The sequence below is a fragment of the Azolla caroliniana genome, unplaced genomic scaffold, assembly GCF_043228905.1.
Source record: "Azolla caroliniana isolate FFs.n. ecotype wild unplaced genomic scaffold, voAzoCaro1.0.p SCAF_16, whole genome shotgun sequence".
In the NCBI taxonomy this organism is placed as follows: Eukaryota; Viridiplantae; Streptophyta; class Polypodiopsida; order Salviniales; family Salviniaceae; genus Azolla; species Azolla caroliniana.
Window position 1 is genome coordinate 8301572 of NW_028230451.1, and position 72089 is coordinate 8373660.

At 41.1% G+C, this 72089-nt stretch overlaps 1 protein-coding gene across 5 annotated transcripts; it reads right to left on the reverse strand.

Moving 5' to 3' along the window:
* Positions 1 to 15612: 15612 nt before the first annotated feature.
* On the reverse strand, positions 15613 to 48230 carry GCN2 (protein kinase family protein). Of its 5 annotated transcripts, XM_087332453.1 has the most exons (30): positions 47898 to 48225; positions 47448 to 47522; positions 47237 to 47287; positions 46766 to 46871; positions 46501 to 46608; positions 45009 to 45434; positions 44811 to 44903; positions 44630 to 44716; positions 43334 to 43444; positions 43140 to 43260; positions 41931 to 42048; positions 41767 to 41821; positions 41227 to 41414; positions 31621 to 31808; positions 31391 to 31536; positions 31055 to 31301; positions 30081 to 30336; positions 29702 to 29798; positions 23173 to 23253; positions 22630 to 22686; positions 22356 to 22487; positions 22185 to 22268; positions 18954 to 19062; positions 18691 to 18848; positions 18498 to 18605; positions 17367 to 17440; positions 17176 to 17284; positions 16968 to 17087; positions 16146 to 16267; positions 15613 to 16056 (listed from the first exon to the last, which is right to left on the reverse strand). In XM_087332453.1, the coding sequence occupies exons 1-29, from the start codon at positions 48014 to 48016 to the stop codon at positions 16166 to 16168; spliced, it is 3726 nt and encodes a 1241-aa protein (XP_087188579.1). In that variant the 5' UTR covers positions 48017 to 48225; the 3' UTR covers positions 15613 to 16056; positions 16146 to 16165. The 5 variants fall into 5 exon arrangements, 4 of the variants coding, with proteins under 4 accessions (XP_087188579.1, XP_087188578.1, XP_087188580.1 ...); XM_087332452.1 differs by having other exon boundaries at positions 15613 to 16267; XM_087332454.1 differs by lacking the exons at positions 15613 to 16056; positions 16146 to 16267 and adding an exon at positions 16636 to 16734 and having other exon boundaries at positions 47898 to 48227.
* Between the last annotated feature and the right edge of the window lie 23859 nt (positions 48231 to 72089).

Below are 72089 nucleotides of genomic sequence, written 5' to 3' on the forward strand. Positions count from 1 at the left end.
GCTTCGGCAAATCGCAGAAGAAGCACTGCAGTTCCAGGTTCTACAAGCTTCCGACGAAGGCAGTAGCATAACCAGCCTCCAAGAAGCGGAGACACTACTACAGACTCTCGCCGGCGGCGACGGGGACGCAGCGGCATTTGCAACATTAGAGGCGGATTCGGATAGCGGGGAAAGCGTGGGATCCCGCTATAAAAGCAGCCACGAGAACAACCCCTTTGAGTCGGATCACTCAGCAACATCGGAGCCAGAGGAGGAAATAACTCTGGAGTTCGGTGACCGGCAATCGCCGAGGAGGGAGGAGCGGATACCAACACCACCCGCGGAGGAACCGCAGGAGCGGTTATCAACACCACCCGCGGAGGAACCGCAGGAGCGGATACCAACACCACCTGCGGAGGAACTGCAGGAGCGGAGACCGACTTCGGAGGAACCAGCGCAGGAGAATCAGTGGGACGACACGATGCCGTATCCGTACCCAAAGTATCGGGATGAGCCCGACGGAGAGGCACATGTGTATGCATTCCTGCGAACATGGGAAGCCAACCACGTGTCCCAGAGACTAACGGAGCCCGAGGCCGACCGATCCAAAGTCGCCGAATTCGGCATGACATTAGAAGGACCGGCGGCCCGGTGGCACGCAAAGCACTTACCAGGCAGCTTCGCCACGTTCGAGGCATTGAAAACCCAGTTTTTACGCCTGTTTCATAGACGAGTGGAACAAAGGGAATTGGTCAGACAATTCTACACCACTCGGCAGGGAGAAAACGAGACGGTCCCACAATTTATCATTCGTTTCCAGACCTTGCACAGTCAATTAGCAAGAGCACCACCCGAAGAGGAGGCCAAGGCAGTCTTTTTGGCTGCGTTGAAAGAGCCACTTCGAGCGATGTGTGGAATCCTCGATTTCAGCACCAGCACAATGGACCAAGTCATTGATCGGGTCCTGGAAATGGACAACACGAGCCCCTTCTTGCCGATGGGGGCGTTACACCAGGCGCTTCCGAAGGAGGAGGACCTCCGGTTCCGACAAGCCCTACAATGCACAACATGCCTAAATTCGGGGCACTCAGCCGTCGACTGCACCCTGCGTGCACAGTGCATGATATGCAATTCTTGCGCCCACACAACAAACCGATGCGAGTATAACCTATTAACTCGACAAGCGGCACCGGTCCGACACATAGAACCGCGCAATCGGGACCCGGAAGAGGATCGATTCCGGAGGGACGACCGCTACCGACGAGAACGCGGCGACAGATACCCCGATAGAAGACGCGACAGCTATGACCGAGAGGAGAACCGCAGGGATAGCTACCCCCGGGACCGGTACGACCGAGACGAGTCCCCGGAATACGAGCGACGCAGAGAAGACAGGCGGCCAGGGAACCGGAATTTCCGACGGAACCAAAGGCGGGGATTTTTCCGTAGAGAGGAGCGTCGGGAGGCAACAAGGAATGACAAACCAGTAGCGGCACCGGAGAACCGAAAAACCGAGGACAACCGCCGGGGAATGCCCCTTCCCCAAACATGGGAAAAAGGAGAATCCAGCAACACGCACAGGGTGTACTGTTATTACTGCCGAAAAGAAGGGCATTACAGTAATCAATGCCCAAGCAAAACAGCCGACAAGCAGCCAGCAGTCAACATGGTGACAGCCGAAGTACAGCAGGTTACCACGCGGTCGAAGGGGAAGGTCGCCGAATGGGAAGCCCAGGAAGCAATCAGAAAACAAGCGGCACAATGGATCAAAGAAGCCAACGAACAAGGTGCGGCGGAAGTAAGAGACCAAAATATGCCAAAGAATGAGGAAATCGCACAGCCAGGAGAAAACCCGACATGGCAAGCACTACAAGATTGTCAGATCGTGCTGCCGTTGGCACGGTTACTGCAGTTGGTGCCGCGGTTTACAGCAGACTTACAAGCCGCCGTGAGCAAACCGACGCCGACACCAGCACCGGCATTTTTCTCCGACCCGGAGGAAGGCCCAGCGGTGGTCGATACCAGTAGCCCAGCAATCACGACAATCGTCAAAGGAAAGGAGATTCCAGGAACAATTATTGACGGAGGCTCCGGGGTGAACGTCATCAGTCGACAGACATGCGACGACCTAGGCATCCAGGAGTGGGAACCATGCCCCTTCTGGTTACGCATGGCGGATACAAGCTCAGTCCGACCAACCGGTCTTATCCGGGACCTGGAAGTAACGATAGGAGGCCACGTATTCCGGATATCGGCCGTGGTACTAGAGCTGAATGTACAAGGCGCATATCCCCTACTGTTAGGACGACCATGGCTGCGAACGGCGCATATCAAGCAAAACTGGCAAAAGAATATGATCACGTTCTGACGAGGGAAAACAAAGGTACGGGTAGCCACGCAACCACGGGTGCTCACTAGCAAGGAGGCAACCCCTTTATATGCCGAAAGCATCAACATGTTGGAGGGCTTACCGGATGAGGAAGTTGATCATACCTCGAGGAACACCCACAGATCGTCCCACTTTTTGAGGTGGATATCACGACAGCAGTAGAGCCGTACATCACAATGCCGGACGAGCCGGACAAAGCAGCGATCCGGGAACTACGCCAAGCACAGGAAGCCCTAGAAAGAGAAATGACGATATCCCAAAGGGTGAAAGCATCCCAGCTGGAAGAGGTGGACCTCGGCACAACAGAACAACCCCGACCGGTAAAAGTCGCGAAGGAATTGCCGAAGGAGGAAAAACAGGCAATGGTAGCACTGTTAACGGATTTCAAGGACGTGTTCGCATGGTCATACGAGGACATGCGAGGGCTGGACCCCCAGCTCTACCAGCACCAAATTCAGCTAAGTACTGACGCGAAACCCATCGCTCAACGCCGGTACCGGATGAATCCAAACTATGCGGCAAAGGTGGAGGAAATTGACAAGCTTCTCCGGGTCGGATTTATCCGACCAGTCAAGCAGGCAACCTGGCTGAGCCCGATAGTGGTGGTCCTGAAAAAGAATGGCAAAATCCGGGTATGTGTGGACTACAGGAAACTAAATGCCGCGACAGTGACCGACGCTTTCCCACTACCATTCACGGACGGAGTGCTAGATGCGGTGGCCGGCCACGAAGTTTACAGCTTCCTGGATGGATTCAGCGGCTACAACCAAATCCGAATGAACCCGGCCGACCAAGAGAAAACAACGTTCGTGACGGAATGGGGAGTGTTCGTCGCAGTCGTGATGATGTTCGGATTAAAGACAGCCCCTGCAACATTTCAAAGGATAATTATGGAAATCTTCGGGGATTTTATTCCCGGTTTTATGCAGGTCTTCCTAGACGATTTCGCCGTCTACAGCCGACACGGAGAGCATCTCGATCACCTACGACTATGCTTAGAAAAGTGCCGCGAGTACCGATTAAGTCTGAACCCGGCTAAGTGCGTCTTTGGAGTCGCAAGCGGCAACTTGTTAGGGCACGTGGTGAGTCGGGAAGGAATCGCGGTAGATCCGGATAAAGTAAAGGCAATTCTCGACGCGCCGGCACCGAATAACGCAAAGGCTTTAAGCCGATTCCTGGGTCAAATAAGGTGGCATAGTCGGATGTTACGGCACCTTGCCGACTTTGCTACACCATTGCACGCTGCTGTACATAGAGTACCTTTCCAATGGACAGAAACGGAGGAGAAAGCCTACCAAGCGTTGAAGGTCATGCTGTCACAAGCTCCGGTGGTGCAGCCGCCGGACTGGAGTAAAAGCTTTCACGTCTTCGTCGACGCGTCGGACGTAGCAATCGGCAGCGTTTTGATGCAACTCACGGAACCGAAATGGTATCGACCGGTGTACTACGCAAGCAGGAAACTCTCGAAAGCCGAACGGAACTATTCTACAACGGAACGAGAGGCGTTAGGAATGGTGTACAGTGTCACAAAGTACAGGCACTATCTGCTCGGACGAAAGTTCTCCTTCCACGTTGACCACTCGGCACTACTCTACCTGGTCTCAAAGGCAGCCCTAACAGGAAAACTCGCACGGTGGACGCTGCTATTACAGGAATTCGAATTCGACATTTTCCACCGACCCGGGGTGCAGCATGCGGTAGCAGACTACCTGAGCAGACTAGAATCCGGAGAATCAGGGGACGGCGTACAGGACGAATTTCCCGACGCCGAGCTGTTTTGGGTCACGACGACACCGGCAACGGAGGCCACGGTAGCGGACGAAGACAAATGGTTAACCGAAATGCATCAGTTCCTGAGCACCGGAGTTCCCCCGGAAAACCTGGACCGAGACGAACGGAAAAGGATGGCAGTACGGAGCAGACATTTCTGCTTGGTAGGAGACACCCTCTATCACAAGGGGGCAGATGGCGTATGGAGGCGAGCAGTGCGGAGCGATGAAAAGGATCTGATCCTGAGGGAAGCCCACTGTGGAATTGCAGGCGGGCATTATGCCGGCGAAACAACAGCCCGGAAGATATGGCAGAGCGGACTATGGTGGCCGACTACCATGAGAGATGTCGTTAAGTATAGCAGGGAATGCGACCTGTGTCAACGACTGGGCCAACCCACGGAGCAGGCCCGGATGCCACATCACCCGGTCTTGCCATTAGAACCATTCCAAAAGTGGGGCTTGGACTTTGTCGGTCCATTCAAGCCACCGGAAATCGGTATATAATAGTAGCTACCGACTACTGCACGAAATGGGTAGAAGCAAAGGCATTACGGGACAACACGGCGGCGTCCACGGCCAAATTTTTATACGAATGCATATGGTGTCGGTACGGATGCCCGATTGAGCTGATCAGTGACCAGGGAGGACATTTCCTCGGGCAGGTGGTGGAAAGTTTGACATCATTCTATGCGGTAGTACACAAACGAAGCACTCCCTACTACCCTCAAGCCAACGGATTAGCGGAATCAACGAACAAAACGCTACAGAACATCCTTAGAAAAATCGTCAATGAGAACCGGACCGACTGGGACACGAAGTTGCAGAGCGTGCTGTGGGCGTACCGAACGACGTACAAGACTAGCATCCGGACGACCCCGTTCCGACTGGCATTCGGCTTGGAAGCAGTCATGCCAGTAGAATTCCAAATTCCTAGCTTAAGAATACAGGTTAAGGAGCGGTTAAGCGAGAAGGAATCCGAACGAATCCGGCTGGAGATGCTGTTGGAACTGGAAGAAAATCGAATAGTCAGCCTGCTACAGCTAGAACTAGAGCAAAGGAGGAGGAAAGCCTTTGTAGACCGACACCGGCGCGGTAACGAAAAGGAATTCGAGGTCGGGAAACCTGTATTACTGTTCCAGACAAGGATGGGGAGCATGCCAGGGAAATTGCGATTTCGGTGGACCGGACCATTCTAGATCACAAAGGAGTACAATGGGTCTTACCAGCTCGGGACGTTGTCAGGAGAAGTTGTGGGCAAATGGGCAAATGGGTTTCGCCTAAAACCGTATAAGGGGCACATGCCAGCTAACCCCTTCAAGCAAGACCCGGAAATCCCGAATGGCGAGGAACCGACACAGATCCGGAGGACCGAGGAGCCGACACCGACGCGTAACAACGAGGAACCGACAACAGTGCGCACCGACCCGAACACATCGGGGGGAACCGAACAATGATGCGGCACATGCTTTAAAAAAAAAAAAAAAAAAAAATGAATGACGTGGTGCTACGGGTAGAAAATTCAAGACAAGAAGATCAAGAAAATCATGGTAATGATGAAGGAAGTAGTTACAACCGTCACACGGGTGCACGAGCTATTTAAAGCACAGAGCGTGGGGGGCCGATGTACAGGAATTAAAACGTGCGGCAATCAAGGAGTCATAATGACAGACACGTAGGAGATTCGACACACGCGGCAAAGAAGCGCAAGCATGACACGCGGCAGCAAAGGACAGACATGCGCAGGCGCCAAAAATAGAAAAAGGCGGAAAAAGGCAAGGAGAAGCTGGCGAAGAAGACCAGCAAGAGGCAAACCGACACCGAACCAGTAACGCTCGAATCGGAACCGGTACCAGTAAAGGAACCAATAGTCGCACCGACGGAGGACGCTGAAACAGAGGAAGACTCATCCGAACCGATGTTAATACTACCACCCAGGCAAGGAAAGGAGAAACGAGCGACAAGACCGACCCCAACAGCGGACGGAACTCAGCAACGGGCGAAAGAACCGCCTCCAGTAACCGGAACAGAAGCGACACAGGATGAAGGTCCGTCTGCACCAAAGACGGCAGTACCGGAACCGACGGCGGCGGAGTTCGAAGAACAAAGAAAGGAACAAGCGCCGGAACAAGAGAAGAGGCCGGAGAAACAGCCGGAAAAACAGCCGGAGCTAGGCACGCCTGCTGACACCAACGAAGGCAGAACAAAGGCACAATGGCTAAGGTGGTTGTCAGGGCAGTTGTCGTGAGTAGCAGACCAGATGGAGAAAGAGGAGGAGCAAAGGGAACAAGTGACTAGGACGACGACTAAGGATATGGTCATGCTCCGGGCACAATTACATGAGCTGCAAGAAGAGCTAGCACAGGCAAAAGAAGGCAGCCGACAAGCACAAGATGGCACCGAGCCGGTCGGGACATCAGAAAAGCAAGCCGAACCAGAAACGGAGAAGGCCTTGCAAACCGGCCCTGAGACCGAGAAGTTAATAGCAACTTTGAAAGAAGAATTACAGGCTCAGGAGGCATTGAGAGATAATGAAAGAGAGCAGCGGAAGTTGGTAGAAGACGACAGACGGTGAATGGAGGAAGGCCTTCGCCGAAGCAAAGCCACCAATGACCGACTACAAGAAGAAAACGGGACACTGCAAAAGGAAAAAGATAGGCTGCGCCGACGAATGGAGCAGGAAATCGAGCGGTTGCGAGAGGAGTTCCGACAACAAAAGGACCGGGATGATCAGTTGCGAGCTCAGGCGAACCGACGCCTAAAACAGAAGACGGAGGAATTCGACCGACTATGTAAGGATTATAAACAGGCCACGTCGGACATCAAGAATCAGGCAGCAACGTACGACCGACAGATAGAGAAGCTGAAAGAGCAGCTCAAGGAAAACCGCTTGGAATTGTCCAAAGCAAGGGAGGAAGTATCGACGGAGAAGACCTTGACGTCGGAACAAAGAAAGGAGATGGAAGTACTTCGGCAGAAAGTAGGGGAGCTGACAAAGAGCAGGAACGAGGAAAAAGTGAAGTCGACTTTCAAAATCAACAAATGGCGGAGTACCTGCGACAAGCAAAAAGCCGACTCTGAAGCTCAAGCTCAGTTAATGGCCGACATCATCAAACGGATAAGGAAGGAAAAACAAGCAGCTTTGGAACAGGCTAAAGCAGGGGTTGACCGAATTAAGTTCATCATGTCAAGTTGGAGTACCCGAGCTCAGGCCAGCATAAGTGAAAGCACGGAGAAACTCTGGAGGGAATGGGCACAACAGGCAGCTGAACTGCAGACACTCCGAGCTGATGCAGAAAATCGGAAGAAAACCGGAGATGGGTTCTATAAAATGGACGAAGAAAGTATCGTCAACATCCGGGAAGAATTGTCGGAGGATTTCTATGCTCTAGCAGAAGAGCATCTCAAGGAAATCCGAGGGTTAGTAGAGAGGTTGGATGACGGGCAGCTCGAAACCCAACTAGAATTGGAAGGGTACGAGAAGGACTGACTGCGACAGGAAGCCGAGGGACACACAACGCCGATCTCCATCAGTGAGGGCGAGCGACCGGCTGAAGAGGACCCAACCAACAATGCACCCCGACAAGAATTACCCGAGGAAGAACTTCCGGAGCAAGAACAAGTTGATGCCGGGGATGATGCAGAGTGGAGACAGAGAAGTACCGAATCCGGGGAGGAAAGGACACAACCAGTGGAAACCGGAGAGAGCGATACCGGGAACGGAACGGAGGTAGAGCAGGACAGACCCGTACAGGATACAGAAGAAACACCGGTACCACCGGTACAAGCAGAGTCGGAGCCGCAAGATGCGAAAAGGCAGCCAATCCAATCGGAAGTCGGAGACGGCACAGGCAAGACAACACTTGAAACCTCTGAGCGGAGTTTGCTGGATAATTTGGAGGAAGACTGAAGCCGGCTGTGGGTTCGAAGTGCAATGCACTTTCCCACGGGCGTGCCATGTGTTGGCCGGTCAGAGAAGGCAAATGGGAAAGCAAGGTCGGATCGGATAAATATAGAAATAGGAATAGAATTATTAGGAGGGACGGATCCGGTAGTTGTAACCGATCCGGATCCGAACCGATTCGGTTTCGGTTAATGGTTGCCTACCGAGCACCGATTGTAATCTGGCCGGATGCCTATAAAAGGATCCGATGTTTTGTAATGAAGAGACGAAGAATTAATACAGTTTTGCTTATGCTTATTAATCTTGTCTTCGTCTGTGCTTAAGTGTAATTATCATACGCGTGTATTAACATCCTATCCCTACCACCCCTTTGGAGAAGTGTCGGATAGACACCTGTGTTGCGGCTAGTCCAGCCATACATACAACAAAAGTCTGATTGTCATCATCCTATACGTGGATGACCTAGTCATTGGAGGTGAGCATCTAGTCGACATTAACAAGGTCAAGTCCCTCCTCTCCGCTCCATTACTTCCTTGGCATCGAGGTAATCCGGACTCTAACCGGTGTAATGATCTCTCAACGACACTACATCCTCAACTTGTTAATATACAAATTCGGGATGATTGAGTGCAAATCTGTGGCAACCCTTCTCGATCGAAACCTCAAACTAGATACCACAATCCATTGTGCCGCTCACGTATCATAATACTCTCTTAGCACAATCGAAATGAATATCTCCCGAAGTTTGCATGAATTCGTTAAGGAGGCCGACCAGATAGCTGAGGTCGTGTCGAGTGATCGTGAGATAGATGAGACTCCCAATTAGTTGTCAATACTGAGTCGACTCGCACTCGTTTGTGCCGGACTCAGCGTCTAGTTTCAGGTTTCGATAAAGAGGGGTTGCCACAGAGTTGCACTCAATCATCCCGAACTTGTATAACAAGTAGAGGATGTAGTGCCGTTGAGAGATCATAATGCTGGCTGGAGTCCGAATTACCTCGATGCCAAGGAAGTAATGAAGCTCCTTCATGTCCATCATCTTGAATTTGTTGGAGAGGAGGGACTTCACCTTGTTGACGTCGACTAAATGGTCACCTCCAGTAACGAGATCATCCACGTATAGGATGATGAAAATTTGGCTTCTTTCCTGATAACTTCTCGTGTAGGGTAACCTCATGCACGCCAGATGTTGTACACCGGTCCATTAGGTAGACGGTTGTGTTGGTGGCTTTTGCCCAATACGACTTTGGCATGTGCTTCTCGTTAAGCATGGCATGTGCTACTTCGAGGATGTGCCAATTGTTTTGTTTGGCTACTTCATTCTATTGTGGCATATGTCGACACGAAAACTCTCGCCGAATTCCTTCTTTCTGAAGAAAAGCTGAAAAATCTTCGGAGAAGTACTCTTTTCCTCCATCCGACCAAAGATATCGTACATATCGACCTGTTTCCTTTTAAACGTCACTCTTGAATTTTTGGAAGTGTCCGAACACTTCGCACTTTTGTCGCATGGGGTAGATCCAGATGTGCCTGGAGAAGTCATCGATGAAGGCCACGTAGTATCAGCATACGCCGAATGTAGCCGTCTGAGCCAAACCCCATACATCGGAATTAATTACGTCGAGTATGCCTTTGTTCACATTCCTCTCCTTCGGAAACGGGTGCCGATGTTGCTTGCCGAATTGGCAGGCTACACATACGCCTTCAATCTCTTTCTCTTTGAAGGTCGGGAGTCCAATGACAACTCCTTTCGATTGCATTGCCTTGACCTTTTGGAGGTTGATGTGACCAATCCGCTTATGCCATAACTCTATGTTGGTGTCGGCTTTGGTTCCTTTTGCAAACATGGCTGATTTTATCTCGTGCGAATCAAGAATGAACATTTGGCCCTCTCTTCGTCCGCGAGCGATGAGTCGACCCTCTTTCTCGATGAAGCAACCACCTTGATTAAATCGAACTTGCATCCTTTGCTCAACAATTTGACCGACGGAGACCAAATTCTTCGTAATGGTAGGTACATGCAAGACATTCTTAATGTAAGTTTGGTTACCTTCTTTTCTGAATGGAACATTGCCGATGTGCCGAATCGGATGAGTAGTGTCGTCTCCGGTTTCGACATAGTCGGGTCGGTCCGTCTTTCGAAGTTCTTAGAACGATTCTTGATGAGACATCATATGGTTCAAAGCACCGGAGTCGACGAACCATACATCTTCCGGACCAGAGGCACTAGTTGAAGTAAAGGACGACATAGAATTTTCTCTATGTCTCATCATGAACATTCCGCCATGATTGTCATAGTCGGAGTTGGTGGCGTAGTTGGTTAGTTGTTGGCCAGTGGAAGCCCACTCGCGCTTCTTCTTTCGGCACTCTTACCAAACCACTTTGATACCATTTAAAGAATCGGATATGATTCTTGTGCAGTGGAAGAGATGTGTGTTATGTGTATGAGTGAGAGGAAAGAGATGAGAGAAGTGAAAACACATTATAGATAGTTGAAAGAAAAATGTACTCAAGAAGAAGGTGTATATTAACAAAGAGAATAGCATTACAATGAGTCACAACCAACTTAGTATGAAGTAGGAGAAGGGTGCTTTATATATGGTCACCCTCTCTCTTCATTAACTCACTACAACAACTACTATCTCTTGGGGAATGTGAAGACTCATTGTCATGGGGAATATGGAACTCATTAGTTATGTGTCATAGAATATGATTCAATGACACATAGTTAATGTGTAGAGAGTAGTGGTGTGATTCTTGACCTTTGAGTGATCATAGATTCTCAAAGGGTGTGTTCACACATTGCACTAGGTTGAACTTGATTCTCAACTATCTCCTACCTCCAAGGTGAAGGCATTCAGAGAGAATTTTTGTGCCGACACACACCCCAACAAAAGGAGTAGCCGAAAGAAAGAATCGACACATATTCGAGGTAGCACGCGCCATGATGCATGAGAAACACATGCCGAACTTCTATTGGGCCGAAGCGGCATCCATAGTAGTCTATCTCATGAACCGGTGCACCACTAATGGAGTGCATGAGCTAACTCCATACACTCCTTGTTGGAAGGAAGTCGATCCTGTCACACCTCAAAGTGTTCAGACACATTGTGAATGTACGCATCCCTAGCAAAAAACAACAAAAGCTCAATGCGAAGTCGGATGTATCCTCGTAGGATACTCGTCCAAGAAAAAGTCATACAAGTGCTTCAACCCTTCAACCTGAGTTGTTCGGGTGAGTCGGGACATAGTTTTCGACGAATCAACATCATGGTATGAGCCCGATTCGGCTCCACCCGAACTAACCGAGGAACGTTTGGTCGTCAACTCGGATGACGATATTCGGCCAAGTCCTTTACCAAAGGATAGTCCAAGCTCTACCGAGCTAAGTGGACCACAAGAGCCTTCAAGCCTTCAAAGCGCGTCTCAATTAGGAGCCAAATCGGACAAAGGCATAGGTAAGATGCTTGAATATGAAGTCGGCCACCCTGATGACAGTGATTTGGATGTGTCGGCTCCCTCACTAGACAGTGATTCGGACACCTGGAGTAAAGAAGGCACTCACATCGGCAAGCGAAAAACTCTAGCACTCATCATGAGAGAAGAATGGGGTCACTCGGTTCGGCTACAACGCGTATATGGCCCATCATTATGCCTTCACGATGAAGGTGGCGCCCAAACAAGAAGCGGCCCATGGCCCACGACGAATGGAAGCACTCGGCCTTTGACCCTCTAACACTACAAGCCTTCGTCACAAGCTTGAGGGGGAGGAACCGAAATTGTTGCGGAAAGGATGACGGACACCTTACACTTGAGCTTGAGGGGGTGTGTTGAGATATCAAGCTCAACTTAGTTTAGCCATTTAATTAACCACGTAACTTAGTAGTTACCTAAATAGAATCTAGTTAGTGTGTTGACCTTAAAGCCTTAAATATGATTTTGTACTTGAGTGGGATACATTCTAGATCCTCCACTCACATGTTCATTTAATATAGGAATTACACCTTTGTACCTATATTCTCCTCACACATGTGCGCCCTTGCACGTGAGATGTATATATACCTCACTGAGGATATCGTTGTCATTAGAGGCTTATTAATATAGAGAAAGCTCTTTAGCTACACTCTTGTTAATCATCCCCCATTTATTGTTCATAAGTGTAACTTCCTCTCTCTCTTCCTCTCACACACATACACACACATATCACATCATCTTTCGCAGCTTAATCACATATGTGATTAACTATTCACATAATTAGATACTAATTAATCCTTAGTTAATTATCTAATTATTAACAGATGGCAAAAACTTTGACCTATGGAAGGAGATGATGCAGGATGTGTTAATCATCAGGTGATAAGTTGAAGGAATATGTTAAAAGATTATATGCGGAAGCGTTGTGTAGAAGGACACGGTCGGTTATTCAGAAACACAATAGTTAGGTAAACACAGATTAACGGTGAGAGAGAGAGAGAGAGATGGAGATAGAGTAGACAACAAAAACTTCGATTAGCAAATATTCTTTATTCTATATCTCAATGTGCTCATAGAAGGTATTTTTATTAATCTTTTTTCTACAAAAGGGTCACTAAAATAGTAAAAAACATACTTATAAGGGGTTTATAAATGATGTCATGAACACACGTGGAGTTTGTGTGACGTAAACTATATAATCTAAACCATGTAATGTACTGCATGTGCACCATATGGCACACATGCAAAAGCTTGTCTACATGTGCGCCACATGGCCCACATGCAAAAGGGAGGGAAAAACAAAGAAGACTTTTATTGTAAAGGGGGTTTTTTCTTTTTTTTTCAGCAATACAGATTCTCTAGTTTGCGTTCTTTCTTCTTTCGCGTTTTAGGGTTGGTTGTGCAGGGTGTTTTGCTTATAACTCCGTTTTTTACGTTGGGAAGCTCATTCTAAGGAATTTACAACGTTCATGTACATGGTTAATTTGGTTAAGTCTATGAAAAGTTATAAAGATTTTCGTCTTCATAGCTAAGAATGGAAGTTATACGAGGCTACCAGAATACTTTCAGCTCGATTGTTGATTTGACTTCCCTCACATCCCTTCCTCTTATTTGCACTCTCCTTGTTCAGAACCCTAGCGGTTCCACCCAAACGCGCAAATTTCCTCGACATCGGCAATGCTCCCAAAAGTCCATTTCGGCTTGTTGGAGTCTTGGTATGTAGCTGATTGCCGACAGTCTTTCTAATCTGGCTTGTGACATATAGCCGAGTTGGCCATGCCACGACATTGTTGTTGGCTTTTTTGTTACATTTAGTGATCCCTCTGGACTTATTAATATTAGTCAGTAGAAATTATTGTACTTTTTGCCATGGCCAATTCGTAGATTTTCTTTGGTAATTTGCCATGATGACTTGCTAGTGTCGTCCTATACCCATCGTCAACTAACATGCTGATAGAGAACAAACTCCTTTTGAGCTCGGGTACATGTCAGACATGGTGCAGGATGATGGTATTGTCGTTCGTTAGTCGAACCGGTATTTCGCCGATTCCAGGGATTCGGCACTCCTATCCATTGCCGAGTCGAATTGTGCCCCCAGCTTTGGCCAAATAGTTCAAAAACTATTCGCAATGAGGATTCACATGGAATGTGGCTACACAGCCACGCATCTTGTGCGCTACAGAGGATCTCTTCAGTCGGTGATCCTTCCAATGAAAGGATTTCTCCCAACCGGGATTCAACAATGTTGATTTGGTTGCCGATTGGGGAGTGATTCGAATATGACGATCCAAAATTCCAATCGAATTTGTGCCCATTCCCCTTCTTGACGGACCAACCATCAGCAATGCTATGGCTAGCCTTTCTGCAATGTGTGCACAAGGTGTTCGGCTTGCCAGTGCACGATTCAACTCATGTTGGTCATTCTTCCTCCTTGGCCGGCTTTGGCTTTGGCTAGTTCTGTGATTTGTTTCTGCCAAAAAATGGGCTTTTGCACTGTCATCAATGGAGAGCCCCATTGACCTTCGTCATATGTCTTCCAACAGTATCATTCCGATAGGTTCGTCCAATGTCAACTTCGGGGAGCTATTCGTGAACATGGTGCAAAATACTTCCCAACTCACTCGCAGGTTCAAGAAAACCGCAAGGGCTTTTATTTCTTCTTCGAAATCCATCCCTTAGGAGGAGAGTTCAGGCAACACCTGGCTAAAGGTAATGGATTGAGTGCGATGCCTTCAAGTCTTCTCACTTAGTGTAGTAGTCAATGGCAATGAGTAGTCAAGGTTTGAATTTTGGAAGGTGTGAAAGGGCCAATGACAATGAGGGCCCATTACTTCTAATACAAGGCCGTATATTTTATCATGTAACCCAATGACAATGACAATGAGGGCACTCACATCTCAAATTTGCAATGTTATTTTCTTCATTGCTATTTAATCTCCGTTGCTTGCAAAACCACATGAGGTTGAAACATCACTTCCCAATCACTACGAGCATGAACTTCATTTTATAGTTCTATCATTGTTCCTTGTAAAGACTCATTTCAATGGACATGTAATGTGATGTTCCACAAGAATATTCCAACACATCATTAACAACCTTCAATTCTCTACAAGCTATGTTGGATACAACCCTCTCCTTTAGCTTGTTTTACTCATGCATTTTATCTCAAATGTACAATTTAAGCATTTTATCTCAAATGTACAATTTAAGCATGCAAGTACTCAAAAAGACAATCTCAACTTTGAAATAAACAAAGCTGTAGAATTAAAAAGACAAACTTTGAAATAAACTCAAGAAAAAGGAGAAAAGAAGCTAGAAAAGAATTGCAAAAAGAACATTTTGGTTATAAAGATGGAGGATGTAAAAGAACATAAAGATAAGAGAAGAATATAATTAACCATTGGTTTAGAGTGTTATATGTGATGTTGACTGAAGGGCATGCAAATGTTTCAAGGTTTATTTGTGTTTCCTAATCTTAGTCGCATACTCTATCTTGTCTTACCTACAAAGCCACCTCAGTATCTCTTGTCTTAATCTCACGGATCAAATATTAATTATGAGCAATAGATATACATATTAAGAAAAAATTGTTTAAGGGTACTTAATCACCCGAAAGCATAGGACAAGGACAAACATAAAATACCATCAATGTAAGACAAGCAAATATGAGTATAATGGTCTTCTAAAGTATAGCTATAAATAGAAAATAACATCCAAGAAAACAAAGACTAAATGATATAGTTGACCCCAAAAAGTGCCACTCATTTCTTGTTAAAAAGTGGCCAGAGCATTATACCATGTATGAAGAAACTCTTCGAAAATGTATGGATAAAGTTCTAGTATATACTTTGGTTCCAGTATAAATATTAATGCAAATCCAGTGAGTATACCATCTACAATAATACCAATGACTTCATGCCCCAATGATGGAATCTATTGGTTAAAGAAACAATACCACCGCTAAGTTATCATTACATAGAAACAATTGACCCAAAATATTTAGCTCATGAGACACTACCAATAGTTAACACATATCCATCGGCAGGGATGGGAATATGAAATTGCCGTGAGAACTCAAAAGTCATCATCACCTGGGGTTGCAAAATCTTTCATCAAGTTTTTATGCAAGTTTTGAAACCAATGCTACATAACACATGTAGTGTGTTTAATGAGTTTATTACAATGCTGATGTTCATTTCAGGTGCATTTCCTGATGATGTAGGTTGATGCAAGGATAATAACTTCTTGTTGCAAAGAATGTAATGAATAACGGAAAAGTTAATGCACAAACTCATCGAGAAGTTCAGGTATGTACAAAATCTCGGCCCAGAACGGCAATAAATTGGCTTTCACATCAGTCAATGATGTGAGTCAGGACTCAGGAATAGAACATTATCAACTACAGCTCCAAAATCCTTAACTGAAATACAGCTTTCAGGTATCCAACTAGAATTTCTTCATGTTCAACTCAACTTGCAGAATTGTTCTTGCTATAAACAGCAATACCAGGATGATTCTTTAAGGTTGATTGTAACGGGCACCTGCCTTCATCAATCCTTCATAAAATTTGGTCATTGACCCATGTTAATATTTTTGACACTAATGTCATTTAAATATCAGCGAATCAAACCTGTACTAAATGGGGTTCTTTCACTTCAGAAAGGAAGATGATCGATTCTTTTTGTCTGTAAAATATTTCACCACTACTTCCCTTCCAATGTTCTCGGTCTTCCTTGATTCCATATTTCTCACCTGTTGAAACAAAAATATGTTCCAAATATTGGGATAATAGATTTTTTTCATTCCAATATTTGTATATGCTGCAGCTTATTAAAAGACACAGTAAACATATAGCAGCATGCGATTTCAAAATATATGACAAGGTCGACATTGCCACTCTTTTATATTTACTCACAGTGAGAGATATTCAATATTCAAAAACCTCATTCAACCAGATGTATTTCAAATTTTAGCAAAAACATACTTATTATAAAAAGCATGTTCATTGAACTAAGAACACAAAACTAGTTGTGTGCTCGTACTCTGAATTGTGTTTTGGCTATGTATTAGGGATTGATTTGGTCTGACAGAATCAGAAGTCACAGTTCGGTGTAATGTAGCTTTAGATGCTATCATCTGGTGCCAACTTACAGCATGATCATTTCCAGAGTCAGAAGTCACAGCTCAGCATAAAGTAGCTCGGGATGCTAATAATCAATCTTGTTTAATGGCAAAGATTATGGTGATGTTAGTTGGTGATAAAAGTTGTACGAACTAGGACACCTTCCAAGCTCTTTCACAGTCCCTGGGCTTCAAATGATTTTGTTTTGTTTATTTACCTCACTTAAAGATGTCATCTTAGGTCATTCCCGATTGTTCTTTATCCCATAAATCTGGGGAATCTGTGCAGCATATATTAATTTTTCAGGAGCAAAAAGAAAAGAAAACAGACCTTTACAGTGTTATGCAAAAGATCTGCCTCTGTTAACATGATCAACCACTTAATTCCACGCTCATTTGCATAATCATATTGTTCAGTCAGACTAGGGGAGGGTGAATGTAGAAAATTTGCCTGGATAATAGATCACAATAAACTATGAGAGCATTTCGTACAAACTAAGAAATTCATGTCTGTAAGTGGTGACAACCGAATCTCTTACTTTTACATCAGCATCCCATAGCTCTGAGACAACTTCCATTCTCTCTCTTAATAATCCTCCTCCACCCTTTGAGCATACAAGCACTTCAATCTCCGAATCTATCTCATTGCTGCACCCATTCAATGTCAAGTTTAGATTTTACATGTTTCTATTAAAATGAGATATTGCATGCTATAAACACCAGCACTTACCCTTCAGGTGCAGATAACAAAAATATTTTTTCAAGTGCTATACTAATACCAACACCACCAGGTGCAGACAAACCCTGCAATTGAGGAATGAGTAAGGCACATATTTACGTCCAATTATGTTCACAAACATAAAAAGAAGCGTGAACACGTTTGTAAGTCATTATTGCAAGATTCCAACAGATTTCATTTTGGCTTCGCACTGTCAACTGCTGAAAGGAAGGTAATATTATTCACTAAATTGCAAGCTCTTACAGGTAATCTATTCCTCAAGTAATAAGAAATAAGCATTTAGCATGGAGAAAGCAGAGTGTCATTTGGAATAGCCATGATGCATAAATTCCTATTATATAGAAAATTAGGCAGTTCTCATTATTATAGTAGCTAGGAGCTTTTCAAATATATATTATACACAGGGAAGATACATGATTGTACATACACTTAACCATCTCATATATAGTTGCACTATGAAATCTATCTGTGAATTTACTCTATGAAGCACGATATATCAATGAAAGCATCAGGAATTTATGGATAAATTCCTTTTGCAATAGTATGGCAGGGCTAGAAAATTCTCAGTATCGTAATATGTACATGATTGTACATACACTTAACCATCTCATATATAGTTGCACTATGAAATCTATCTGTGAATTTACTCTATGAAGCACGATATATCAATGAAAGCATCAGTAATTTATGGATAAATTCCTTTTGCAATAGTATGGCAGGGCTAGAAAATTCTCAGTGTCGTAATTTCTTTGAAACCATACATCTGCAAACTTGATCTTAGTGAGTGCATGAGGCTTCCACAGATAAATTTCTTTTGCAATAGTGAATTCCCTTAGTCAATGTCATAATATCTCTGAAACCATACACCAGCCAACTTGATTTTAGTGATGGCATGAAGCTTTCACTAATAAATTTCTTTTGCAATAGCACTTGGCTGGTTTGGCAAATTTCCATAGTCAATGCCATAATATCTCAGAAACCATACACCTGCCAACTTGATCTTAGTGAGTGCGTGAAGCTTCCACAGATAAAACTAAGTCTGAAGGAACTTAGCAAAGACCGCCAAATCAAAGAATAAACTCAATCAACCTTACAACAGTAAAAATGGGTCTTAATACAAACCAAGCTACTAGTCCAATGTCTTTTAAGAAGCTTATCATAACGACCTCCAATGGCCACCAGCATCCCTCCAGATGCTGCCGCAAGGCGAGATCCCTTTCTAATGTAAACCTGTTTGTACAAGAAATAGGCATTCAGGTTGAATTAACGAACACACAGACCTATTGTCCTCTCATCCCCCTTAAAAAAGGCTTACTTGGAAAAATATACCCTCATGATATTGTTCAACTGGTACCATAAGCGCATCAACATGAACATGTTTCCAATGACCATGAACATCTCTTCCCACATTCCAGACCCTTATATAGCTCTGAAAAGCTTCCAGTTCATCAATTGCAGAAGAAATAAGTGCATCTACATAGATAGAGACTTGATATGTCATTTCACCATTTCAAGGTTTAAAGAACTGAAGCAATAAATTATTATGACATAAGACAAGTTCAGAAAAATAAATAATACTCTCTGCTAGTCCTCCGCGAAGTCGAGATAAAGCAACATCCGCAACTCCATTCCATCTGCGCTCTACTGTTTGCAAGCGATCTACAACACTTTCTTGTAATTGAAGTCCCTGTCAAGAACATCCAAGATCTATTAGCAGTAAAATGGTATATAGAATCATGGCTCATGCAAATCACTTCAGATTTTCCTAATAAATTATCAATCAGCTTCATAAATATAAGAAAGAGAAGCAACAGATTTTAGCATACACACACACACACACACACACACACATATATGTATGTATGTATATGTTATATCGATGATAATATCAATAACCTCTTGTTTTTTATCATCTCTATCTAGTTTTCCATCACTTCTATCTTCTTTTTCCTGTTTACTGCATCATTCTGATGAATTCGCCACTACCTCTCTGCCCCAATGGTTTTTACTCTAAATATTTGTTTCCATTTTACTAGGCCTTTAATCTGGCATCCGTATCATATCCTACTTACGTTTGTACCTTTCATCTCATAGGCTCATCTGCCCTTCTTGCAAATGTTAATATAAATTTTCTTTCATATCATTTTATTTAGGCTTTTGTCACATTTTATTTTAGTCTTTAACCTTTAGTCTCATTGACTCATCCAGTCTTTAGTCACATTTTATTTTATTTACTTTGTTACATTTATTTTGGTTTATTCTCAAAGACAAGCCAACATTTAAAGATGTAATCTCTAGTTTAGTCTTATAGCCCATTTTGGGGTCTTAAAAAGACATTGATATAACTTTCTTTCTTTCTTCTTTCTCCAAGGGATCATTTTCAGTTTTATAGTCATCTCAATAATATTTAAAAAATGATCATCACAATATACACACAAATTGAACATGTGTACATCTCAGCTTTAATTTATGTTGTCTGGCTTCTATATGAACCTTGAGTTTTTATATACTTGTGCAAGTGTATGTATGTGTGTCTATGGGTGTGGTGTTGTGTCTGTGTGTGTGTTATGGGTGAGTGTAGACCTACGTAATCAAGTACCTCTCATTCTCTGTCTGTAAATGGAACATGATAGCCCATTTTGACTCTTTCACCAAAATAGGTTTATGTTTGGTTACAGCCTGAGCCCTGGATTGACACATATGCAGCATTGTTTTAACGTTAAAATGCATTTGACATGAAGGTTACATACAATATGAAATATGGAAGAGTTCCTTGATATTAAAGGAACAAGTATTCCTTTCCAGGTGTTTAATTGGAAACCTACATATACAAGTGTTGCTAGTAGCTACAATCTCGTATGATTGTAGCCCTTGTGACTTGTAGGAGAAGTGAATGGGCACAAGATACAGAACTTCATTTGCTATTGATTTCTCTTGAAATAGGAAACATGATACAACCAATCACCCATTATCAGCAAATATGGTTTCCTGCTTATAAGTTGGCTAGGGTTTTCTGGACATTTTCCTGCATACCTTGACATCTCAGCCTTCCACCATTATTTTTGCATGAATTATATTGTGAACTTTGTAGACAACGACAACACCCAAATTCTAATACGCCCACTTTGTATAGGCCACAATATTTACAAATTACAATACCAATGGAAAAGGCTTGATTTTCCCAGATACAATATTGAAGAATATACCAAATCACAGATTCCCAAAACACACGCCCAGTGTTTGTTAGTCAACGTCATACTTAAAGAGTGTTCCAAACTAGTAAGAATCAGCCTTGGGGAGGAAGAATGAGCCTCAAGCAGGACTCAAGAAGAGCTAGAAGAAGACAAGGGGCAAAAGTTGTTTTGGAGTGTAAATAAGGGTTTTTTCCCTGATGTTTTGGAGATAGGAAGAAAGAAAGATATATTAACATCTTTTAAGAGGACAAAAAGGCCTATGAGGCCAAACAAGAGATTGAATTTCAAGTGTTGTCTTGTCTTTGAGAACAAAACCAAAATAAATAAGTGTTACTAAGTAGAAAAAGAAATAGGGTAAAAGGAGACTAAAGAATCTTGTTATCAGTACATATAAATTCTCAAGTCAGATATGTTATAATTTTTGTCTTCAAAAGATCTCTAGCATAGGTCGATCCAGAATGGAGATGTCTCCGAAGTGAGGGAAGCACATATGACGGCAGGAGATAATGGCATTTATTTGTCAATGACAAGGGTGGTGAGATCACTATCCATGGGGCTGGAGCCTACACGTACAACAAATTGTTATTGCCTGATCTATCGTAGCCCCCTTTGCTATGTCCTGGTCAAGGGTCCATTTTTGTGGCCCTTGATTGACTTGTAGCATGAGTAGGAGTGATGTGGCTAAAGAAAGTTATGCCTGTTCTGTGGCTGTATTCTTGTCCTTCAACAACTTTTCCTTGTGTCTCTTGAGTTCTAGCAAGAAAAGTGCCAAGCACCGTTAGTCCTCATATTCCATTACCTTGCATAGGGGGCCACCATTGCCTGGTTTAAAGAGGCAATGGTATCTCCCTCTTATTTCATAAAAAACACTACAATGACAAACACAATGTTCTTCAAATTGCATTCCCTAATGACACAATTAGTAGATTCTTCCTTCAAGAGGTATGAGTGTATATCTGCCTACCTCAATCTCTAACTGGCATGATGAAGTTTGTAGCTGCCCAATAACGTTATGCAACACATAGGATAGATGTATGTCCATATAAGATGGCCTGATGATGAATCCATCTCCGATGTGCGTAAAAGTGTCTTATAGTGGGCCCTCTTCATACAAGTGATATTTTAGGGCGGATCCATGTTATCTTGTTTTGCAAGTTAGTAATATCAGTTTGGGTCATTATTCTTTTCCAATTTGGTCATGTTTAGATGGGAATAGTCGAAGCTACATTGGAACAGGGGTAGTGCACTTATCCCTATGCCATGTTGATGTGACTTGGTCCATTGTTGCATTTCAACATACCAACAATGAACTTTTCCATGTTCAACAAGTTGTTTTGATGACATAAGTGCTAAAATTCAGTTCCTTCGTTTAGGTAGCTACCAAAGCCATTGGATACAAGTCACTGGTTGGAATAATGCCTCAACGATTATACTCATTTGATCACACTAGCAAAATTGCTCTCACAATTTTTAAGATTATATTATTATTCTTTTAGGTGATCCAAATACTTCTTCAAAGAGAGAACAATAGCATATAGTTCAATGAGAAACATGATCTCTAATTCAACCCCTGGAAATATAATTGTAGATATGTGGGAGAGGGTGCCTTTTCTACCTGCACAAGTTGTTGACGTATATAAAACCATTTTGACTTCCTATCAGATGATTGTGGTGGAGTGCATCCCGCTGTTGATAAAATCTGCAGTGGCAAAATCAATTCAATCCTATTTTTAACAAGAGAAAAATGAAAGGCAAATTCAACATAAAAGTCTTTTAGAGAACTCACTTTTGCAACATCTTTTCTTTCATGTTTCTTTACACCACTCCATGTCCAGATTGCTTCTAATATACTAGTATGGTTTATATGTATCTCATATAAATTACTATGTATACACCTTGACAGAATGTCAATAGCCACCTGAAAAAGTTATATGCATACCACATATTAATTCTGCTTCAGTACTTCAAATCTCAAATGGACCTTATAAAATTGTAAACAGAAACATGTAATGATACAAGTAACAATGTCACAGTATGCAACATATCAGGATACCCCATACCTTGATAGTTTCAGCTTCTGCGAGTCCAAGCGAATCTCCAATAATATCAAAATCCCCCTACATAAACAAGTTTTAATTGCTGCAATGTCCAGTACAGATTTTATGATATTTTATGCATTATAAAGGTAGAAAGACAAAAATGTAATGGCTCTTTTTGATACTTCATATAGGACCCATAATTTATCCCGGGGAAGACGTACATAACTAAGATAGCATTATGTGGGACAAACTAAGTCACCCTTCATGAATAGAACTTTCTAAGTTAAATTGATGGTGCTTCACACCACACAAGAATGGATAAAAAGATCGGAGCTACAGGAGAGGAAAAGGTGACATACCTACACATACCTAGGAGTAACATTCACAAGGCCTCAGTTCTCCCTACAAAAGAGAAACTGTGCTCAACTTTCTCATGGATATGCTGCCCTCGTTGTATTATGATCACTTACTAATGATACGCAATTAGTTATAAAGTTTGACAAAAAGCATGGATTAAGAGTGCTCGTCCACAACAGCCACAATAAGGCTTACAATGAAAATTACCTGGTAATACTCTTCCGGAGCATTTGGACCTGTGGCTTTTCGATAAACTTGTGATATCTCAAACCGCTTTATCGAAGTGACCTACATCAATTGCGGCATAAAATGAAGACATAAAACAAGAAAGAAGATCATGACTTTTTAATCCCCCATGTGTTCAGATTTTGACAATGCCATCAGTTTTAATCTGTTTCCTTAGATGGACTTACTGTATAAATAGAAACGTCCCATCTTTCAGGAATGATAATTCCCAGCAAAAATCCAGGTTTGAATAGAAATCCTTGTTCTTTAACGAAAGATAATTCCTAACCACTATCCAGATTTGAATAGAAATTTCTATTTTTTACACATATAATTCTTAGCCACTACCCTTTAGTGTACATAAATATTGTTAGGTGTAAAGGCACGTAGTTCACAAATTAGGTAATTATTCGTATATGTGAACACATTGTTCACCTGAACAGGACACCTTCTTTTGTAATGTGAACACACCTCTTTCTTTTTAGGGTTAATTAATATAATAACCTTTTTTCTTGTGTACCAATCAAGGCGGTTGGGTACACCAAAAATCCCTGTGTCTTTACTCTCATCTCTACTAAAGTCCTGTTTGCTGAACATCATCCCTCAATAGCTGCTCCCTCAAACATCCCTCTTTACCTTTAACTGGTATCAGAGCCAAATCTCTTTCCTCTGCTTTGCTGTTTTTTTTAGATTCAGAAAACACTACAGTTTTTCTTTCAATTCTTTCAGAACCTTTCCGATAGGTATTCTGCTCAATTTCTGAAGAAATCTGTCATAAATCTTGGGACCAATGGCCTCCACTTCAACTGAAGTGAAAAACCTCTTTGAAATCAAGAGATTTGATGGAAAAAGTTTCAAATTGTGGAAAGAGCGTATGCTGGCCATCCTTTTCCTGAGAGATTGTGAAGATGCTTTTGTGGAAAAGAAACCAGAGGGCATGGAAAATGATGCTTGGAACATTATGAATAAGAAAGCCATTACATATATTAAAATGGCTGTTTCTAATGAGATTCTTGTAGATATAAAGGGCTTGATTACTGCCCATCAAGTCTGGAAGAAACTTAAGACAACTTATGAGATTACACTCCTGTGAATCAGGTGCATTTGATGAGAAAACTTGTCAATATGAGGCTTGATGAGTCGAAAAGTGCAACAGAGCATCCATCGTTATTCACAGGTACTCTCTCCCAACTACAAGATTCAGGATTACCAGATTTTGATGACAAGCTCAAAGCTATCTTCTTACTTATGACTTTACCCGATTCTTGGGAAACATTAGTTGTTTCACTGTCTAATCACCCCAACTTGATCTTCGATGTTGTGTGGGGCTCTATTCTCAATGAAGAGATTAGAAGAAAATCTGTCGGAGAAGGTAGTGGTTCAGCATACAATATTAGGGGGAGATATGATAACAGGAACCCAAATGTAGGACAAAGAAATAGAAGTAAGAGTAGAGGGAAAGGAAAGCAACAAGATATCACATGCTATCTTTGTGGCCGTAAAGGTCATAAGAAACCTGATAGTAGATATTTGAAGATGGAATTAGAAAGGACGATAAATGTAGGAGAGAAGAAAAACAAAGATTATAAGATTAATACAACAGAGAAAGCTAATATGGCCCCAAATGTTATCATTGAAGACCTATCTGGTGAAGATGGTGATGTGCTTTGTATTACAGGTGATGCCTTCATAGCTCATGTTCAAGACATGCAAATCACCAAAACAGATGTTATTGATGCTTTATTGTCAATTCATGATGGATTGACGCAGACATGGATAGTAGACTCTGGGGCTTCTTTTCATGTTACTCCATGTTTGGAGTGCTTTACCACATTTGATGCAAGCAATTATAGAAAAGTTTATCTTCATATCAATAGTGCTTACAATATTGATGGTATTAGCACCATACACTTGTCTTTGGATAATGGTCAAGAGCTCATGCTCAAAGATGCCAGGTATATAGCTAGCATTAAGAAAAGTTTGCTATCTGTAGGATAGATGGATTTTCATGGTTACACCACATTATTCGGTGGTGGATTGTGGAACTTAAGAAAGGATCTATGGTTATTGTGAAAGGTTGCAAAAAGGGCACTCTCTACTGTTTGCAATGTAAAGCTTTACCTGGAAGGTTTCTTGCTATTGCTGAATTTGATTCTCGTTTAGAGATTTGGCATAAGAGATTAGGGCATATGAGCCAAAAAGGACTTGAAGTCCTTTCTACTCTAAAAAGACTTGACGTTAAAAGGATCAAAGCTGGTTTTTTGTAATGATTGTCTATTTGGCAAACAAGTGAGAAATTCTTATTATTCTGGTGTCTCTCATAAACCAAGTGTGCTAGATTTGGTGCATTCTGATGTATGTAGAATGCCTGTAAAATCTTTGGGCAGTGCTGCATATTTTATTTCCTTTATCGATGATTATTCTAGGATGATTTGGGTGTACTTGATGAAAAAAAAATGTTATGCATTTAAATCTTTTCATGCATTTGTGACTACCCAAAAAGGGACAAAACTGAAATGTCTTAGAACAGATAATGGGGGTGAGTTTACATCTGTAGAATTTAAGTCCTTTTGTGATTTACATGGTATTAAAAGAGAGCTTACAGCTCCATATAACCCTTCATCAAATGGGGTAGCAGAAAGGTATAATAGGACATTATGTGAGCGAGTACGGTGCATGCTGTCCACAGCTAATCTCCCTCATGAATTTTGGGGAGAAGAATTAAAAACCGTGGTTCATATATGCAATCATTCTCCTAAAAAGTCCTTAAAGAATGGAATCCCTGGGGAGGTTTGGTCTAGCAAACCAGCCTCATATGACCATTTACGAATTTTCGGTTGTGATGCATTTGTACACATTAGAAGTGAGCTCAGAAACAAGCTCGATGCTAGGTCCACCATGGGCATTTTTATGGGCTATGGTGATGAAGGTGAAATGGGCTATAGGATTTGGTTACCTCAGTCCCAAAAAAAATTGTACACAACTGGGATGTTTCTAATGAAGAAAAATTGCTGAAAAATGCTTGTTCCTCTGTTGGGAACTCTAAGAGCGTTACATTTCAGCAATTACAGCCATCCATAAAATCTGAAAATAAACCTCATGATGATATACCAAAGGTTGAATATGATCATCAACCAATTATCCTTGAGCCAGAAGTTGGACAGCAAAGAGATGCTCATGAAGGTGTTGGACAACGAGATGAAGGTACTGAACAACAAAATATAGATATTGAACAACATGCTAGACATGGTTTGCAACAGCCAGAAAGTGCTGAAACTGATTTTCCTCCAGATTTAGAACCAATCCCAGAAAATACTGATCATTGGGTACGTAGGTCTAATCGTTTAAGGAGGCAGGTATATAGATATGACCCCTCTTTGCATTATATCATGTTGTCAGATGAGGGTGAACCTCTACTTATGAGGAGGCAATGTCATGTGAATTTAGCAGTAAGTGGGAGCTTGCAATGCAAGAAGAGATAAAATCTTTGTATGCAAATGATACTTGGGATCTTGTGTCCTTACCTGAAGGAAGGAAAGCTCTTCCAAGTAAATGGGTTTATAAAGTAAAGAAAATTGAAGGGAAACCAAATACAAGGCAAGATTAGTTGCCAAGGGTTATGCACAGAAGGAAGGTATTGACTTCCAAGTGGTTTTCCCTCTTGTTGTGAAGATGACCACACTTCCTGTGCTATTTGCTCTCACTGCAATGCTTAATCTGGAGTTGTACCAAATGGATGTAAAGAGTGCTTTTTAGCATGGTGATATTGATGAAGAGATCTACATGAAACAACCTAAGGGTTTTGTAGTCCCTAACAAGGAGCATTTGGTATGCAAACTAAAACGTAGCTTGTATGGCCTAAAACAAGCACCACAACGGTAGTATAAGAAGTTTGATACTTTTATGCTTTCTCAAGGTTTTGATCGTACCTATGCAGATCATTGTTTATACACGAAAAAGGATATCGATGACAGTCCCATCATACTTGTTCTATATGTGGATGATATGTTGCTAGCTAAGTCTTGATGCTCTAAAAGATCAACTGAAATCGGTCTTCTCAATGAAAGATTTGGGAAATGCAGAGCATATTTTGGGCATGAGAATCAGTGGAAATAGAAAGGACAAATTGTTGTTTTTGTCACAAGAAAAGTACATTGAAAAAGTGCTTAACAGATTTAATATGGCAGAAGCAAAGTCCCTTGGAGTTCCTTTGGCTTCATATCTTAAACTAGCAAGGCTGATTGTCCAAAAGATGAGATAGAAGTCAATGCTATGAAGGGAATTCCTTATGCATCAGCATGTGGTTCTCTAATGTATGTTATGGTAGCTACTCGTCCAGATATTGCTTATGCAATGGGAGTTGTCAGTCACTATATGTCTAATCCCGGCAAAGCACATTGGGAGGCTGTCAAGTGTGTTTTCAGGTATCTTAAAGGTACACAGAGAAAATGTTTATGATATGGGAAGGGTGCATTAAGTTTGCGGGGATATTGTGATGCAGACATGGCAGGTGACTTGGATACACGTAAGTCTACTAGCAGGTAAATATTTACAAGTGCTCCTGGAGCAATGTCTTGGTGCTCCAAATTGCAAAAGATTGTAGCAGTGAGTACTACTGAAGCTGAATATATTTCAGCTACAGAAGCTATATGGCTCAGCAGACTTGCTGAAGATCTTGCCATGTCTGTTAGTACTCCTGTGTTAGGATGTGATAGCCAGAGTGCTGTGGATCTGGCTAAGAATGCCATGTTTCATTCACGCACCAAACACATTGATGTGCAACATCACTTTATCAGACAAGTTTTGGAGGATGGTCTAGTCACATTGACCAAGATCAAAACACAAGATAATCCAGATATTCTCACTAAAAGTCTTGCCAATGCTCAACATGAGCATTGCATACAGTTAGTGGGAGTTACTTGAATGTTCACATTGAACCTTTAAGTGGGAGGTTGTTAGGTGTAAAGGCCCGTCGTTCACAAATTGGGTAATTATTCGTATATGTGAACACATTGTTCGCCTGAACAGGACACCTTCTTTTGTAATGTGAACACACCTCTTTCTTTTTAGGGTTAACTAATATAATAACCTTTTTTCTTGTGTACCAATCAAGGTGGTTGGGTACACCAAAAATCCGTGTGTCTCTACTCTCATCTCTACTATAGTCCTGTTTGTTGAACATCATCCCTCAATAGCTACTCCCTCAAACATCCCTCTTTACCTTTAAATATTTTCAGTGTATGTATCATACTCAAGTTTCCATGAGAAATGGAATATGGTAATCTACCTTGTGTTCTCCAAGTCAGGACTCAGAATAAAAGACAAAATGATCTCTTCATCTATCTTGAAACTATTCTAAACATTCACACAATCCCAAAGAAATCTCCCTTTCCTCAATTCATCTATAATGCTCACCCTACAGAAATTCTTGCTGGTACATTTCGTTGATTAAAAAATGAAAATAGCAAATTATCTGTGAAATCTCGAATGTAAATGTGCACCATCCATATAAAAGGTCCTTAGAAGTGTTGAAATTAATAAGAAGACAAATAGAGAGTGTAAATAATGGTCGCATCAAATGGGACAGTAAATACAAAGATAAATATGTAAAATAACTAGGATAGTACTCTTGGTTGCATAGTTTTGGCCGATATCTCAGTTAATGACTATAGACAGATGCCTTGTAAAGTAACAATGATATTCCAATAAAGTGCATTCTGAACACAGCAATGATAATCAAGACTCCACAACCACATCCCATGTTTTTCTCCATTCCATATCTTCCATATTCTTTGCCATCCAAGATGATCCCTATTAATCTCAATATGTCTTATCTATGTTTAGTCTGCTTGCATGAAGATAAATATTTGTCTAGTAAAGGATGCATCTAACTGGTTGCGCCTTGCGCCTCCTATTGCGCTATGCAAATATACATTATAAGGCATTTATGGTTGAACTACACAATGTTGGCCTGATGATTGATCAGCAATTAGAAGAAAATGGAATTCTGCAAAGAATTGTTACTTTTATTTCTGATTCCTGACGTAATGGTTATCCAAAACATTTTCCACGAAAATATGCCAGCTAAAAATAATCTTGAGAGTGTTAAGAGAAAGCAAAGATTTCATACTAGGACAAAATAATTAACATCAAAAGTTTGAAAGCTGAATAGTTTTGAGTTTATTGGCTAAATAAAGTTCACCATGTAGTTAATGGTAAGACAAATAAAACTACCATAGTTTCAAATTTATTTAAAATGAAACAAGCCATTAGGAAGGATTTTCGTCTTCATGTGAAAGTTAAAGAAAAGTGTATTGATTATGAAACTAAATTTCCTTAGAAACCATTTAGAAACTCCAATCACGGAGACATCAAATGTTCACTCACACCATTATTTGTTAGTCTTTCGGAGTGTTTTGACTTATTTTCACCCTGGATTTTTTCTATATTTACTTTTGCTTCCATTCAAGAAAAGGAAAAAAAAATACACAGAAGAACAAAAGGCACAAACCTCATTTGCAGCTACCCAATATACAAATCGCCTACGCATCTCAGATCGCACTTCTAACATTCTTCCAGCTGAATCTATCATTGTCACCATCTGGTTTCTTTGGAGTGCAATTTCATAAAGATCATCATTAGACATAAGAACTAAATATTATACAATGGACATGAGACTTCAGTATCATTGAATAGAAAAGTTGCCAGATCTAGTGACATGACCTTTGCCTCAAACTTCCAAGAATAAGATAAGCCATATCGCTTTCAGCATGATTGTGCCAGACTAGCCATAGAATGATAACATAGTAGGCTTGCATGAGGCATGTGTGTCATATGCAGTGCATTTTTCTACAGATTTTATGCACATGGATGGATTAAGACAGTTATACCTGTGGAGTAAATGTCCATCATCGATCAAGCTAATGCTGCTTGTATTGAATCCTTGTGCTCCATGAGAGGAAAAGACATCCTTGGCAATTTCAAGAACTCGATCCTGTAGTGATGTCCTCTCAGTGCAGGAATAATTCAGTTGGGCTCTATTGAGATTTTGAGCAATTAATGATATCCTTTCTTGATCAAAGAGAGCAGACATTATTTGGTCTATCACAAATGAATTTTCAGCTCTTTGAATTGTGCGCAGGACATCTATACCAAGAGAAAAATAGCAATAATGTTTACGTTAGATAGTTTCTAAGAATATTCTATTAAAACTTCCTAATTCTACCTCATTCCAGGGGTTTCATGTTTTGGTATAATCACATTCACAATTAAATTTCCTAATTCTACCTCATTCCAGGGATTTCATGTTTTGATATAATCACATTCACATTAGCTTTCATGTTTTGGTAAGTAGCATCTATTAATGTGTCATAGAAAGTGGACAATTCAGCCCACAAATAGGGTTTTGTCCTTGTAGGTTTTCCCATAGACTTGAAAAGTTTATTCATTGCCTTCTTAAAGCTTAACACTCTATATCCATCCACTCTGGGTTGTTTATATTTACAGCTGATCGACATTACAAAGACAATATAATAACCATTCACAATTAGTTTTGGTTTGTGACATTGAATAATGTGGCATCAAAAGTGAGCATTTCAGTGACAAACAGGCTATCGTGCTTTTCCTATAGACTTGAAAAAGTTTACTTGCACCTTCTTACCCAGATTTCTTTTTCATCATTGCACACAGAATGATGATTATTTACTGAATATTCAAAATTATTTACTGAATTATCGTGTTCTTTCTTGAATATTCAAAATTATTTACTGATGTATCAAACGCAAATTATGTGAATATCTACTATAGATCATTAATATGTACAGTATTTAACACATATGTATACGTATGCATAGACAATTCTTACCATAAAGTGCTTCATCTTCCATTCGAGGTGGCAAACAATTTCTTAGCACATGCATAGCAGATGGGCGATCTGCAGGATTTGCTGACATGAGGCTTTGCACTAGTGCTGCTTGTTGCGGATATTCTAGAACCCACGAGTGTGGTAAACCTTTTGTTTTCAAATCATTCAATGTTATATACCTTTCCATGGAAGTTTTAAAAGGATGCCAAAGTTCAAACAGAATCACTCCTAAGCTATACATATCAACCTGCAATTTGACAGTTTATTTTAGAGTTCAAAATTAAGAAACATACATGTTCTATTCATCAATATAAATGGGTGTTGTCTAGGAGATACCTTCTCATCAATGGTTGGCCATCCTTGTGCAATCTCTGGAGCTGTATAGAAATAAGTGCCAACTTGACCCGTTCCATCCAGAGAACCGGTGTTTATATCACTCAGGAGTGGTTCTTTATCTGTCTGCTCTAAACTTGTAAACTTCGCTGAGAACAAGCAGCAGCTCACGAGTAAACTTTGTTTATGTGTGTATTTAAAACAACTACAAAGTGAATTCCATTGAGATTTACCTAGTCCAAAATCTCCAATCTTGATAGCATCACATACATCAAAAAATATGTTATTGGGAGTCAGATCTCGATGAATTATCCGTTGTCCATGAATATGGGCTAACCCTTCCACAATTTGCCGAAACATTCTCCAAGAAGTCACATCATCCAATGCTTCTTCAGGCTCATCAAGTATTTCTCTTAATGTCCTACAACATTTGGTAATCCACCATCATTAAAATTGTACTACAAGTTAGCAACTAATGAAAATCACTATCAATGAGCTAGACAAGATCTATGATAGTCTCTAACATGGTTTTATTGTCAAAAATGCACATGAAAATTTCACATATGATACAAAACATTTAACACTCTCATTTAACACTCTATATGAAACTTACATGCAACCCATAAAATACTACAAGAAGATTCCACAAACCACAAGTCCAGAAAGTATTGCATATCAAACATAGTGGAGTGGAACCAAAACAAAACAAGTTGCTTTCCATTGTACAATGCATGGATTAGTATCTATAGCATGTGGTTGTCTAAAGGCAGCAATAGTAAATTTTGGAGAGACATTTTCAGCAGTGATGAAACATGGTCTCATGCATTGATGTTTAATAAATTGATTCTCACTTATACCCACAGATGTGTAATTGACTTTTACAGATAATAAGTGGATCAACCAGTAAGCACTGTCCCAAGTGTTGCAATACCAATACAACAGCTCCAGTGCATGATGTATGGACTCTCCCAAGTGCTGTAATAGTGATTCGCCAGATTCACGGTGCATCCTTGATGTTGAAACAAGTGTAAAAGGAAAAATGTGATGCAGCCACTAATTTAGTTACCTAAGCATGCAAATGTGGACCCTATGCCATAACGACCCTGTACAATTGATTACCTTGTGGCATTGAAATAGATGATCTGGCATCGTTCCAATACAGTCTTGACTGACCCTTTCTGGATCTAATCCCCAAATAATTGAATCATCTAATCAAAATGGACATTGCAAAGCTGACTACAAAATGAGCTGGGGTGAACCCACCACTCCCCCCTAGGCACAAGAATGCAACATTACAAGGACAATTTCTTGCATATAACACCAGATGGTTTTGTTGCCTGCCCCAGCCACATTCATAACTACCTCTCACATAGCATGCATAGCATAATGGGATAGATTTGAATGTCATCACAGTAATTGTGGATAGAGATAGGGAGATATGGTCTGGAACAAATATCAGCTTCTGCCAGTGATTCTGTCTACAGCTTGTAACAGAGAAGCACATTCACCAACATCCGCCCTCAAGAGCTCAACTAGCAATACAACATGCCCTACAGGATTCGCCCTTAAAAGAGCTAAGCTCTCTGTTGCACAAAACCATGACCTCACTACCTCAAAAAGGTAAAAAGTAGGCATTGCCCATCGTGGAGGTCATAGGCCACATAATAGTAAACGTTTTGATCTAGAATATTCAAGAACTTACTTACTTAAGGCAAACCTCAATTATAGCTATTAATTTATTTACAAACCATCTATCACATTTATGCTAAGATACAATTATGTCAGTTTTATACATTTCCAAAAATCCGTTGATCACGTAGGTTATATTGGCCTTCCATAGACAATAATATTACTTTCTTTTTCTTTTTCCCAATCGATTTTCATATATCTCTATTGCGCTTAAGAGCTTAGTTATATGTTGCCCATGTTTGCTTAGCACAATCTTCAGTCAAACTTTACTAGGTTAAACTGCAATATCTTTAGTCATGCTTGGCTAGCTTGAACTATGTCAGTGACTAGGGGCTGAAAATGTAACTAAGGCAACTTATGAAGGCAGCACGAGAATTAGGGTTTATGTCAAAAACAGAGAGGGAGAGGGTCTGAGTGAGAGAGAGAGATGCACGCTGTCTTGGGTACAAAGAGTGTACCTCTTTTTTGGTTTTTAGATATTATGTATATACAAGTCAAAAATGTGCTACGAGTGCGTTCACACTCGTGCACTAATAAAAGGCACGATGGCCCTTTATTCCCAACAACCTCCCACCTAAAGGCAATGTGCCATGAGAGAAAATAAAGAAAGTCAGCTAAGTCCAAGTATGTACAAAGCTGAACTGCATACATCTATCCAACTCCCATCATCTGTCGGCAGTGAGCAAATCGCTCAGCTGGAAGACCCTTCGTGAGAAGATCTGCAGGACTATTATTTGTATGCACTTTGACAAGCTCAATGTTCTTGCTGTCAAGTACATCTCTGATGAAGTGATACTTCACCTCTATGTGCTTTGTCTTTGCATGAAAGACGGGATTCCGAGCTAGCATGATAGCACTCTGGCTGTCACAATAAAGAATAGGTAACTCTGTAATGCCAAGATCTCTCACTAGATATGAAAGCCATAAAGCCTCTTTGCATGCCTCAGTGGCAGCAACATACTCTGCCTCTGTAGTAGACAATACAACACACTTCTGTAGTCTGGAGATCTAAGAGACCGCTCCTCCTGTGAAAGTAAACACATACCCAAAAGTAGACTTCCTGCAGTCTGCGTGACCAGCATAGTCCGCATCCGTAAAACCAACGACAGATGCCTTTTGCTTTCCAAAGCAAATGCCCAAGTCCTTTGTGCCTTTGAGGTATCTCATAATACCTTTCACCGCTTCCCAATGCTTTTTGCCGGGATTTGCCATATACCTACTAACCACTCCCACTGCAAAGGCAATATCAGCGCGTGTAGCAACCATCGCATATATCAAACTGCCAACGGCTGAAGCATATGGAACCTTAGCCATTTCAGCCTTCTCATCATCAGATGTAGGGCTGTCTTCTGCACTGAGTTTCAAATATGGAGGTAATGGAACCCCAATTGTTTCCCCCCCCCCCTCCATATTGAAACGTTGCAAAACCTTAGAGATATACTCCTGCTGAGATAGAAAGAGTACCCCTTTCGACCGGTTTCGGAGTATTCGCATGCCAAGGATGTGATTTGCATCACCAAGATCCTTCATATCAAAGCTGCCATGAAGGCTTTGCTTCAATGAATTCAAGGCATGAACATCCTTGCCAGCAATCAACATATCATCAACATACAAAACCAAGATAATCAGGCTGCCATCTCCTGCCTTCTTGGTGTACAAGTAGTGGTCCACTTGACTTCTACGAAAACCTTGAGACTGCATAAATGCATCAAATTTATGATACCATTCTCTTGGTGCTTGTTTCAACCCATACAAACTCCTTTGAGCATACAAACCATCTTCTCTTTGCCTTTAGCCACAAAACCTTCAGGCTGCTGCATATATATGTCTTCATGTAGATCGCCATGTAAAAAGGTGGTCTTCACATCCATCTGTATGAGCTCCATATCTTCAGCTACAACTAAGCCCAAAATGATTCTTAATGTAGTCATCTTGACTACAGGCGAGAAGATCTCATCAAAATCAACTCCATATTCCTGCTTGTATCCTTTTGCAACCAATCTTGCTTTGTACTTTGGCAAGGAATCAGAAATGACCTTCATTTTATAAACCCATTTGCATGGAAGTGTTTTCTGCCCTTTAGGCAACTGCGCCAAATCCCAAGTGTCATTTTTCTCAAGAGATTCCATCTCTGACAACATGGCTTTATACCATTTCTTGTTGTCCTGTCTGTCCATTGGCTCATCATTATTGGCAAAGGCTGGCTGATCATTTCCAGCCTCATTTTCTGCATTTGCAGGTAAGTTTACAGCAGGTGTTTGCTGCTGTACAGCGGGCACATTTTTCTGTCTAAAAGGTATTTCTTCTCGGAATACAACCCTCCGTACTTCCTCGGTCTTTTTGGGTTGTTTATGCATGCAATTTTCCCGGAAGATAACATCATTACTGCGTACTATTTTTCTTTTCTCGGGATCCCACAATCTATAGCCCATTTCACCCTCATCACCGTATCCTAGGAAAATACATTTGCAGGACTTTGGCTCAAGTTTGTTGCGTTCTTCTTTACGAACGTGCAGAAAAGCCTCACAGCCAAACACTCTCAAGTGAGCATATGAAGGTGGATTGCCCGACCATACTTCTTGGGGTATTCCCCCTCCCAAAGACCTGTTAGGTGACCGATTAATCAAGTGAACAGCTGTCATAACAGCCTCTGCCCAAAAACCATGGGGTAACGTAACATGAGACAGCATAGTACGGACCTTATCTTGAATAGTCCGATTCATACGCTCTCCAACTCCATTTTGGGGTGGATTATAAGGGGCAGTGAGTTCCCTCTTTATCCCTTTGCTGTCACAAAATGCTTGAAAAGCCTTGGACACATATTCCCCACCATTTTCAGAGCGAAGACACTTAAGTGTCTTATCAATTTGATTCTCAATTAATGCCAAAAATGTTTGAAACTTGTCGAGCACTTCCTATTCGTAAACCCATACCTTCCGTGTAGCATCATCGACAAAAGTGACTAAGTATTTCTTTCCTCCGAATGATAGCGCTGGCATCTGACATACATCTGAATGTACTAACTCAAGCGGGGACGACTTCAGCGAAAGAGACTTTTTATGAGATGTTTGTACATATTTACCATAAATGCAATGATCACAATGTTCAAAATCAGCATAACGAAGACATGGCAAGTAACCCAAACGAGACAATACTTTCATACCAGTTTCACTCATGTGTCCCAACCGGCCATGCCACAAAGAAACACTACGCTGCTCGGTTATGGCAACAACATGGTCACTCACACTAGATACATGGAGAGGATACAAAGTATCACTTTTACTACCCTTGGCAATAACTCTAGATCCCTTACAAATCTTCCATTTCCCATCACCAAAGGTTGTGTGAAATCCATCATCATCTAGCTGTCGTGTGCTAATCAAGCTCTTCTTGAGCTGAGGTACATGCCGTACATGCTGAAGTGTGAAAGCAAAACCATGCTGAAACTGTAATTGCACAGTGCCAATACCTGCAATTTCACATGCATAGTTGTCCCCAAGATGGACAACACCATGTCGACCCCCTATGTAATCTGAAAACAACTCACGATGAGGGGTGACGTGAAAAGAAGCACCGGAATCGAGTATCCAAGTGTGCATGTCACCATCCGTATCTGCAAGTAAAGCATGTTCTCTATGGCATGATGAAACAAAGAGTACATCATTTCCACTATCACTGTCATGAGTGACTACATTCACCTCTTGAATTTTAGTATTGCCTTTCCTCGGTTGAATGTCTCTCTTTTCTTCTATGAAATCATCTATCTTCTTGCCCTTTCCTCTCTTTCTTCCATTTAAACCAATCACGTTTAAAGTGACCCTTTTTGCCACAGTGATGGCATTCTACATCTTTACCACGTGATTTACTACGGCCATAACTATCAGATTTGCCTCTTTGTTGTGACCTACCCCTCATATGCAACGCACTAGAGGACTTATTGGATGCCTTATTTTGCCGACTCATCTCTTCCATGAGTAGAGAACTCTCTACATCAGCATAAAGAAACATCGCATTTGAATTGCTCATAGCAGTCCTGAAAGTATCCCAACTTTCTGGCAAGGTGCAAAGTAAAAACGTGGCCTTAAACTCATCATCAATGATGAATTTCAAGGCAACCAGCTGGCTGAAAATGGAATTGAACTCACTCAGGTGAGTTGACATGGGTGTGCCCTCTGTCATAATCAAATCCATAAGTTTCTTAAGCCAATAAACTTTGCTAGTTGCCGTCTTTTGGGCATATAATTCCTCTAGTCTAGTCCATATAGAATAGGCGGAGTCCAAACCTTCGATATAAAAAAGCAAGGCATCAAAAATCGACAACTCAATAGTCGAGCGTGCAAGCTCGTTCAACTCTTGCCAATCATCTTCGTCCATATCTGTAGGCTTTACCCCTTTGACACATCGCATTTGAATTGCTCATAGCAGTCCTGAAAGTATCCCAACTTTCTGGCAAGGTGCAAAGTAAAAACGTGGACTTAAACTCATCATCAATGATGAATTTCAAGGCAACCAGCTGGCTGAAAATGGAATTGAACTCACTCAGGTGAGTTGACATGGGTGTGCCCTCTGTCATAAGCAAATCCATAAGTTTCTTAAGCCAATAAACTTTGCTAGTTGCCGTCTTTTGGGCATACAATTCCTCTAGTCTAGTCCATATAGAATAGGCGGAGTCCAAACCTTCGATATTAGAAAGCAAGGCATCAAAAATCGACAACTCAATAGTCGAGCGTGCAAGCTCGTTCAACTCTTGCCAATCATCTTCGTCCATATCTGTAGGCTTTACCCCTTTGACACATCGCATTTGAATTGCTCATAGCAGTCCTGAAAGTATCCCAACTTTCTGGCAAGGTGCAAAGTAAAAACGTGGACTTAAACTCATCATCAATGATGAATTTCAAGGCAACCAGCTGGCTGAAAATGGAATTGAACTCACTCAGGTGAGTTGACATGGGTGTGCCCTCTGTCATAAGCAAATCCATAAGTTTCTTAAGCCAATAAACTTTGCTAGTTGCCGTCTTTTGGGCATACAATTCCTCTAGTCTAGTCCATATAGAATAGGCGGAGTCCAAACCTTCGATATTAGAAAGCAAGGCATCAAAAATCGACAACTCAATAGTCGAGCGTGCAAGCTCGTTCAACTCTTGCCAATCATCTTCGTCCATATCTGTAGGCTTTACCCCTTTGACACATCGCATTTGAATTGCTCATAGCAGTCCTGAAAGTATCCCAACTTTCTGGCAAGGTGCAAAGTAAAAACGTGGCCTTAAACTCATCATCAATGATGAATTTCAAGGCAACCAGCTGGCTGAAAATGGAATTGAACTCACTCAGGTGAGTTGACATGGGTGTGCCCTCTGTCATAAGCAAATCCATAAGTTTCTTAAGCCAATAAACTTTGCTAGTTGCCGTCTTTTGGGCATACAATTCCTCTAGTCTAGTCCATATAGAATAGGCGGAGTCCAAACCTTCGATATTAGAAAGCAAGGCATCAAAAATCGACAACTCAATAGTCGAGCGTGCAAGCTCGTTCAACTCTTGCCAATCATCTTCGTCCATATCTGTAGGCTTTACCCCTTTGACACATCGCATTTGAATTGCTCATAGCAGTCCTGAAAGTATCCCAACTTTCTGGTAAGGTGCAAAGTAAAAACGTGGACTTAAACTCATCATCAATGATGAATTTCAAGGCAACCAGCTGGCTGAAAATGGAATTGAAAACAGAAAGGGAGAGAGTCTGAGTGAGAGAGAGATGCATGTTGTCTTGGGTACAAAGAGTGTACCTCTTTTTTGGTTCTTAGATATTATGTATATACAAGTCTTAAGTGTGCTACGAGTGCGTTCACACTAGTGCACTAATAAAAGGCACGATGGCCCTTTATTCCCAACAACTTAATAATGACGCATTAAGGGTTGAACAAGATATTCCAAATGGTATCTCATCTTTGGGAAGAACAAACCAAAATAAACAGGGATAAATTAGTAAAACTGTGTAAGGATCCAATGAATCTCGTTAGATATGCATTCAACATTTTGAGCTTACACAGCTGAAACTATCTTTAAAAGTTCTCTATGAGCCAATCCAAGATGGAGATCTTTGAAGCAAGGGAAGCACTTTTGATGTCAGGCCTTGATGTGTCAATAACGGGTGACGAGTTTGTGGTGTCGAAGGACATGGCCTCCTTGCATAAAAAATTGCAATTTCCCAATCTATTATAACCTCATTCAAATGTTCTGGTCAAGGCCCTACTTGTGTTGCCCTTGATTAACTTGTCGCATGAGGAGTGATGGAGCTAAAGAAAGTTGGCGTGATTCTCTGATGAGGTTTCCTGATTGTATTTTTATCCAACAACTTTTATGTATCTTGATTTCGAGAAAGAACAAGCCCAAGAATCATTGATCTTCATAATCCATTACCTTGCAAAGTGGGCCAAAGCCTTCTCCAAAGAGGCAATGGTATATCTCTCTTATTCAATAGAAAACATTACAGTGGTAACATATTGTCCTTTTGATTCCACATCCCAATGGCACAATTAGCAGATATATTCTTCCATAGATTTGCATTCATACCCACCTATCTCCAACTAATCTGAAGAGGCCATGAGCTGCGCTGTCACACAAGAAGCTGGCTTCATGAAAGATCTATCCTACAACAGGCTGAACCACACTCTTTCGTTATCCAATTTAATGATATCATTCAGATCACTCTATTCTTTTCCACTCTGGCATGTCCAAATGTAGACAATCTAACCTATATTGTGGGGGTTGTGAATTTATATTTATCCCATATAAATGCAACCATTCCAGCAGGCATCCCAACAACAATTATCACTATGTTCTGCCAACTATTATTAAGACATAAATCCCAATCTTGAGTACCTTTGCTTTGGGAGCTCACAAAACTACCAGTCACAGATCAGAAAAGTGTCTTGGGCACTATTGGAGATGCTCTGATCGCAGCTCAATCTCTCCAGTTTTGTGTCTATGAAAGCTCGATTCGCAATTTTCTACCCCATAGAAGAGAGTTAGTCTAACAAGTGTATTACACCACAATTTTAATTGTGGTTCTTGGAGCTATATGTGTGCACATTGTCTTTTAAGGGCACCAAGGTTTGCATATATGAGAAAGTTGAGCACAATGTCGTGATGTGGGAAATGCATAGGAGGAAATAAGTTAAACTAGACTTCATGACAACAAGCAACATGCCGTAGGGAAAACTGAGGCCCTATAAATGTTACCCCTAGGTATGTGTAGGATCATATGTATACCACCTTTCCTCTCCCAACATGAATTCACCTTGTTACCCATGTTTGGGTGCTGTCGAACTCATCACTTACGTTTTATCAAGGTTTAGCAACAATGACTTTAAAATATCGAGATGGCTGTATGGTTCCTCCACAGGTAGAAATCAACACAATGTCATCAGCACATAGTAATATCAGTTTGGTTATCTCTGCAAGCATGATCCTGAACTACCTAATTTCTTTGTGTACTTAGATACCTCATCTATGTAAAAACCGAAAAAAGTGGATGATATTTGGCAGTTTGTTTCCGTCCAATAATGCTATCCATGACCTCTGACCACAGACTAGGAGCACACTTGGTTTCTAATGCTGATTCATATAGTGCATAGATTCCCCATTGTATGTCTACCAGGACTTGTAAGTTCTTGGATTCACTAAATGAACTGGGTCGGAGTATAGTGTCAAAGGCTTTCTGTAAATCCACAAATTAACAAAAGATTATGCTTTTATGGGCTCTTACTTCTTCAATAAGGCTCGTACACCAAATTCAAAGCAAAAAAATTCTCATAAGCCCCCTGCATTTTTCTCAATCTACGACAAGAGATAGCAAAAGATAATAACTTTAGAACTTCAAAATATAAGCAAAAGAAGTTTATATAATGTAAGATATACTCCATCGGAGATACATTTACTACATGCACATGCACAGAACTAATCTGGTGTATAAGCAGATACAGAAAATATGTTATGGCCCTTTGACCCACTCCACAAAAAAGGAAATATATTTTGAACCAAAGATAGTATTTTGTAATGTCACATTAAAACTAACATTACATAATGCAGGTAGCTTTTGCAGGATGATAAATATACTAACAAGGTGTATAGAGATGCAAATATGGGAATCAAACCTGGGGCAATACTCCATTTGGATATAGAGATATGTCCTCTCCTCTAAATTCTCTTCAAAATCACTTAAGATTGCACCTTTGGGAACTAGTGGTTTGAAGCTTAGGTCTAAATTCTCAGATTCACTGTAATTAGATGCTTCTATTTCTGCACTTGGATTCGTGACTCCAAGGACAGACTCAAACCAAGCCTGCATAAAGTGTGGTCAGTAATCATATTTCAAATGCACAATAGTTAAAAACCCGAATACTGTTGGGCTTGATATACAATAGGTTCATTACATTTTAAGTGTATGTGATACTTAAAGTATTACAAATAGAATTGGTTGCAAAAAGTGCAATCGATCCATTGAACATCTACAAAAACATCAAATTTTCCCAGGAAGAATAGCACAGCTCATATATATCTATATAGGTACACGCACACAAACTCAAACCCTTCATAATCAACAACATAATTTGTCTTTCAAATTTAAACCACATTTTAAAACTGCATGTGTCATAGAATATGACACACTAAAGAAAATAATAGAACCTCGTTACCTGATAATATCTCACAATGTGATGGTGCTGCAACCTAGAAAGAGTAGTGACCTCTCTGGAACCAAGTGGAAATTAGTTATCAACCATGTGGTCTTTCAATATTACAGTTGAACAACAAAAATCCAAAAGAGTTTTTTTATTACATGCATCACAAAAGAAAATACCTCAAAATCTTATTATTCAAAGATGGGCTTTTATCTGACAATCTGATCTTCTTCATTGCATAATGTCGTCCATCAAGCTTGTTTTTGCATAAAACAACATACCCGAATCCTCCTTTTCCTGAATGTAAATAGTAATTAAACTTAAGCTCATTAACAATAGAATTCATTGAGAATACTCTCCTTTTATTTATCATAGGAGACTTTTCCAAGCTCTTCTGTGACATCAAATTTGGCATAGAAGTGGTCTCCAAAGATTTCTTGTTCTTTTGTTTGCTATAGATCAAAAAATGAATTCTTGCATGTCTTACTATGGAAGTATAAGAACATCCAGGTGGCATGCTTAAGGATTCATGTAAAATTATTTCTCTTTATGTGATCTCCTAAGGAAGACTATAGATTTTATAGTCAATTCTATTTTTGAAATTTATTACAAAGAAATACAGGGCACAATGGCAAGCTTTCAGTTAGAATCTAAAAAATGGTTTCCCAAAGAGTGAGCCTAGAGTTGCATACGATCTTAACAAGATACCTTTTCATTTTGAGCATGTGCCCAAGGATGAAAAGATGGGTGAGACAGCGTCTAATACAATAGTGTACAACAGAACATAAATTCATAAGACCATAACTATAATGTGCTTAAAGTTCAACGCACACATGATCAGGTTTACGGTCCTGATTCCTCTTGGATATCTAAAGATAATGCAAGCTAAATATGAAAAACATATCATTTCTAGTTTTAAAACGTTCTCACCCGCCGCTTTTGAAATGTTCCACAACAGAACATAAATTCATAAGACCATAACTATAATGTGCTTAAAGTTCAACGCACGCATGATCAGGTTTACGGTCCTGATTCCTCTTTGATATCTAAAGATAATGCAAGCTAAACATGAAAAACATATCACTTCTAGTTTTAAAACGTTCTCACCCGCCGCTTTTGAAATGTTCCACCAACTTACCTTCAATTATTATAAGATTCTAACCTCTTTCATATGAACTTACATGTACATAATTTACATGGGATCTAGGATTAATGCCCTTCATAAATCTTCCCAACACAAGTTGTGAGACTCCTTACAATGTAAAACCTCACTACTGTTATTCAGCATATATATCCTCTCTTGTAACTACGTTTTGAGGGTTTCTATAACACTGTTGCATCATGATGTTTCTGACAGTGTGAAGCTAGAAAATGATAACATAATTTACCAAGTAGAGAGAGTTCCTCAAAGTCATTCGAGTAACGTGAAAATGTGTTTGCATGCCCATTTTCATCTCGATCAGCCATCTCCGGACTTGCATTCCAAAAGTTGTTGGTAGCAGTGAGGCCCTACAGCGAGAAAAGAGAGTTGGTGTACACATCATAGACAAATTGTACTGCATCAAACATATACATTTCATACCCCGGATGATAGATTTGTTTCTTGGAGTATATCTGCAAAAATCCCACGGAAGGCCACATCAAATTGTTGAGGTTGACTACTTACAAGGTCCAAAATAATTTGGGGGACAATCTGTGAATAAAGCATAGATACAGTCAAAATAATACATCAATTTACTAGAATCATGATCCATGAAGAATGTGTATCAATATGAACTAGAATTTCCTAGCTCGATGCCTGGCCTCTTGCATACCTACTAGGTTGATTTGGATACTCTGAAATTGCAGCTTATCAATTCATTGTATTACAAAGCTGTACCTACTTCAGGCCATGTTAACCAACTCTAGCCCAGATCTATAACTATTCAAACATCCTTTTAAAGGATTCATGTTGTTGCTTCACAGGTAGAGACTAGCAGAATGCAGATGCTGAAAGAGAATGACACCCTCCTTTTCGCCATTTTCAGCTTCCTATATTTTTGTTACATAAGATTTTGACAGCGGTGAGCAATGTAATGCTTGCTGCCTTATGCACTATCCATTTTTCCTCCAAAACAGAGTATCTACCTTCATAATGCATTCCAATCAACTCTAGTTTGGTTCTTTCCTTATGATGGAATATGAGGACCAATGGTGCCTAGGACTTTTCTTGCTACAACTCAAGAGACATAGGGAAAAATTGTTGAAAGACAATAGTACAGCAACACAAGCTCATCCACAAAGAACAATCACAACTTTCTTTAGCCCCATCACTCCTGCTAATGCTACAAGTCAATCAAGGGATACACAAATGGGCTCCCGACCAAGACATAACAAAGGGGTTACAATAGATCGGTTACAATAGATGGGGCAATAGCAATTTGTCGTGCACATAGGCTCCGGCCCCATGGACCACGACCTCAGCACCCTTGTCATCGACAGATAAAGGCCATTATCTCCCGTCATCACACGTGCTTCCCTCGCTACGGAGACCTCTCCATTTTGGATCGACGTATGCCAGAGGTCTTTCAAAGACAAAAGCTATAATATATCTAACTTGAGAATCTCATATGTGCTGAAAACCAGATTCTTTCGTCTCTTTTTATCTTATTTACTTTTATATTTACTGAGTAATATTTATTTTATTTTGATTTGTTGTTCTCAAAGACAAGACAACACTTAAGATATAATCTCCTGTTTGGTGTTATAGGCCATTTTGGCCTCTTGAAAGACATTAATATATCGTTCTTTCTTATTAGCATCTTATGCATTGAAGGAAAGCTTGAGACTCAGAAAAAGAGAATACCTCCACAAAAGGCACAAGTAGTCACAAACTCACATTAAGTTTCTCTAGTTGTGATAGCAGCAATGGCCATGCATGAGGTAAAGGCCCCCTCGGAGAACAAACAAGGCGTAGCAAGTGTGCCTGTAGAGCAGTGTAAGGAAACATTAATAGATAAAAAATTTAGACTGAATTAATAGAGTTCATCATAAAATCAGGTCACCACAAGTTAACGTACAAGAAGGAAGTCCTTACGAACTGAGTTGTCAGCTTTTTCAAATGAAACATTGCATTCAGATTCTGAGTCTTCACTGCTGTTTATTTCCTGATGCTGGTTGGATGTAACCAATTTAGTAAGAACACTTTGCAAATAGCTAATTATGAAATCAATTTTCAACGCTTACGTTACAGGCATGAATCCCAATGTAAAAAATACCTCATATTTTGGGTCCAAATTATAATATATCTTCTTTAGAAGTTCAGAGACACTGGCAAACTGAATTGGTTTAAACATATTACTGTTACCATCTTTATCATTCTTATTGTTCAATCCCTGTGGCTTTAGTACTCTGGATTCCAAACCAAATAATAAAGGTTTCTGTGAAGCTTTATTCAGGTTCAGGATATTTAATTCCTCAAAGGAACCCTGTCTTCCTGAAAAAAGATTGCTCGAAAACTTTTCCAATCCCTTCTGTAACGGTTGGTGCAATTCTCCTTCCCAATTACTTTCCATTCCAAGTTCAGTGAAAAGATCCACAACTCCATATACAAGGGATGGTTCTAGATCTTGGGCAGTATATTCTGAACTATCTGAAACTCCTGCATGGGGAGCATCAACAATTCTGTCTGTTTGCCCATTGTCCTGAAACCAACGGAAAATAATGACTTGTAAACTTCAAATTTTCACACAATATCAAATCAAACGAAAGTGCTTCGACAAGGGATTCACAAATGTATAATACATGATTTAGAGGTACCATCAAAAGAACATGATATGTTAAAATCATAAATACAAACTTTCACGTCTAGAAAACTTCATTAGTGATAAATCATATGACTAATATTTATTCATTTATTGAAGAAAACAGCAATGCTAAAAAGAGCTCAAAACCTAAAACTGTAATAATAGAAGAGAATACACACATTGAAAGGTTTGTCAGAATTGGAAGAATTATGATGCTGCTTGATGTAGAAAATGCATCCACCATGTAGATTTCAACTATTCACAATTCCCATTTCTTATCTAAAAGATAAGAAATAGAATGATCCTAGCCTAATTTGCAAACATGGAATCGAACAAAACACTAATGAAAAGCAAGTGGATAAGTGCAGCACGGCAACTAAATGCATCCCATTAGTTGAGGTTACATAGGCACTAAATAGAAAATATTGTGTTGTGGTCAATAGAAATTGATTGGATTGTTCAAAATGCTGTCTGTCATACTAGTCCATTGATATCATCCACTTACTTCCAGCTGAAGCAAGAGAGATGTAAAATCAGGATCCTGGGTAGACACGGGGGATACTTTGGTAGGTAAATTAGCACCTCAGGGGGGAGCAGATTCGCCACACGCTCCAGAAGGAAGGTTATTACAAGCCATTTCAGGGTCAATTTATTGATGTTAGTTGGGTCTATCCCTAAGATGAATACGAATGATTCATTTTCCCATCGGAATTCCATGTTGCAATGATAGAGAAGCTAAAACTTGAAAATATTGACATACATCACAACCACTATTTCCAGAAAAAACTATTTTCTGTTGAGCTTCATTATATTACATCCATAACATGAGTTGCAATCATATAATTACCATATTGGATCATCGGATATACATAAAAGATTATACCTTAGATTGGATATATTCAATGATAGACTTTTATACAGGAACAATACATCAAGACGCTTAAACATTTGGCTGAGTTGATACCTCATGAACTTGTTGAAGGTCAATTCGAACATGTTCAGACAAAAACTCTTGTGCAGCTTCCACTAGATTGTAGATCATGACTCTACCTTCTCTGGAAATTGATGCTGCCTGCAAAAACAGCAGTTTCATTGATGAGTAAGCTCAATATGCTAAGATATGCTACTATAACATGAAATTTCCGGTTATTATACTCATCGGTAATTGCATTTGGGGCTGAATGATTCATTCTAGAGTAATTAAGGAAAGCCACTTGAGAAATTCATACTTGATCAATAAGCAAGGAATGTAATGCTTGCAAATCATCTTCAGAAAGTCCTTCCTTGGCTTTAAGGTATAACTTGGGAGGTTTATATGGGTATCCTGTCAAACACCTGATATATGAAGAATTATTCCATATGATAATTTTCCAGCCGATGCACGGGAGAATCTTCATTTCTCATAAAGCTAATGTCAAACTCCTAAGATATAAAGGTATTTTTTGATATTTTCCTATTATTCATGCAAGAAAAAGGGAAAAGGTGCCCTTCATCACTAAAACACCAGTTAGTCTTTTCAAACTTTTCTTTTGAAATATATTTAACAGATTTTGAGTTAGCAGAACACAAAAGAATAAATAAATTGGCTGTTAAATTCCTGCAATTTTTGCAGTATTTTCTCATACTGTTCTATTACTACATGCATGAAAATGAAACTTTGGATGATAAGGATTGATTTTTTCCTATCAAAGATTGTTCACCTGACAAAAAGCTCTGCAGAAACATTGCTTTGACCGCCTCCACCATGAGGTCTGCATAATCATCCAAAGAAGAAGTAGAAATTAAACTACGACAGTTCTCGATAAATATATAAAGATGTGTATACATACACAGTATAGATATAGAAAGAAAGTGATACAACATCTGTGCATTCAAAATATATTCTTTGTGAAAGAATTCAATCAAACTTACTGCAGTAATATGGAGAACTCTGTATAAGACTCTTCTAGGGAAACAATGGCAAAGTCCTCTTGAAAAATAGCTGACCTGCAGTAAAGCATCAATCATTTTTTAAATGAATCAAAGACCGGAAAAGGCATGAACTGAGTCAGAAAAAACGCTAAGAATAAAGATAATATACAAATTAATATACACATATAGAGGTACATATACACACACATATATATACAAATACACAAATGCATGTATAATTGCACGCACACACATGCATATATACACATACAATTACACGTAAAATTACACAGATATACACATACAATTACACGTAAAATTACACAGCCATACACATAGAATTACACGCATGCATATACACACATACACATACATATATACACAAATACAATTACACAGATATACAAATAAAATCAAATGCACATTAGCATAAGACTTGAGGAGACTTACAGTGCTGTCAGCTCCTCAGAGAGTGGTGATTCGTTCTGCCAGTGAGATGGGAAATGGTCTTTGGGTCGAAGATTCCTTTTCTTCTGATTCGATCGTTTGCGACGGCCTCCTCCGGCCATGGTTTTGACCTTTTACCTGGTCCTTTATTTAATCCGTCGCTCTTGAATTCTTTTATTTTCCTCTTGTTCTTCTCTTCTCCCTTCGCGCACCGCTCCCCGCCACCTTCCCCTTCTTCCTCTCAGGAAGCCTGTGGGCAGCATAATGTGTGTGTGTGTGTGTGTGTGTGTGTGTGTGTGTGTGTGTGTGATATATATATATAGAGAGAGAGAGAGAGAGGGAGAGGATTCTCTCTCACACACACACTATCTCAAGACTCGGATCGTGGCTGTTTCTGTCTCTGTCTGTCTGTCTGTCTGTCTGTCTTGTGTATCAACGCTTGCCTGGTCGAAGGAAGAGAGACAGACGACAGGACTGCATCAAATGAAATGAAATGAAATGAAATGAGATTGTGAGATTTGAATTCACAACAAAATTGAAGCGAGATGAATGTAGTCAAGTCAATAGAATACTAAATCCCATATCTACATAGTGACACTTACCGATTGACCGCGTGCCTATATAACTTGTAAAAGGATCGGATGTACTTATATAAATGTAACCTAAATTGGAACATTGTAACAATGAAATACGATCGTAGAATATGCTCTGTTTGAAGGACAAACGGATGATGGAGGTATGAAAGAGCCGAAGAATAATATGAGAGATAGAACGAGAGATATTGCCCATAGGTTAATCGCACTTGCAACATCTGTAGAGTGTTGCTCCTAAGTAGCCAATAGAGAGAGAGAGAGAGAGAGAGAGAGAGAGAGAGAGAGTAAAGTATCAAAGGTCGAGTTTGTCCATGTTCTTGTTGTTCTGAAAAAACTCTTCGTTTCTGAGTTGATTCGCTTTGTCGGCAACAGACAATTCTTCTAACCCTCACGCTCTGAGACCATGTAAAAGATTCTTGCGGAAGCGTTGTGCAAGACTCAGAGTACACAGTCAGTTATCCGAAGATACAACAATTTGGTATACACAGAGATGAGAGATGAGAATTAGACTTAGAATTAGAATTTTTATCATCCATAAAGAGGCCAAATTTGACCTATGGGACCAGAGTATACATGTGTTGTTGATATGTGTCTCCTTCCTAAGAAGGGGTATTCATACATTGAAGCACAAAGTCTCTATGTGTGAATAAAGCATACACATATGAGCTCAACCTTCTCGATGGTGTCTTAAGTATGGCACTTAAGTTATCACTCCCTCTTACTATGTCAACATATCTTGAACAAATTGCACTATATGTCGAGCATGTGAAGATCAAGTGACATTCATCCTCTACCATGATGCAACTTCAATACCTAACTTGTGAGATCAAGTGCGAAGTAGTGTAAGGGCTCTATGAGCATTACTACTCATATTGGTAATGAGATAAGGTTGGATACGATCAATGGGCATTCTTGCGTTATATTGAGACCAACATTCAGGGTCGACATTTACAATGTAGTATTCTAGCTTTGTCCTCTTAGCATCTTCCCACTTCATCCTTAATTATTCCACCAACCTTTCCTCAATCATTACATACTGCATAACATTGTCGGAAAGCTCTAAAAGATCATCCAAACCCCATCTTCTAAACCATTTCCTTATGTCAACAACCCAACCGGATGAGAGAATCTTACTTTTATGATTCTTTTGTAGCTTACATCCAACGAGCATCCAACATTCCAAGCAAGATGTGGTAATCGATGATTTGACATATTCTTGAGTTTTGTAATGTATTTATATACTCTTTGGAGTGCCAATAGTTCTATGGGTCGAACACTTGTTTCCAAGATCATAACCTGGTAAGAGGCAGTGCATTTAACTCCTAATTGCCTCCTTTAAAACATCTTTTGAATTTTCTCAATCTCATTCCATGCATTAAGAGAGATGGTGCCACCCCATACTTCTACTCCATAAAGCAATACTTGAGTTACCATGGCATTGAACAACATTAGTTTTACTTCCCATCCACAAGTATCACTTTGGTTGCATTGGTTCTCCAAAAGGTAATACAATTTCCAACTGACTTGGAGCCTAGAATCAAAGCATGCACTCCATTTATTTGTGGCGGGTACATCAATGCCAAGATATTTAAAACTTCTTACAAATTGTATATGTTCACCTCTATATGTGAGCATAAGGTAATGATGAGGTTGGATGGTTTGCACTACCATCATTTTTGTTTTCTCCACATCCATTGCTAGTCCACTACTTGGAGCCTAGAATCAAAGCATGCACTCCATTTATTTGTGGCGGGTACATCAATACCAAGATATTTAAAGCTTCGAACAAATGGTATATGTTCGCCTCTATATGTGAGCATAGGGTAATGATGAGGTTGGATGGTTTGCACTACTATCATTTTTGTTTTCTCCACATTCACTGCTAGTCCACTACTATGCCAAAATTCTTCTAATACCCCAAGCAGATTTTGCATACTATCAACATCATATGAGAAGACTACCACATCATCTGCTTATAGAAGTAATAAGATAACATGTTGCATCAATTTGGGGACATTCAATCCTTCTTCTTTTGCAACCTTATTCACCATTTCTTCTAATTTATCAATACATCAGCCAAAGAGTGTGGGTGATAGTGGACATCCTTGCTTGACCCCCATGTTACTTAAAAAGTGCTTTGAGAATCCACTATCCATTTTTAGTTGGCATTTAACTTTGTTCATATAGGCATGCAACAACAAGTCGGTACTCTAATGGCGCGTCAATCTCTACCATTCTTTTCCAAAGTTCACTTCATGGTATGGTATCAAAAGCTTTCTTAAAATAAACAAAACAATAAAGTGTTTTTCCTTGTATTCGACTCTCTTCCATGATTACTCTCAATGTGACCAAATGATCCACAATGGAGTGTTTTGTTCTAAATCTTGCTTGCCCAAGTGCTCTTTTGCTTGTACTTTCAGCCCATGTGGTTATCTTTTGCTCCATAATAGTGTAATATAATTTAGCAATAGTTGAGCTCACCATTATTGTACGATAATTTGATATTTGATTCTTATAACACGTTCGCGTTCACAAGTGGAAGGATTGCGCATTCCACTTGTAGAATCTTCTTAAAACGAAGCAAATACACCCTCTCTACAAAAATTGGATGCACTAGTATCACATGTTCCTCAACTTGATGAGAATTTCCAAATATAAAAATACATGATAGATCTACGAGTGGAGATCATTAGAAATCATGCAAGTTTAGACATGTTGATAAGTTAATGTAGGCATAATAAAGTTCAACTATGGCTCAATATGGCACTACTGTGCGACAAGGGAAACACTAACTTAAAGACTTATATTAATTAGGTAAGTTTTACAAAAATATGAGGTGTACTTGTATCCATACTAATAAAATGAGATATAATTTATACTTTGACCCATACGTGCATGTATGTAATTGTGGAAAATGTAGGATAGTGCACATTAGGATAAGTGATTGCTTCCAACTAACTTATTAAAGTATTCAATACTTGTATTTAAAGTTGATCTAATCTATTCCTCAGTTTGTTCATATGAGATCAAACCATATGTGTATATAATTGTGCACAATGTAAGGCAGTGAACTTTAGGATAATGTCGTGGAAATAACAAACCTATTAGGCTTTCATACATGTATTTAAAATTGGTCTACTCTATTGCTTAGGTGATTCACACAAGATCAAACTCCGAACGATAACGCAACTGGAACCATTATCAACACACTACACAATCTAAGCAGCAATGGAATAAAAACATAATAGTTTTAACAATAGAAGACAAAGATCCATAATAACAACATGGACAGTCATGGCAACAATTATAGGGCCATGTTTTGTTAAGGTTAGCTTGGACCAAAATCAGCCTCCATTTAAACTAGTTCATGTTTCTCCATAAGTTTGGTAGTCAGCTATGCACGCGGTGAAACCAATGTCATAAATCTACTAATCAAGTATATAAAAATAAAATTGAAACATATAGAAGATTATAAAGAATAGAATCCACTAGGTAAAACCAAATATTTGTATTAATAATGTGAAATCTTAACAAATCGTCAGTGTCATATTCTTCATAGAGTCTATTACATAGCAATCAATTCATCAACATCATTTTCTTCATCATCTTGTGTAGAACTGTCTTCGGCTATACGTGCATTGGTTTCCCCTGTTAGCCGAGCCAACGAAATATCTTCTATAAGCTCATCATCAAGCTCTATTAGCTCCCCCGGTTCGCCGGCTAACGGAGGAATAGGCTCTCACGAAGCAGGTTGAAACCTTTCTGTATTGGCGAGGTTCTTTGCACCGACCTCCTCATCCTGGTCTGGGCACTCCCACAAAGCCTTAATCCGCATATTAATAAATATAACTTGGTCCTCGTCCTTCTCCAATGCAACTGTATTTCTAAACAGCTTCAATGCACATGCTGACGTAGTTCCTGTGATGTAAGTAACAAGAAGATTTAGTTGTCAAACGAAAAAAAAGTGATTGGTTATCTCAAGATCGTTACCCTAGTTCGAGGAATACCTGTGCCAGAAAAGAGATCTAATATCCAGTCTCCTTCGACAGAAAACATCTCGATCAAGCGCATCATAAGTCGTTGAGGTTTTTGGTATGGGTTGACAAGTCCCCGTTCTGTCGTGGTGACATGTCGCAATTTCCGAATCACTGCTGGATATACCAACAGATTTGAACCTCCCACTTCATTAGAATGCTCTTTGATTCTCTGTTTCTTAATTTCATCGAAGTAGCCAACTGTTATGTATTCAATGGCATTAACGAACCGAAAAGTTGGCCCTCTATTTACATTGGTCTTGATCCTATAAAAAATAATACATCGAGTTAAGAATGGATTCAACAACCTTAAGAAATGCAATATAGTGAAAGACACCTATAAATAATCCTTACCATGCAAGGTTCTCGATGCCATGGCAACGAGATCTCAAAGCTTGAGCTACCGAGTACCCTTGGTCCATACTATGAAAGACAACTATTCGCCACAAGGATGCGGTCGTTAGCTCAGCGAAATCCTTGACCATCTTCTCCAATTGTTTAAACCTAAACGGTTCATCGTCGTATGATGACCCAGCCATTCGAAATCCGTAAGGAATATCCGCAATCATTAGCGTATATTCCTTCTTTGGCACCTTCTGGATCAAGTCGATGACATCACCGCAAACCACATTGTAGTAAAGATCTCTGGTAATATCTTTTTTGTGGCTAAATTTTTTAAAGGAGCCATCTTCCTCCATTTCGTACGCCTTGACTAAGCGACGATCCTTTTCTTTTCTGGCTCGTTCGAGATGTGCAAGGAAGGATGTAGGGAAATCGTGTATATCCTTAACTTCTCCTTGTTTCTTGCCTCGACACGGTTTCTAATAAAAGCAATAGGACATCAGGTATTATTATACAAGCTCTACATATGATGAAAGGGTAATGAAAAAACATGAATACTAACCCAATCCTTGAATGCAATAAAATACTCTGATAACGCCTTATACGAAGACGTTAGAGGATAATCCTCGGTCACTTGTTCCCAAGTTATACATCCAAGTTGTTTCATCATAACTTCTTGGATCTTCATGTACACCTTATGACTGTAAAATTAGAAATCAAGATTAGAACTTTGAATTACACTAGATAGACTACAATTTCAGTATTTGAGGGACTTACTTATTGAACTCAGTGACCATTTCTTCAAGGCTTAAATCTTTCGCCACAACCCTTGACAAAACCGACACAAGAAGTTGCTCGTCCTTAATACCTTGCATCGCTCTCCATAGAGACAGCTTCATGTCATTTGCCGCTTCTTCAATTGTCAAGTCAATTTTCTTGGCGGCTTGTGACTTTAACTCTAGTTGAGGGTCAACCCTACATTTCTTTTGTCGTTGACCCTTTACCTCCTTATTCTCCCACATTGAGAAGATTTGATCTTGTAGGTCCCATACTTCTCCATCTCTAAACGCCAATTGAAACCAAGACTCATACTTTCGAAGACCATCGGACCTAACATTATCATCTACCACAATGCCGACTTCATGCAGACATTGACGTCGAAGGCCTGGATGTAACTTCACACCAAACTTTTGTTTCACATCTAAATACTCATGGTGGAAGAACCGTATACGCTCAATGGACGACATTTTCTGCCTATAGTCATTATCATTATTATGGTCCCATGCCAACAGTTAGCCTCTTCGATTGTGAGCCCAACATAAATTTTGCACTCGGCATACTTGAAGAAGAAAGTCGTTGGATGTTCTCTCACAAGTTGCCGACGTGCCTCAGCTGAATGCGATCCACCAATGACAAAATAATTATATTGATCATGTTTTCTAATATCAAAATCTTCAATGGTTTCACATTCTTCAGGATCTACCATAACAATAAAAGGCACCACAGTGGCATGAGGATTAATTTTCATTTTTTTCTTGAGATTTTGAACATGCATGCGGTGAGGCTCTCTAATCTCAAGTGGTCTTCGACCTGTTTTTTCATCAATAGGGGGCCGATGGATGTGTGTTATAGGTAAATTAAATACTTGCCCCTTCCTGACCAGCTTCCGTTGCATTAACTCTCTCCTTATTTTATTCTGCTCGGATGACAAAACACCCGAGGCCAGCTCAGCTCCTGGCGTCCCCTTATTATCCTCCTCTTCGTTTTCACTTGTTGAATCCGTATCCGACATTTTCGTTGTCTTCTTCTTTGCTGGTCTTGACTGGACTTTGGAAACCTTTTTTGTTGGCTTCAATGGGGAGGGCACTTCATCTCTTAGAGTTACATGGCCTTGTATATATGCCTCAAGGTAACAATAAGGTTTTGTGAGTTATTAAGTGCTTTTTTGAACACTTCTGGCCCACAAGATTCTTTTACTAAAAGGTCTTCTGAAAGGAACACTTTACGTACCCCCTTGGAGCAGTCTATCATTACCAGTATGTTGGCCAAATCTGCATCTTCGTAGTCAAATCATAGAATACGGCCATACATAAATGGGGTTTCCTTTCCAAGTTGCCCCTCACCCTTCTTCTTTGTTGTATACAATACGACTTTTTTCTTTGAGTCGACATATTGCATACACCATTCCTTGTCCGTTAGATCTCGGTCAGGAAGGTCTTCACCTCCAGTAGCGGCGACAAGTTTCTTTTGGCTAACATCACTATGGGGCTGAGATTTTGTCTCTTCGTTAAAGAGAAGCTTTTTTCCTCTCTTCATGGTCTCAGGAGCTACCTTGGTCTGGGCTTCAATTGGAGAACCTTGTATGCGAAGCTTTATTTTCTTCACCGGTCGGTCCGACAGGTTTTCAAACGACCTATTTAAGAAAGTATATGCAAAAACATAAGTTAGGTAGTCACGTAGATTAAGGTTGTATATTAACATGAAGAACAGTTCCCAGGAGCAGTCCTATATTCAAAAATCTATTATAGGCAGGGCTATTCAACCTAGAAAATATATATCGTAATAAGTAAAAAGGGTTATATATTCTTTTAAATAGTAGGTATGACTTATATAGATTCCAAACCTATATTGACGAGAATTTGCTATCGTAAAGGCAATTTGTGGATCATTTTCTACTATTTTAAGCTAAAGTAGGTCATAAAACACCTATAATAAGAGCATGTTTTTTTTAAAAGTAAGGAAAGCCAACATAAAAAGACTGATTTTGCTAGACAATTTGATAACTTTTCCATCCCAAAATTATTTGTTACCCCAAAAATACAATTTTTCTCTCTCAAAGCCTTCTTATATACAGGAACTCGATACGCCATATCGAGTTCCTGTTTAAAACCTACACTTTAAACAGGAACTCGATACGGTGTATCGAGTTCGTATTTAAAACCTAAACTTTAAACAGGAACTCGATACGGCGTATCGAGTTCCTGTTTAAAATTCAAACTTTATACAGGAACTCGATACGCCGTATCGAGTTCCTGTTATCGAGTTCGTGTTTAAAGTGTAGGTTTTAAACAAGAACTCAATACGGCGTATCGAGTTCCTGTATAAAAAGCAAAATTAAATTATGAACTCGATACGGCGTATCGAGTTCATGTATAAATATTTGTATTGTATACATGAACTCGATACGGCGTATCGAGTTCTTGAGAAACGAAACATATTTACAAAAATGTCCACAGTGTCAGAGACCTACCTGGAGTCCTCGCGCTCGATTCTCTTTGAAGACATGTTTGATCGTGTGGAAGTGGAGGCGGAGATCGCGCTTTCGTGCTTTGTGCTTTGTGTGCTTTGTGTGCTTTGTGTGCTTTGTGTGCTCTGTACACTTTGGTGAGTGAAATATGACGAGGTCTTCCTATTTATAGAGATTGAGCACATTGGTTAAAGTAATCATAGTCAGCTTAACCAAGGTTGGTAACTTTGAGGATAGTAAGTTGGTAACCATAGTCACATTAACTAGAGAAACTTATGATTGTATTAATGATTACAAAGTCAAACTACCATATTGATCAATCTTTTATAGTCATAACAACCTACAATGACTTCAAAGGTTATGAATGAGACAATGATAGAGGTTCATGAATGTACCAATGATTGATTACTAAAACCAACAATTTTTATGACTCTCAAATGTTGTGTATTAAAGATGTGGGCATAAATTAACCAATGATTGATAAGTCTAATATTTAAAATGGTGAGCATTAAAGAACCAATGAGTGAGACGTTCTACATCAAAATGGGTGCCATTAATTAGCCAATGATTTTAACATTAATCCAACATATTCATGGCTTGTTAATGATTAGTTTTATATTTTACTTGATTTAACTTTATATAGATCTAGTTTATATAATAATTGATATTTTAAGTACAATTACTTTATTAAAAATAATTTTTTGATGTATTGTATTAATAGAATATTACATAATACAGACATTCTATTGATTTGGCTTTTGTTTAGAGAGATTTTTATGTTTAGAGAGGAGTATATGTTTAGAGAGGAGCTTATTTGTTTTTTTCTTTCCCCTAAGCCCATAACTTAGAGAGCCATATCTAGACCTTAAGCCATGAGTGAAGATTCACCGTTCTCGATTGAAGAATATTGTTTGTCATCAGACCCATCGTTTTCTACTGAAGAGTATTGTTTGTCATCAGAGTCACCATATTCGATTGAAGAATATTGTCTGTCGACCGACTCACCATATTCTATCGAAGAATATTGTCTGAGCTCATCTACAGGGAATGTACATAATGACACATGTGAAGAGTTCTCTATTGAAGAATACGATATTAATAAAGATACCGAGAATGAAGGAAGTGCCCAGGAAACATTGAATAACATTGGCGATGGTCACAACAAAGAATTAGACTGTAACAATGTTACACCAACCTCTATGCAGGAAGAGAAATCTGGGAGCCCTATGCATATTAGAAGAATCCCACAAAGAATTCGTCTAGCTAGATTTAGCTTGGTGACATCAGATAAAACAGATTGGATTTGATGTCAACAAAATATGTTGTGCCCGTGGTTGTATGTCTATGATTGGAAAATCAAAGTTGCGAGAATTAAGGCGATACTATTTTTCGATGACCGGTGATGAGCAAGACACTTACCTCAGGTCACATATGCAACTAGTATCTGACAAATGTACGGGGATCAAAGTATCATTCGAGTATTATATCTTCCATGCGCAACAGATATGTAGAGTTGCATTCAAAATTGCGTTATGTGTTAGTAACATGCGGCTACATAGAGTACAACAACGTCTACTTAGCGGGGATCAGATGCTCAATTGTAAAGAGGTTCCAAGTATGAAAGGTGCAATTGGAAGACTAGCTATTGGCTGGATGAAAACTTACTTTCAGTTAAATTGTGAAGTAATGCCCACTACAGGTAGGATGCATCTTTCTGATAATTATACACGTCGGGAAGTTTATGATGTCTATCGATCTGATATGCTGGGCTCACGTAATAAGTCGATCACATATAGCCAATTCACAAGATTATGGAGAGCTCGGTTTTCAAATGTTATTATTCCTCGTAAAGTACATATGGGGTATTGCTCCATTTGTGCAAATCTTAAAAGTTTGGCTAAAGGTGCAAAGACATCAATGGAAAAGGATACGAGTAAGAAGTTACTACAAGAGCATCGTGAGGCACAATCCTTAGAACGAAGGAAGGCGATGCATCATAGAGAGAAGTGTTTGAAGAGGCCCGAACAATACATGTGCTTAATGATAGATGGCATGGACCAGAAGAAGACATGCTTGCCGCATATGCGGAGGCTCCCCAAAGATGTCAATGATGAGTGCCTTGTTCAAATGCACTTGGTGGGATGCTTGGCTTATAATAGGTCTGTTCGACCTCACGTCTTCATTACTTACCCCAATGTTCACAATGACCCTAACCTAACAGTTACAATGATTCACCGAGTTTTGATGTCTTGGGGACAACCTTTCCCCCCTGTTCTATACATTCAATTGGACAATACTGCTAGAGAGAACAAAAATTCAATTGTATTTGGCTATCTAAGTATGTTGGTCAACCTAGAATTGTTTAGGAAAGTGAAAGTCAATTTCCTTTTGGTTGGCCACACACATGACCATATAGATCAGATGTTTAGCACATTCTCCAAACAGTTGTCTCGGCATGATGCTTTCACTTTACTTAAACTATTTGATGTCATTTGTGATGCTTATACACCACGCCCAAAAGTGTTACACTTGAAGGAGGTATATGACTTTAAGAGATATATATTAGATGGGGGTGGTGGGAATGTTAAAGTGCTTGCTCAGTTAAACAATATAAGTTTCAATCACATTTTTTTGATAAAGAAAAATGGAATAAGTGGTTCTACACTTTTGTATGCCAAACAATATTCATCTTCTACAACATGGGAACCTGAAGGTGGTTGCCAGTTATTACTTTGTATGCCGAGTACAATTGTCCATGGAGCTAAGCAAATGCCAATTGAGAAGAAAGGACAGTTGCAGAGCGACTTGGTATCAGAACAAAAACGGTCATGGCTCCAAGCCTTAGAAGAAAAAAGAAAACATATTGAGGCCGCCAAGAAATATGCCGCACAACAAGACACGTCATGGTGGGATGTATTTTATAGTGATCAGAAAGAAATTATAGACAATTGTGTATCTGTTGATAATTGGAATTTGGAAACGCCATTCACATGGTCGTTGCAACATGATCGCGTAAATAGAAGTCCGGAGCAACTAGTAAATGCGATTAATGACAGCTTGGTCCATCCACAACAAAGAGACATTTATGTGGGACCAAGGATGACCAAAGCAGCCGAAGCTAGATGGCAAGGAAATTTGCAAGAGCTCACCGCGGGGATGTTGATTGCAACGCCGGCTGATGAGAACTCACATGGCCACCAATTTTGGGTTGGTAAAATTCTAGAAGTGCTAATGCATGAAATAGAAAACACGATCAAGTCTATAAATGTTCATTGGTATAACACTAGAAGTGCAAATGCTTTTACAGGTAAGTATACATTGGAGATGATTGAATGCCAAACAAGAAGGGGAGGTAGGAAGAGGAAGCGAAACATTCGTAACACCTCGACCCTTGATATCTCTGATGTGGATATCATCATGTACGACTTCACACTTACAAAAGCCGGACGATTAAGGAAGTCAACAATAGATATAATAAAAGAAAAATTACCAGGTCTACAAGGTGGCTCGAGTCAAAGGCAAACGAGATCTGCTACATATAATCTAGAGTCAAACCATTTGGTTTATGACGAAGATAATGCACTGATTGGTACATCCGAGGATGATGAGGAGGAATCGTCATTGTATATTAGTTATAGTAGTGATTCTCCGTAACGGAGTGATCATGAATGTATATTTGGCTATTAAGTGTAACTACATTCCGCTTGTAACAAATCGAGTAATATAAAATCATGTGTTTTGAATTCTTATGATTTCTAAAAAATTGTTTCTTATAAAATAACATTGGTTGTGAAGTTTGTGATATAAATTGAGAATGTATCTTTTTGAAATTCGTCTTTTTTTAGTTACTTCTAAATCACGAAAATAGTGGATTTTTAACCTTTTTCATAGTATGTTTGAACATGTATGATACTGGTATCAATGTGTTTTGTAAAATCATTGAAAAACCCCTAAAATTTCCCTTATCCTTCCATTTATGCGCGATCCTTCCACTTGTGAACGCGAACGTGTTTTATATCCGGCTTTAAATATTGGTTTAATTCAATTCATAAGCCAATCATTTGGAAATCCTTGTTTTATAGCTTGCTTTATAATTGTCATTATCCAATGACGAGTATGTGGCATTGCCCATTTTAAAAGCTCAATTGAGACATACGTTGCATCTACTGCTTTCCCACTTGCCACCTTCTTTATTCCCTTAATGACATCATCAATATTGATACATGTAGTGCATGGTGTTCCAATTTTCTCAACCGTAGGGGTCACACCTTCATGCATATATTGTCGAGAGAGAGAGAGAGAGAGAGAGAGAGAGAGAGAGAGAGAGAGAGAGAGAGAGATAATTGAAAGAGAATTATTATATTGAAGAGTAAAACGGATTACAAAGAGTAGGCTACAAAATGGCGTTGAACCAATTTAGGTCTGGGATGAGTGGTAGATCCCTATTTATAAGTAATAGAGAACACTCTAGAATATTCTAGGTCCTTCTAGAATGTAGAGTAATCTAGAAGATCTCTAAGTATTCTAGAAGGTTCTAGTGATATAGAACACTCTAGAATATTCTAGGTCATTCTAGAATGTAGAGTAATATAGAATATTCCTATTATATTAGATTTCATATTCTAAAAACTATACATATAAGAATATTAATACAATGGTTAAGGATTTGACATGTGTACAACAAGGTCGTGGTTTCAAATCCTTTCGAATCATAATGTGAGTGTCATGATCCTTTCAATGCATGATGTGAGTGTTATCCCCCTTCTTCGACGACATGTCTCACGGGTCGTAGGGTTTGTATTAGGACCTGGTTTATGAGGATATTGGCGATGAAATGCAATGATGAGTTCCGCAACATTGGAAAGATTTGCAGTAGGTTCCCAAGTTCGATCATTGGGGGTATAACCTAGCCAATTGACTAAGTAATACAGCTTGTTGCGCACCGTCCAAGAACTTGACAGGTGGTGGGGGTGTCGTAAGACGGCCCGGAATTGAACTTGTAGTATAAGGTTCCAAAAGGGATACATGAAACACCGGATGAAGATGCATGTGCGGAGGGAGGTCAAGATGAAATGCAACATCACTTATCTCACCAATGATCATGTAAGGGCCAAAATGTTGGTAATCCAATTTACTGCAAGGTCTAATGGTCTTGATGTTGTGTTGGAGAAGCCATACATGATCCCCAATGCGAAACTTTTTGAGGAGTCTAGACGATGACGATCGGCAAGTCTCTTGTGTGTAACTTGAGCATCGTGCAAATTGTGGAGAATGGTAGTGTGAATTTCTTGGAGGCGACTAAGACGATCCTCGGTAGCAGGGTTGGTAGGAACGTTTGGATGCGCATTCATCATCCACCGAGGATGACAACCCGTATTTGCGAAAAATGGGGAATGTCCTGTAGAAGAATGGGTTGAGTTGTTGTAAGCGAATTCCACCAAGTGCAAAAATTCAACCCAATCATCTTGTTGATAGTTGATGAAACAACAAAGATATTGCTCCAACGTCTGGTTGGTACGCTCAATTTGGCCATTTGTTTCGGGATGATAGCCCGAAGAAAGCTTAACCGAAATGTGGAGAAGTTTGAACATGTGCTTCCAAAACTTTGAGATGAATTGTGGAGCACGATCACTAATAATATCATCCGGCAGACCATGATGCTTAAATACCTCCCGCATAATGAGATCAACCGCCTCTTGACTAGTAGTAATCAACTTTGCACATGGCAAAAAATGTGCACATTTTGGTAAATTGATCAACCACTGTGAGAATTGCATCAAAACCTTTTGAATTTGGAAGATCAGTAATGAAGTCCAAGGATATAGATTTCCAAGGAGTTTCCGGAATGGGAAGTGGTTGTAGTAAGCCATAGGATCGGTGATGAGGACTCTTTGATCAACAACATATATCACAGCTCTGAACATACTCCTCAACAAAATGATGAAGGCGAGGCCACCAATAGCATCGAGAAATTAATTCTAGAGTCTTGCGAACTCCAAAATGACCAGCCATTGGTGAGTCATGGCAATGTTGTAAAACTTGTAGTCGTGGGGGACCATCAGGAACATACAATAGATTTTGTTGAAATAGAAAACCACCATGCCAATAGAACTGACGATAGTCATTACGAGGATTTTTCGACTGTGAGTGAGAAGCACGATTCGGGAGGATATGATCCAAAACATCCTTGACGAAATCATCAGTGGCCATATGATCTCGAATGGAATCAAGAAAGGTGGAATTTTCAAGAGTTGTTATGGCGTTAACTACCATTAATCATAAGCGATTGGGACCCAAAAGGATTTGTTTTTGATGCTCAAATGCAGGTTCCCCTAGACGAAGTTCCATATAAGAGAGTCGAGAAAGAGCATCTGATTTGCCTTGCTGCATCCCAGGGCGATATATGATGATAAAGTCGAAGTGAGTCAAAAATTACGCCCACCAGGCTTGTCGCCGACTCAAGACTCGAGCATTTTGGAAATAAGTTAGGTTCTTATGATCATTGTAGACAACGATCTGCTGAGAAGAACCTTTTAGAAAATGTCGCCATTGTTGAAACGAATCCACAATTGCAAGAAACTCTTTGTCATGGATCTCGTAGTTTGATCTCTACAGCTTCAAACTTTTGTGAATGAAAGGCGACAGGGTGTAGCTGTCCATCACCTCCAGTCTGTGAGAGGACACTCCCTAGTGCAAAATCAAATGCATCGGCTTCGAGGATGAAGTATTTTGTTGGGTCGACATGTGCTAAGATAGGTGTCATTGTAAATGCTCGTTTTAAGCTTTCAAATGCCTCGGCTGCGTCTGAACTCCATATAAATGGCCGATCTTTATGTGTGAGTTGAGTAAGCGGAAGCACAACCTTGGAATAATCTTTAATAAATTTTCGATAAAAATTTGCAAACCCGAGAAAACATTGCACATCACGCACTGAAAGGGGCGTTTGCCATTCTAAAATTGCTTGTACCTTCATGGGGTCCATAGCAATACCATCTGATGATACAACATACCCCAAAAATTCCACTTGATTTTGGCCGAAACTACACTTTTCTAATTTTGCGTAGAGGCCATATTCTTGAAGTCGACGCAGTACCTAACGAACATGTTCATCATGCTCCTCTTGGGTCTTTGTGTAGATTAAGATATCATCTAGGTAAACTATAGTGAAGATATCAAGAAAATCTTGAAAAATATCGTTCGCCATGTTGGAAAACAACAGGTGCATTCATGAGACTGAATGGCATCACAATATACTCAAATTGTCCATAGCGAGTGCGAAAAGCTCTCTTCCATTCATCCCTCGGGCAAATTCGAACTAGATTATATGCTCCGCAAAGGTCCAACTTCGTGAAATATTTTGCACCATTGAGACGTTCCAAAAGATTCGGGATTAATGGTAGAGCATATCTATTCCGGATAGTCACTTTGTTTAGCCCTCGATAATCCATGACCAACCGAAGAGTCTCATTCTTCTTCTTAACGAAGAAGATAGGTGCACCAACAGGGGATCTAGAATGCCGAATGAATCTGTTTGCCAGATTCTCATCAACATATTCCCGCAAAGTCTCTAGCTCTACAGGGGAGAGATTATAAATTGGGCCTCATGGAGGTTCTTTCCCTAGTTGTAAGTCAATAGGGTAGTCGTATGAGCGATGCTCCGGCAATGTATTGGCCTTCACCTTATCAAAGACATTTGAAAACTCCTTGTATTTCTCTAGTAGTTTAATGTCCGGTTCACGTCAAGTGGATAATGGAGTTGCTACTATTGCGAAGACAAGCATGACCTCTAGAGTAGATCCCTATTTATAAGTAATAGAGAACACTCTAGAATATTCTAGGTCATTCTAGAATGTAGAGTAATATAGAATATTCCTATAATATTAGTTTCATATTCTAAAAACTATACATATAAGAATATTAATACAATGGTTAAGGATTTAACATGTGTACAATAAGGTTGTGGGTTCAAATCCTTTTGAGTCATAACGTGAGTGTCATGATCCTTTCGATGCATGATGTGAGTGTTATCATGACATATATAACCTTTGTACATAGTCTAACATCTCTTCATTTGTAAAGTGGCCTTTCACATCTTCTTTCTTACCCTTGAGTTTTCCCCATGCTAATTTTGGTTGGAGCTTAAACAAGTTTTTCTTTTTCACCTCTTGCATTTGGAAATGTCTTCTTTTATTTCTCATCACTACTTTCTTATATAGGTGTCATGCAACAATCTTTTCATTTCCCCCCTCTACGGACTTAAACCATTTGAGATACATCTTACATTCATCGTCGAACCAAGAGTTACATGGAAAACTACACATCTTATCCCCACCCACATGCCTCTTAAAGTATTGATACCCAACCTTAAGGATGATATCCTTCAAATGTTACCAATTTTCTTTAACATCATTGCTTAGAGAAAAATTTAACAGATGGTTCTCCACTTCATTTCCATACATCTTAGCTTTTTCGTAGCAAGTTCGGATGATACCTCTACTTTCATCTTTCACTCCATGGCATCTATTGCTGAAATGTGGAATTGCATTCTCTAAGTACAATGGCTTGTGGTATGAGTCCGGAGATAGAGAACCAACTTTAAACACTTTCACCAATGATAGATCACATGCCAATATTAATGTGTAATCAACCACACTTCCTCCACCCGAGGATGGTAAACATGTGAGCACATTTGTCAATGGGAATGCCGTTATACCATTTAAGATAATCAAGTTTGTGCAATTTAACATATGTATCAAAAGTTTTCCATAATCTAACATGACACAATCCTCAGAGTCATGCAATAAACAACATTTTACTACATTTTCTTCAAATGTCTCCACATTTTGGAAATTTCCAACTCTTGCATTGAAGTTTCCCATAATTAAAACTTTACCAAGATTCTCAAATTTATGTATATCATGACATAATTCTATAAAAGGACCGTCACAATCTAAACCCAAACCTACTATAGTAGTTTAAGTCTTTGTGAGGAATGTAACATGCAATTGTATATAACTTCTCTTTCCCCAAATTAACCTCTATCCATATGTATCTCTTATAGTCATCATATTTGCATACTTTGATAGAATTATCTAGGCTCTCATGGTATATACATGCTATCATGGCACACCCAATATTCCCTTTGGAGTGAGGCCATATCGACTTTATGAGGTAACTGTCTATCTTAGATATACGTTTTGCCTCATGCTCCCATGTTTCACCCAAAAATATAATATCCATACCTTAAGCTACATCATTGAGTCCTAAACCCTTATTACATGGATATCCTCTATGTTGAGATACAAGCTCAACATTGGCCGGATTGGTTGTGCAAGCCAAGAACTGGATTGGTTGGAATCGATCGGTTAGGCTGGACCGGTGCGTAAACCGGGTGCGTAGACCAATGTGCAACGAGAAGCCGTAGCGATGCGTAAACCGCGAGGCCATTGGAAAGATATTCTGAGTAGGAATATATTTTGGGAGTTAGTGTAGAGCTCACTTATGAGCATTGAAGTACGTGTCAGTACTTCAGTTAGTCCGTATGGACTTGTACAAAAGTGCTCACTAAGCACATCCCATTATAGAGAGTCATTATTTTGAATCTGAATTTTCTGTTGTCCGCTCTCTCTGTCTCTCCCTCTCCTTCTCCATCTCCATCTCTGTGTTTTTTGTGTTTTACCGAACTGTCTTATTCCTTCGAACTGTGTACTTTGTGTTTACCCACATGCTTCCGCACAACGTATTCTTTTACATGGTATCAGAGCGCGAGGGTTGAAGTCCTCTAAAACCGACAAGAAAAGCTTGCGACAAAACAGAGTTGAAGTTTCGTTTTTGTTCGGAAAAGAAAAAGACAACAATATGGACACAGGTATGGGAAGCTCGCTACCGACTGAAAAGCTCGACAGGAGCAACTACGCATCTTGGTCGTACAAGATGCACCAGTACCTGCTTGGTCATGGCTACTGGAGTTATGTCGAAGGAGCTAATGATGTAGTACCCAATTCGACACACAGAGATTTTCTGGCTTGGGAACAAGCGGCAAGCAGAGTGTTGAGAGACAAGCTCAACATCGGCTGGATCGGCTGAAGAAGCCAAGGACCGGATCGGTTGGGACCGATCGGTTAGGCCGAGTGCGTAAACCGGGAGGCCGTTAGGAAAGATATTCTGTGAGGAATATATTTGGGAGTTAGTGTAGGAGCTCTTAATGAGCATTCAAGTACTGTCAGTACTTCGGTCAGTCCTTCTAGAACTTGTATGAAAGTGTTCACTGAAGCACGTCTTATGCACAGATTGAGTATTATTGTTGAATATAGTTTTTTGTGTTTTCTCTCTCTGTCTCTCCTACGTATACCATGTAAGCTCAAGCTCTCCATTAAACCTGAGTTTCCTCCCTTCTGTTCGGTCTTCATACTTGCTTCTGCACGCTACTTTTTACATGGTATCAGAGCGCGAGGGTTGAGAACCTCTCTACAGCCGACACAACTTGACGAAGAAGAACAAGAAGAACGATGGATAGAGGCATGGCGAACTCGCTTCCAACAGAGAAGCTCGACAGAACCAACTACGCGTCTTGGTCCTACAAGATGCACCAGTACCTACTCGGACACGGCTACTGGAGTTATGTCGAAGGAGCTAATGACGCAGCACCCGAATCGACACACAGAGACTTCCCGTCGTGGGAGCAATCGGCGAGTAGGGTATTATACTGCTTCGCGTCATGTGTGGGCGAACAACTATTGAGCTATGTTCGGGATGCAAAGACGCCGAAGAGTGCGTGGGAAAATCTGAAGAAAATTTTCGCCGCGAGCACCACAGCCAGGAAGCTTCAGTTCCGACAGGAGTTGAGCAACCTACGACAACGCGACTTGTCGGTGGTGGACTATACCTCGAAGATCAAGGATATCTGTGACTCCCTCGCCTCTATAGAGGTGAACATCGAGGAGAGCGAGATGGTCCAGATCTGTCACGGAGGTTTGGCGTCGAAGTTCGGAGCGTTCCGAACGGCTGTGTGTACCCGGGAGAATACGCCGTCCTTTTTCGACTTACAGTCGATGCTCCTGGTAGAGGAGAACCACGCGGGTGTGTCGACGAGCACGCACACCGACAAATGAATGTTGTACACGGAGGGAGATAGGCCCTGTGGACGTGGAGGACGAGGCGAGTTGGCGCGCAATGGAGGCGGCCGACGAGATCAAGGAAGGAGGCACTGAAGTGATGCCGACAGCAACTCCGGACCCTCCGGAAATAGGGGGAGTCGAAGCGATGAGAACCGGCAAGGGAAGGCCATCGCGGAGTGCTGGTACTGTGGCAAGAAAGGCCACAGGGAAAGCGAGTGCTGGAAGAAGCGCGCCGATTTGGAGAGAACCGGTTCCGGAAACGGCTCCGGACATACCGACAAGGGAAATCGGCAGTGATCGCACTACGCCGAAGACTCCGGGAGAGCCGGAGAAGGGTCTGTCTTCGTGACGAGACACGAAGCAAACTCAATGAAACAAAGCACACCGAGATCGGACGAGGTGTGGTACGTAAACTCCGGCGCGTCAAACCACATGACGAGCCATAAGGAGTGGTTCTTGTACCTTGAAAAACCGATACAACCTGGAGTAGTCGCAACAGGAGACGACACTCCGCATCCGATCGCGAATGTCGGAGAAGTTCCCCTTAGCCATTCGGGCAGAAAGGGAAACTCATGAACGTGCTGCACGTTCCGACAATCACGAAGAACTTGGTCTCGGTCGGACAGATTGTCGACCAAGGGATGGAGGTTCGGTTTACACACCTCGGGTGCTTCATTGAGGAAGAAGGCCGTGTGATTGCGCAAGGGCGCAGAGACGGGAGGATGTTCATCCTCGACTCCATTGACGGCGGCACCGCAATGTTCGCGAAGGGAAGAAAAACTGAGTCGGACATCGACTTGTGGCACAAGTGGATAGGCCACGTCAACTACCAGCGGCTTCAAGATCTGCAATCGAAACAGGTAATGTTCGGATTGCCCAAATTTAGTGGCCGAAAGGCACAAATTTGTGAAGCCTACCAGCTCGGGAAGCAACACTGACTTCCCTTCCCCAACGAGCGAAACCGGAGCCGGAACAAGCTCGACCTTATACACTCCGATGTATGGGGGCCAACACAAAACGTTAGTCTTGGCGGGAGCCGATATTTTGTCTCCTTCATCGATGACCACACGCGGCACACGCGGATCTACCTCATTGAGAGGAAGAGCGAAGTCTTCGACTGCTTTCGGGACCACAAAGGGTTCGTGGAAACGGAGACGGGACGAAAGATCAAGTGCCTGCGGTCGGATGGCGGGAAAGAGTACTTTTCCGGTCAATTCAACGGTTATCTACAACAAATGGGAATTCGGCGCGAATTCAATTGTAGATACACGCTGGAGTAGAACGGCGTGGCTGAGAGGAAGAATCGGTTAGTTGTGGAAGCGGCACAGGCAATGTTGGAGGAGAAGAGCTTGCCCAAGTTCTATTGGGCCGAGGCGGTAAGGACTGCGGTATACATCCAGAACCGGATCGGAGACAAAGTGTCGGCGCATGAGCTATATTTCGGAACGAAGCCGAACTTGCGACACTTGAGGGTGTTCGGTAGCATTGCGTATGTGCATGTACCGAAGGAGAGAAGGAGGAAGCTGGACGCAAAGGCCGAGAAATGCATCTTGGTCGGTTACTCGGACGAGCAGAAGGGTTATAAGTGCTATAACCCTCACACCAAACAAGCGCGTGTCAGCCGCGACGTTGTGTTTGACGAGTCCGCGTCCTGGTACCTGCCCCCGATTACGAACCTCGACTCCAATCCGAGCTCTGACGATGAGGTCAGCGAGGCCGAGATGCCTCCGGATGGGCCCGAAATCGAGACCCGCGAAGAGAGTCCGATTTCACTCCGGTTAAGTGGACCGATTGGACGACTGAGTCGGTACGACCAGTCTGATGAAAACCGGCGAGTAGTGGAGACTCGGCCGTGCATTCCCCGCGTAGGAAGCCGAGGAGACAGCTTACGCACAAAGAGAAAGGGAAGAAGAAGGTGTCGGATTCCGGCACGGAAAGGAACGAGTCAGACCGACGCGAGTCCGACTCCGAGGGAACCGGTGATGGGTCTTTAAAGGTGAAGGCCGCGTCGACCAAGAAGGCCTCGACATCGGCTAATGTGAGATTACGCCGATCTACCCGCCTGAAGAATCCTGTTTTGTGGTTCAGATACAACGAGTACATGGCGCATCATTATGCGTACATGACCCGTGTAGCGGAAGTGCGTGAGCCAGAGAGCTACGCAGAAGCGGCTAAAGACGCGAATTGGTGTGCCGCGATGGAGGAAGAGATGCACGCACTGGCGGAGAACGAGACCTGGGACCTGGTTGACGCACTGAAGGGTTTGAAGCCAATTGGGTGTAGGTGGGTGTACAAGGTCAAGTACAACACCGATGGCTCGGTCAACCGGTACAAGGCTCGGCTAGTGGCAAAGGGCTACGCGCAGAAACACGGCATCGACTACGATGAGACGTTTGCGCCGGTCGCGAAAATGACGACCGTCCGTGTTTTGCTCGCAGTAGCTGCGGTGAAGGGGTGGCACTTACATCAGATGGATGTAAAGAATGCGTTCCTACAAGGTGACCTTGAGGAACAGGTGTACATGGTACAACCCCCCGGATTTCACTCCGGAACGAACTCGGCAGTATGCCGACTGAAGAAGTCCCTTTACGGACTGAAGCAAGCCCCGCGTGCCTAGAACGCGAAGATCACGCAACAACTGCGTCGGATGGGCTTCGTCACGTAAAAATCGGACTCTTCCCTGTTCATCTGGAAAGGTCGACTCGGACCGGTTAGTATTCTACTATATGTTGATGACTTGGTCATCACCGGCGCCGACCTAGGTGAAATCAACCGCGTGAAGCTCCAGCTTGCGGCATCGTTCGACATGAAGGATCTGGGGGACCTTCATTACTTCCTCGAGATCGAAGTGATCTGTACCCCCGAAGGCATATTGATCAGCCAACGTCATTACGTGCTGAGTATGCTCTTCAAACTCGGGATGGCCGACTGTAAGTCCGTCTCGACTCCTCTGGACAGAACCATCAAGCTTCGTCCCGATACGGGAAAGGTATGCGACCCGATGAGGTTCCGACAAATTGTCGGAAGCCTCATATACTTGACCATCACCCGACCCGACCTCAGTTATCCGGTCGGGGTGATCAGTCAGTTCATGGCGCGACCTACCGAGGAGCACCTTCAGTGTGCGCAACGCGTATTGCGGTACGTAAGTGGCACTAAGGACCGCGAACTGCTATATCGGACCAGTGCAGCCGCGCAGTTAGTCGGCTACACCGATGCTGATTGGGCTGGCAACGCCGCCGATCGCCGATCCACGTCTGGATACGCGTTCTCCCTCGGGAGTGCCGCGATCGCATGGAGCAGTAAGAAGCAGCCGACAGTTGCACTATCGAGCACCGAAGCTGAGTACCGAGGAGCGGCTGTCGCGACATACGAAGCCATATGGTTGAAGCAGCTACTTAAGGACCTGTAGGTGGAGTTGTCAGATCTGACAACGATCTACTGCGACAACCTCAGCAGCATCCAGCTCGCGAAGAACCTCGTTTTCCACGCACGGACCAAGCACATTGAGGTGCACTACCATTTCGTCCATGAGCGTGTCCTTTCCGGTGAAGTCAAACTTCAGTACGTGCTGATGGATCGGCAGACTGCCGACATCTTCACAAAGCCTCTTGGTCTGGACAAGTTGCGGCAATTCTCAAGTGCGCTCGGATTGCGTCACCTCGACGTGCCGAACTTGAGGGGGAGAATAGTCTCGAACGATCAAGCAAGGCAGCAGGAAAGGAGCGGAGACCGCGACACCGAGCCGGTTGTCTGCGACACCGAGTCGGTTGTCCGCGACACCGAGTCGGTTGTCGAGTTCGACTTCGGATCGGCTGAAGAAGCCGAGGGCGGACCTGCGGAAAAGTCCGGAAGCGGACAGAAGGGGAGCAGCCGAAGGAGAGAGCCGAAGCCAACCACGCATGGGGGAGATGACGCCATCGAGGGCGAGAAGACCGAAGACGAGTTGGAGACAGCCAACTCGGACGAGAGCGAAAACCGATTGGAGGTAGCCGAGTCGGTTCGGATGTTTGATTCAGACACGTTGAATCAACCGAGGCCCAAGCGGAAGAAAAGGCAGCAGAAGAAGTGTCGACACCGCAACAGCAGAAGAGCTGATAAGCCGACCGGAAGGGTCGAAGCGCGCAGAGTCGAACAGGTCGAGGAGCGCGAGCGAGGCGTGAAGCCAGGAGGAACCGGAGCTGTGAGTCCGAGGATCCCGAAGAGCCTCGAGTTGAGCTTGAGGGGGAGTGTTGAGAGACAAGCTCAACATCGGCTGGATCGGCTGAAGAAGCCGAGGACCGGATCGGTTGGGACCGATTGGTTAGGCCGAGTGCGTAAACCGGGAGGCCGTTAGGAAAGATATTCCGTGAGGAATATATTTGGGAGTTAGTGTAGGAGCTCTTAATGAGCATTCAAGTACTGTCAGTACTTCGGTCAGTCCTTCTAGGACTTGTATGAAAGTGTTCACCGAAGCACGTCTTATGTACAGATTGAGTATTATTGTTGAATATAGTTTTTTGTGTTTTCTCTCTCTGTCTCTCCTGCGTATACCGTGTAAGCTCAAGCTCTCCATTAAACCTGAGTTTCCTGTTACACTTGCGTGTTCCTCTAGTAGCTTTGATGTGAACCATTTTCCCTATACATGGGCACTTTTTACTCTAGTGCTGGCTAGAGGTTTTTTCCCCATGTTACCACATACATGAGTCACTCATATGTGGTGGTACTTAGTACTTAGGGATATATATTTCAGCTCCTATTTTTTTTTAGGAACATTCATCAATAGAGAGCTATTCCAGCCATTGCCTTCCTTGTGTGAGTGCTTCTTTCTTTGAGCTTCTTGTGTGTTTCCCACTCTTCCTCACATACCCAACAGTGGTATC

Coding starts and splice junctions, on each gene's coding strand:
- GCN2 (XM_087332453.1), bottom strand. CDS start 48,016: ATGGCCGGAGGAGGCCGTCGCAAACGATCGAATCAGAAGAAAAGGAAT. Junction 47,288..47,447: donor GAGTTCTCCATATTACTGCA/GTAAGTTTGATT, acceptor ATGATTATGCAG/ACCTCATGGTGGAGGCGGTC. Junction 29,799..30,080: donor GATGGACATTTACTCCACAG/GTATAACTGTCT, acceptor TGCACTCCAAAG/AAACCAGATGGTGACAATGA.